The 70,165-nt window shown below is 55.8% G+C and overlaps 2 protein-coding genes across 4 annotated transcripts in view; one reads left to right on the forward strand and one right to left on the reverse strand.

The window, feature by feature from the left end:
* Positions 1–13,514: 13,514 nt before the first annotated feature.
* On the forward strand, positions 13,515–39,615 carry wdr13 (WD repeat domain 13). Of its 2 annotated transcripts, none has more exons than XM_038781933.1 (10): positions 13,515–13,640; positions 19,465–19,565; positions 23,020–23,257; positions 25,843–25,952; positions 26,114–26,244; positions 28,727–29,034; positions 31,939–32,119; positions 34,423–34,564; positions 37,017–37,135; positions 37,987–39,615. In XM_038781933.1, exons 2-10 carry the CDS (start codon positions 19,525–19,527, stop codon positions 38,169–38,171), a joined length of 1,455 nt encoding a protein of 484 aa, XP_038637861.1. In that variant the 5' UTR covers positions 13,515–13,640; positions 19,465–19,524; the 3' UTR covers positions 38,172–39,615. The 2 variants fall into 2 exon arrangements, with proteins under 2 accessions (XP_038637861.1, XP_038637862.1); XM_038781934.1 differs by having other exon boundaries at positions 13,525–13,678.
* A 1,851-nt stretch (positions 39,616–41,466) lies between these two features.
* The window catches only part of ftsj1 (FtsJ RNA 2'-O-methyltransferase 1), a 33,571-nt gene continuing 4,872 nt past the window's right edge, over positions 41,467–70,165 (reverse strand). For both annotated transcript variants that reach the window (XM_038782140.1, XM_038782142.1), the window contains exons 4-11: positions 64,973–65,075; positions 61,774–61,852; positions 60,128–60,180; positions 52,826–52,879; positions 47,335–47,437; positions 45,161–45,244; positions 42,325–42,428; positions 41,467–41,846 (exon numbers count right to left, since the gene is read on the reverse strand). In XM_038782140.1, coding sequence (XP_038638068.1) covers positions 41,550–41,846; positions 42,325–42,428; positions 45,161–45,244; positions 47,335–47,437; positions 52,826–52,879; positions 60,128–60,180; positions 61,774–61,852; positions 64,973–65,075 — 877 coding nt within the window. In that variant the 3' untranslated portion in view covers positions 41,467–41,549. The remainder of the gene's footprint in view (positions 41,847–42,324; positions 42,429–45,160; positions 45,245–47,334; positions 47,438–52,825; positions 52,880–60,127; positions 60,181–61,773; positions 61,853–64,972; positions 65,076–70,165) is intronic.

Here is a 70,165-nt window from a genome sequence, read left to right on the forward strand (position 1 = left end):
GAAGAAGGTTAAGAGGTGATTTAATAGAGGCATACAAAATCATCAGAGGGTTAGATAGGGTGGACAGTGAGAGCCTTCTCCCGCGGATGGAGGTGGCTAGCACGAGGGGACATAGCCTTAAATTGAGGGGTAATAGATATAGGACAGACGCCAGAGGTAGGTTTTTTACGCAAAGAGTGGTGAGGCCGTGGAATGCCCTACCTGCAACAGTAGTGAACTCGCCAACATTGAGGGCATTTAAAAGTTTATTGGATAAGCATATGGATGATAATGGCATAGTGTAGGTTAGATGGCCTTTAGTTTTTGACTTCCCATGTTGGTGCAACATCGTGGGCCAATGGGCCTGTACTGCGCTGTATCGTTCTGTGTTCTATGTTCTATGGGTGGGTTGAGTTGGGGGTGGGTTGAGTTGGGGGTAGGTTGAGTTGGGGGTGGGTTGAGTTGGGGTGGGTTGAGTTGGGGGTGGGTTGAGTTGGGGGTGGGTTGAGTTGGGGGTGGGTTGAGTTGGGGGTGGGTTGAGTTGGGGGTGGGTTGAGTTAGGGGTGGGTTGAGTTGGGGGTGGGTTGAGTGGGGTTGGTTGAGTTGGGGTTTGTTGAGTTGGGGGTGGGTTGTGTTGGGGTGGGTTGAGTTGGAGGTGGGTTGAGTTGGGGGTGGGTTGAGTTGGGGGTGGGTTGAGTTGGGGGTGGGTTGAGTTGGGGGTGGGTTGAGTGGGGTTCGTTGAGTTGGGGTTTGTTGAGTTGGGGGTGGGTTGTGTTGGGATGGGTTGAGTTGGGGGTGGGCTGAGTTGGGGGTGGGTTGAGTTGGGGGTGGGTTGAGTTGGGGGTGGGTTGAGTTGGGGGTGCGTTGAGTTGGGGGTGCGTTGAGTTGGGGATGGGTTGAGTTGGGGTTTGTTGAGTTAGGGTGGGTTGTGTTGGGGGTGGGTTGAGTTGGGGGTGGGTTGAGTGGGGTTTGTTGAGTTGGGGTTTGTTGAGTTGGGGGTGGGTTGAGTTGGGGGTGGGTTGAGTTGGGGGTGGGTTGAGTTGGGGGTGGGTTGTGTTGGGATGGGTTGAGTTGGGGGTGGGTTGAGTTGGGGGTGGGTTGAGGTGGTGTTGGGCATTGTGTGGTTGGTTAGATTTGAGTAGAATTAGTTTGTGTTAATTTGGATGGTGTTGGTTGGGTCGTGTTGGGTTTGAATGTATTGTGTTGGTTGATGACCTCTTGCTTAAATGGACTGTACATAGTGTGTGAAACAAGTAGTCTTGTAAGCCTAAAGCAGTTATCACGCTCCCTATTCCAGCTGTAACTCTCTGCTCCTGTGTTTTTTACAGTCATTTTTAATTATGCCGTCATCGTTGAGATGTTCTTTATCAGCATGTTGGCTCGTTACTGCTTCAGGAAAGTAGAGCCATGCGAATTTCCTGCTGACGATGCACCCAAATCCAGATCACACAAATATATACAGACAGAAGAGGCTGAGATTGGCAGCAATAACTGCGGCTTCCTCGACCCAGATGGATTCTCACTGGAAATGGGCCCAGGTTACAACAGTGACATGGAGGACACACTGTGTAGGATTGAACATGCCCCCTTGGACAGGTTTGACTTCAAGATGGACAGCTGTTTCGTTTCGGTGCCTCTGAACAAAAAGAAAGATCCAGCACAGAAACTGAGCACTACTTGGAATGAATCCCGAGTTCATAACCCTGTGGTTGTTGAAATGAACAATGTTCAGGTGAAGGCACAGATTAACAACCAGGATCTCTGTAAAGATGTGACTATGGTCTAAAGGTTCTGAGCCTTGTAACATTTACATAAAAGACTCCAGTCTATTGTGTGTCTGTCCCAAGCATCATATTGCTGCCTCCTTGCTAGCTCTGTCCACCATCTACAAGGCACAAGTCAGGAGTGTAATGGAATACTCTTCACTCGCCTGGATGAGCGCAGCTCCAACAACACCAGAGCTCAACACTATCCAGGACAAAGCAGCCCCTCTTGATTGACAGCCCACCCACAAACATTCACTCCCTCCACCACCGACGCACAGTGGCAGCCGTGTGTACCATCTACAAGATGCACTGCAGGAACACTCAACAAGGCTCGTTCGGCAGCACCTTCCAAACCCTCAAACACCACCATCTAGAACAGTGTTCTTTTTTCCGGGGACCCATTCTTACCAATCGGCCAACCTTTGGGACCCAACCCGGCTGACCTTTGCGACCCGCACCAGCCGACGTGCGCGACCATTTTCTCTTCCCTTGTTTGTTGCTGACAAAAATGGAGGAAATAGTTTTGGGTCCCTTTGGCCCCCCCGAACTTGAAAAAAAAAAGGCTGCGACCATATTAAAAAAATGCGGCCGCATTGCGCATGCGTGCCCGATCATGGGTGCACATGCACATAGTTTTGCGCGTGCGCACCGATGATCAGGCATGCATGCGCAGTGCGGCCAAATCTTTTTTATCTGTTCCTGGCCGTTTTGAAGGCCGTTTGCAGCCGGCATTATTAACAATCGGCTGATGCAGTTGTTGCGCGCGGATTTGCGTGATCGGGAGCGCCACGACGGACGGCTCCGTGACCCTCCTGACACCCGCCCGTGTCCCACCTGTGAGTCACACCACCAAGTTTGACAATGCCTGATCTAGAAGGACAAGAGCAGCAGATACCTGGGAACCCCACCACCTGGAGGTTCCCCTCCGAGCCCCTCACCATCCCGACTGGGAAATATATCGGCCTTTCCTTCACTGTCGCTGGGGCAAAATCCCGGAACTCCCTCCCTAACAGCACAGTGGCTGTACCTACACCTCAGGGACTTCAGAGGTTGAAGAAGGTGGCTCACCCATCACCCACTGAAGGACAACTAGGGATGGGCAATAAATACTGGGCCTTAGGTCAGCGACGCCCACATCCCGTCCAGGAGTTTTTAAAAAATGATTTAAAGAAATCATTCTCGATTTCGGGGAATTGAAAACAAAACGTTTGCGTTTTCATTTTTGTTACCATTGAACGTCAATTGACATACATTTTGACCTCGACGATCAGGGATTTCTTTGGCCTGAATACCTAGGAAGTATTTTATTTAAGTTGGATGCAAAAAAGAAACAGAAGCAATGGCACAGGATTGTCCAACCAGGTAGAGTTGGAGATGGAGTGTAGTCATGGGCGGAGAGGGGGGCCATCTTGGATGGGCCCTGATTAGGGTAGTATTAGAGGAGGCAGAGCCAGGGGGGGATGATAACAGACGGTAGAGGGGAGTTAAGGCATAAGTCTTCGGTAAGAATTGTAACATAGATTGCCCGGGGGTTAAATGGGCCAGTTAAGAGGTCCTGGGTTTTTCTGTACCCGCTTGAAGGTGATCTTTTTACAGGAGACACACCTCCGAGTGAAGGCCCAAGTTAGGTTGATGAAGGAATGGATGGGACAGGTATCCCACTCGGGGTTTGACTCAAAGTCAAGGTGGGGGTGGCCATTTTGTTGAACAAAATGGGAATGGTTGATCCTTGGAAGTTTAAGAACCTGGGGGGGGAGGGGGGAGGGAGTACTCCTTCTCACACGTGTATAAGATGTATTCAAGAATTTTTTTGTGGTGAGCCTGGTGATGTTTGGGCTGGTGGGGGCGAATGTGTGGAAATAATGATCATGTGCCACATTGGCTGGAGGTGAGGCTTAGCACGGGGCAGGTGCATAGGCCCGTATGGAGGCTGGATTCTGGTTTGTCTCCAGATAAGGGGTTCTGTGAAAAGGTGAGTATGGTGGTCGGGGAGTACGTGGAAATCAATCAGGGCGGGGGGGGGGGGGGGGGGGGGGGCGGGTGTCGGCGGCCACTTTCTGGAAGGCATTGAAGGCGGTGGTCTGAGGGGTGATTAACGTCTTCAAGGCGCACAAGGACAGGAGAAGGAGGGAAAAGTATGAACGTCTGTGGAGGACATAGTCAAGGTGGATAGAAGAATGGCGGGGGTGCCACTAAGGAGTTGTTAGCAGAGAGGAAGAGGTTGCAGGGGCAGTTCAATAGGTTGACGACAGGAAGGGCGATGGGGCAGCTACGGAGGGGAAAGGGGGGTTGCAAAATGAATATGGAGAGAAGGTGAGTTGCATGTTGGCCCGCCAGCTGAGGAAGCAGGCCGCCTCCAGGGAAATCTTAAAATTGTGAACAGAGAAGGGGGAGGTAGTGTTAGAGCCAGGGAGGATGAGTGAGATGGTCGGGGTTACTACAAGAAGTTGTACAGAGCGGAGCTGGGTGGAGAGGAAGGGGATATGGGGTTGTTCCTGGATGAGTTTGCAAGGTTAGAGGAAGAAAGGAGGCAGGCATTGGAGGAGCTGCTGGTGCTGAGGGAGGTGATTGACAGCATTAGGGGTTGAAGCCGGGGAAGCCTCCAAGGCCGGATGTCTTTCCGGGAGAGTTCTATCGGGCATTTGCAACAGCGTTGGCACTGCATTTGTTGGGGATGTTTGGTGAGATGGAGAAGGGGGAGCTGCCAGAGACGTAGGTGCCGATTGCGCTAATCCCGAAGAAGGGGAAGGACCAATTGGAGTGTGGATCATATAGGTCCATTTTGTTGCTGAATACGGAGCTGAAGGTGCTGGCTACATTGATGGCGGGAAGGATGGGCCGATGTGTGGCCAGGGTTAGTCACTGAGGGTCAACCAGGTTTCATAAAGGGTAGGCAGGTCTCCAGTAACATTAGGAGGTTGTTGAATGCGATTACGACTCTGTCGGCGGGGGAGTGCCGGTCATTATTATCTCTGTGGATGAAGAGAAGGCTTTTGATTGGATGGAGTGGGGGTACCTGTGGCTGCGGTGGTGAGAGTACTGTGATGAACGGTTACTGTACCCTTATCATCATGTAGGTGATGCCCCTTAAGACAGGGCTTGGAACCCTGGGGGACTCCGCCTCTGGCTCCGCCCTCCAGGGAGTCGTATATAAGTGGCCGCCCTGTAGGCGGCACCCAGTAAGCACCTGTCTCGGCAACAGGCTAGTTCTCTGCTTATTAAAGCCTTCTTTTACCGCTCTACTCTCTTGTGTCGTTATTGAGGGTACCACAATTTAATAAACTGAACTACGTTAGGTTGGACACAGCAGGTCTCAAGCCAGAGAAGCTCAACCTAGAAGCAGGGACACTGGAGGCAAAAGACATTTTTAAGTACTGGCTCCGCTGCTTCGAGGCCTACCTGGACTCCTCGGAGATTCCCATCCTAGGGCCACGCAAGCTGCTCCAACTCCACCCCGAGTGAGTCACAGAATCTCCGCCATGATCGAGAAGGCGACTACTTACGACGAGGCGGTCGAGATCCTACGCAAGCGTTTCGTCAAACCCATAAACGAGGTGCATGCTCTCGACCTGCCGGCAGGGCTCAGGGGAAACGCTAGACAAGTTCGTGGAAAAGCTCACCGCGCTCGCCAGGAACTGCAATCATCAGGATGTGACGGCGGAAGCCCACATGAACCTGCCCGTCCGAGACGCCTTCGTGTCCACCTATGTCAGGCAGCGACTCCTAGGAAATGGAGCTAAAGACCTTCAGGACACGGTAACGCTCGCCACCTGGCTGGAAGTTGCCCACCACAACCTCGGCACGTACTCCGCGGACCCTGCGAACCCCCTTCGGACTTCCCCAGACTCGACCACGTTACGGGCCTGCGCTGCACGGCGACCCGCCCAGACCGGGGGGCACACCGTGCTATTTCTGTGGGCAGGGCCAGCACCCACGTCCACGCTGCCCAGCCCGCTCTGCCATCTGCAGCGACTACGGGAAGAAGGGGCATTTCGTGAGGGTCTGCCTGGCCAGGCCCATGGCCCAGAAACAAAAAGATCACCAGACCTGGAAATCAGGCTCACAGGCCCGCAGGCCTTGCAACGCGGCTGCACACCGACCGGACACGCCCCTATTTGACACATCATCGGGCTCGTGCGAGTCATGGGGACGGCCATCTTGCCGGCGGCCATCTTCTCGACCCGACACATGCGACCGGCGGTGGCCATTTTGTGAATCCGACTCGGCTGAGAGCTTGGACTACCCGCGAGCGATCACCCTTGACCAAACGCGGCCAAAGCACCTGCAGAATTCCATGATGCAGGTCCAGATCAACGGGCGCGCACTCCCTGCCTCTTCGACTCCGGGAGCATGGCGAGCTTTATCCACCCAGAAATGGTAAGGCGCTGTTCCTTGCGCACCTATCCCGAGTCCCAAGCCATCGCCCTCGCGTCCGAGTCCCACTCGGTCTAAATCAAGGGGAATTGTTTTGCGGATCTCTCGATCCAGGGTGTCAAATACGCTTGTTTCAAACTCTATATCCTCCCTCACCTCTGTGCCCCCCTGCTGCTCGGTCTGGATTGGCAATGCAGCCACCGGAGCCTGACCCTGAAGTTCGGCGGACCCTTGCACCCTCCCCCCCCCCTCACGGTATGCAGCCTTGCGACACTGAAAGTCACACCCCCCTTTCTATACGAGAACCTCACCCCCGACTGTAAGCCCGTCGCTGCCAGGAGCCGGCGGTACAGTGCCCAATACATGACTTTTATCAAGTTAGAGGGCCAGCATTTACTGGGAGAGGGTGTATTCGAGGCTAGCAACAGCCCCTGGAGAGCACAAGTGGTGGTAGAACGGTCCGGGGAAAAGAAATGGATGGTTGTGGACTATAGCCAGACCATAAACCGCTTCACGCAGCTCGATGTGTACCCATTTCCCCGCATAGCAGAGATGGTCAATCAGATCGCTCAATATCGTGTATTCTCCACTGTCGACCTCAAATCCGCCTACCACCAGCTCCCTATCCGACTGAAAGACCGCTCCTATACCCGGCTCTTCCACTTCCTCAGGGTCCCTTTCGGCGTCACAAATGGGGTCTCCGTCTTCCAGAGGGCGATAGACCAAATGGTGGACCAGTACGGCCTGCGGGCTACTTACCCGTACTTGGACAACGTCACCATCTGCGGCCATGATCAGCAGGACCATGACGCCAACCTCGACAGGTTCCTCCAGACCGCCCAAGCCCTCAGCCTGACCTACAACAAGGAAAAGTGCGTGTTCCACACATCCCGACTCGCCATCCTCGGCTATGTCGTGGATAACGGGGTCCTAGGCAGACCCCGACCACATGCGTCCCCTTAAGGAACTCCCCTTCCCCGTAGCCTCAAGGCTCTCAAACGGTGCTTGGGGCTTTTCTCCTATTACGCCCAGTGGGTCCCCAAATATGTGGACAAAGCCCGACCACTCATAAAGACCACAACATTTACCCTGACGGCTGAGGCCCGGTCGGCCTTCAGTCGCATCAAGGCCGACATCAAAAAGGCCGCTATGCACGCGGTGGACGAAACCATCCCTTTCCAGGTAGAGAGCGATGTGTCGGACATTACCCTGGCTGCTACCCTCAACCAGGCAGGCAGGCCAGTAGCTTTCTTCTCCCGGACCCTCACCGCCTCCGAGATTCGGCACTCTGCAGTCGAGAAGGAGGCACAAGCCATTGTGGAGGCCGTGCGGCACTGGGGGCACTACCTAGCCAGTAGGAGGTTCATCCTCGTTACCGACCCACGGTCGGTAGCTTTCATGTTTGATAGCGCACAACAGGGCAAAATTAAAAATGATAAAATCTTGAGGTGGAGGATCGAACTCTAAACCCACACGTACGATATCAAGTATCGTCCACGGGAGCTCAACGAGCCCCCAGATGCCCTGTCCCGCGGCACGTGCGCCAATGCACAGGAGGATCGCCTGCGGGGTATCCACAATGACCTCTGTCACCCGGGGGTTACCCGGCTCGCCCACTTTATCAAGTTCCGCAACCTACCTTACTCAACCAAGGAGGTCAAGGCCATGACTAGGGCCTGCCAGATCTGCGCGGAGTGCAAACCGTACTTCTACCGGCCAGACAAGGCTCGCTTCGTAAAGGCCTCGGGGACCTTTGAGCAACTAAGCGTGAACTTCAAAGGACCCTTCCCGTCCACCAACCGCAATACCTACTTTCTAACCGTCATCGACGAGTTCTCCCGCTTCCCATTCGCCGTTCCCTGTTCCGACATGACCTCGGCCTCCGTGATCAAGGCACTGCACAGCATCTTCACCCTGTTTGGTTTCCCCGCTTATATCCACAGCGACCGGGGAACGTCGTTCATGAGCGATGAGCTGCGTCAGTATCTGCTCAGCAAGGGCATCGCCTCGAGCAGAACGACCGGTTAGAAGCCGCGGGGAAACGGGCAGGTGGAGAGGGAGAACGCGATAGTTTGGAAGGCTGTCCTTCTGGCCCTACGGTCGAGAAGTCTCCCAACCACCCGCTGGCAGGAGGTCCTACCCGATGCCCTCCACTCCATTAGGTCGCTCCTCTGCACGGTCATGAATGAGACCCCTCACAACCGCTTGTTTGTCTTCCCCAGGAGGTCCAACTCCGGGGTCTCGCTTCAACCTTGGCTGGCGACTCCGGGACCTGTTCTCCGGAGGCACGCGAGGAGCCATAAAACGGACCCCCTGGTCGAGAGGGTCTGACTACTACATGCGAACCCCGGATACGCCTACGTCGAGCACCCTGACAGCAGGCAAGACACGGTTTCCCTCCGGGATCTGGCACCCACTGGTTCCCCCACTGCAGACACCACCCCTCTCACGGTTTCCCTGCGGGACCTGGCACCCACTGATGCCCCCCCCGGGTCCCCCTCCATCAGTAGACACCGACCGCGCCCCCCCTCCCCTGCGCACCCCCTCCACACACCCCGCCGGCACTGCTACCCCCAACCTCAGCTATCACCCCTGTGCCCCAACCCCCCACCCCAACCCGGACCAAAGCTCCAACCACCGTGCTCCCGGATGTACCCCCACCAAAGACGTCCGTGTCCGCCGCACCACCGCCCGAGCTGAGGAGGTCGACGAGAACGATCAGGCTGCCAAAAAGACTAGACAAGTGATTCCACTTCACCCCCGACGGACTTTGCGTTTTTTTTTAAACAAGGGGTGAATGTAATGAACGGTTACTGAACCCTTATCATCAGGTAGGTGATGCCCCTTTAAGACAGGGCTTGGAACCTTGGGGGGGGGGGACACCAACTCTGGCTCCGCCCACCAGGGAGTGGTATATAAGGGGCCGCCCTGTAGGCGGCACCCAGTAAGCACCCGTCTTGGCTTATTAAAGCCTTCTTTTACTGTTCTACTCTCTTGTGTCGTTATTGAGGGTACGGCAAGTACATACAAATGGGGTGGGGTCACGGGGTTTTGGGCTGCATAGAGGTACAAGACAGGGGTGTCCGTTGTCGCCGCTGTTGTTCGCGTTAGCGATTGAGCCCCTGGTGGTGGCCCTTCGGGGGTCAGTAGAGTGGTAGGGGATAGTAAGGAAGAGTAGGGAATACCGGATGTCGTTGTATGCGGATGACCTGTTGTTTGTGTGGGATCCGCTGGAGAGTATGTGTAGGATCATGGGAATATTAGAGAGGTTTGGGGCCTCTGGGTATAAGTTCAATGTTGGGATGAGTGAGGTGTTTCTGGTGAATGTGGCGGGACTGAGGGCCAACTTTGGGATATCGCCCTTTGAGGTAGCTAGGGACAGGTTCGGGTGTCTGGGGGTCTCGGTGATGGGAGAGTGGCGACGAGGCTCACGTGGAATTTGACAATGTTGGTGGAGTCGATGGTCAGGGTGTGGAATCAGCTGAGGAGACATTTTAAGTTGGAGGGGATGTCGGAACGCGAACCAAAGGTTTAAGCCGGGGGGGGAGATGGATGGGATGAACGGGAAGTGGGGGGAGGCGCGACTGGCTAGGGTGAGGGATTTGTATCTGGAAGGGCAGTTAGCGGGTTTGGATGAGTTGCCGGAGAGGTTTAAGTTGCTGAGGGGGAGTGAATTCAGGTACATGCAGGTAAGGGACTTTGCAAGAAATGCGTGGAGGGTGTTTCTCAGGTTGCCAGGATAGAATCTATTTGAGCAACCGCTGCTCCTGGACAAGTTGGGAGAGAGTATGTTTGGGGCCATATATGTGTCGGGGGGGGGGGGGGGGGGGGGGCAAGTGGTGAGGATCAAGAACAAATGGGAGGAGGAGTTGAGAGGGGGATGTTTGGGGTCTGTGGTATGAGGCGATGCGTCGCCCTGCGCGAGGATGAGCTTGATTCAGCCCAACGTGATGCACAGGGTACATGTGGCCCAAGGCGTGGATGAGTGGGTTCTTTCAGGAGGTGCCGATGAGTGTGAGAAGTGTGGCCGAGGACCGGTGAGACACGTGCACATGTTGCGAGAAGCTGCAGTTACTGGGAAGCGGTGTTTGGGATGTTTTATAAACTTGTGGGGGTGGAGGTCAGGCCGGACCCAATGATGGCGATCTTTGGGGTATCGGAAATGCCGGAGCTGATGGGGGTGAAGGGGACCGATGTCATGGCCTTTGCCTCTCTAATTTCCCGCCGAAGGATCTTGCTGAATGGGAGGTTAGGTACGTTGCTGAGGTTGGCGGCCTGGCGGGGGAACCTGTGTGACTTTCTCCAGTTGGAAAAGATAAATTTGAGTTGAGGGCGGTGGGAACTGTTCATGACAATGTTTGAGGAACTAATTGTCGCGGGGGATGGGAAGGGGGAGAGGGTGGGGGGAAAAAAGGGGGAAAATTATACAAACAGTGTACTTTGAGGCCTTAAATCCTATCCCTCCCCAGGATATTGGCCCCTCTACTGAGGGAAAAAATTCTTCCTATCCATCCTATCTGTGTCCCTCATAATTGTATACACCTCAATCAGGTTCCCATCAGCCTCCTCTGCTCTAAGGAGAACAACCCCAGTGTAACCAGCCTCTCTTCACAACTGAAATGTTCCATCCCAGACACCATCCTGGGGAATCTCCTCTGCACCCTCTCCAGTGCAATCACATCCTTCCTATAATGTGGCGACGAGAACTGTACTCCAGCTGTGGCCTAACTAGAGGTAAACAGTGTCAAAGGGCAATTAGGAACAGATGGCCCCAGTGGGGTGGGGTAGGGGGACAATGATGAGGAAAAAATTAGATTGATGGAAGAATAGAAATAAAAATGGGGGAAAGAGTTTACAGTCCGAAGTTGTTGAACTCGTAAGTCCGGAAGTCTGTAACATGCCCAATCGAAAGATGAGGTCCTATTCCTCCAGTTTGTGCTGAGCTTCACTGGAACATTGCAGCAGGCCAATGATGGGCATGTGGACAGGGGAGCAGGACAGAGTTGAAATGGCAAGAGACAGGAAGATTTGGGTCCTGCTTGCAAACGAAGCAAAGGTGTTCTGCAAAGCGGTCACCCTGTCTACATTTAGTCTCTCCATTGTAGAGTAGACCGCACTGGGAGCAGCAAATACAATCAACCAGATTGCAGGAGGTGCAAGTGAGGTGTTGCTTTACCTGAGGAAAGCTTTTAGACGGTGAGCAGGTAAAGGGGCAGTCGTTGCAGCTTCTGTGATTGCATGGGATGGTGCCGTTGGAAGAGGGTGAGGTGTTGGGCTGATGGAAGAGTGGAACAGGGTATTCTGGAGGGAACGTCGCTGCGGAATGCTGATGGGGGAGTGAGGGGAAGGTGTATTTGGTGGTGGCATCATGCTGGAGTTGGCAGAAGTGGCGGAGGATGATCCTTTGAATGCGGAGGGAGTTGGGGGAAAAGAGAGGATGGAGGAAACCTATCCTGGTGCTGGGAAGGAGGGAAGGAGATGGGGGCGGACATGGTTGAGAGCTCCTTGGTGGGACACCATGAGCAGGAAAGAAGGAAGAGATGCCAGTTTGGAAGGTGGAGCATCGTTGGAATAGATGCGACGGAGGCGAAAGAACTGGGAGAACAGGATGCAGTCCTAACAGGATGTGGGGTGTGAAGAGCTGTATAGAATTTCAAAGAATTTACAGTGCAGAAGGAGGCCTTTCGGCCCATCGAGTCTGCACCGGCTCTTGGAAAGAGCACCCTACCCAAGGTCAACACCTCCACCCTATCCCCATAACCCAGTAACCCCACCCAACATTAAGGGCAATTTATCATGGCCAATCCACCTAACCTGCACATCTTTGGACTGTGGGAGGAAACCGGAGCACCCGGAGGAAACCCACGCATACACGGGGAGGAAGCGCAGACTCCACACAGGCAGTGACCCAAGCCGGAATCGAACCTGGGACCCTGGAGCTGTGAAGCGATTGTGCTATCCACAATGCCACCGTGCTGCCCCTGTACTTGAGGTAGCGGGATTGTAATGGATACTAGTGGACAGTATATCCCCAGAAATTGAGCTAATTGTCAAGGAAGGGAAGGTGCTGGACCTTGGTGTAGATGATGAGGGTGGAAATTGGTCTAGACGGGTACATGAAGCGGCACCAAATCAGCCGTCGATGTAGAATGGATAGGAGCTTGACCGCCAGTGTGGATATGATGGGCTGAAGGGCCTCTTTCTGTGCTGTAAAAACTCTTTGGGCATGATTCTCCGCACTCACGACGGTGCGGAGAATAGCGTGGCTCGTAAAAATTTTACAGCCACGCTGTTCCGACGCCCTCCCGCTATTCTCCCCCCCCCCCACGCCCGACTCCCGATACGAATCGCTGCCGCCGTTTTTTTACGGCCAGCAGCGATTCTCAGCTGATCGATGGGCCGCGTTCCCAGCCCTTTACGGCTGTTTTTACGAACGGCAAACACACCTGGTCTGGCCGTTCGTAAAAACGGCCGTAAACTCTCGATTTTTAAAACCATGGCATCGATTGGCACGGCAGTACCACGGCCGTGCCAAGGGTGCCATGGGCCCGCGATCGGTGACCACCGATCGCGGGCAGCGGGCCCAATGCCCGCACACTCTTTGTCCCTCCGCCGCCCCGCTGTATCACTTCGCGGGGCGGCTGAGGGGCATCCCGGCCCGCGCATGCGCGGGTTTCGCGCAAATGCGCGATGACGTCATCCGCGGGTTGGAGTCTTCCAATCCGCGCATGCGCGGCTGACGTCATATGACGCGTCAGCCAGCGCTAACTCTGGCAAGCGGGCTTAACGAAATTCGTTAATCCCGCGATGCCGGAGTTTACGGCGTCGGCATGCTAGCCCCGACCGGGGACCAGAAATGGTTCCCGGTCGGGAAGGGGGGGGGGGGGGGGGGGCTGGCGTCAAACCCGCCCGGATTTGACGCCAGCTTTACGATTTCTCCCCATTTGGGAGAATCGCGCCCTCTTTGACCCGATGAGCCTGGCTCTGTGGGTTACAAATCCAGTGACATTACCACTGCTCCCCCTTTATTTGTCTGAATTTCCAGCGGTGGGGGGGGGGGGGGGGGGTAATAGGATAAAGAATGACCATTTTTACAGTTTAAAACAGCAGGGCTAAATTTTTAATACATGTAAATGGTAAAAAAATAAAAATAATGGTTTATTCCTCCCCTCCTCTTGGCTCAGCTCAGGCCTTATTATATCCACTTGAGTCAGGCTTCTGGAGGGGGTCGGTAACCAAGGCCGCGCCCCCTTAGCAACCGGCAAGGGGGCGGTGTCGTGAGAGACAGAGTAGAGGGGCGGGACCAGGTTATCCGTTTCCGGTGAGGGCGAGGAGCCCCAGCCGGAGAAGGGACACAGGCTTCTGGTGAGGTCAACCGCAAGCACGTGAGGACTGACGTCAGAGGGGCGTGACCTGGCAGCGCGCAGCCGCAGTTCAGCCACAGGCGCTCGGCCGCCGAAGCGAAGCTTCCCGGTCGGAGCCTGAGGCCCGCTTTGGATTGCGGGGGAGGGCGGCGAGACGGTGAGGGTCTTTTCTTTCTTGCTGCGTTACCCCTGGAGGTAAATCCCGCGGAGTTTCTCTTCATCGGGATTTGGGGATATTATTCTTGAGAGGTCGGGGCGCGGTCCCGCCAATCAGAGGCGGCTCCGGTCTTGATGGACACGCGGCCCGACCAATCGGTGCCAGCTCTGGTCTAGACCAATCAGGGAAGGGCAAAGGGTGGGACTTCCGCCGGACGTGGTCTGAAGGCGGAAGTGCCTCCCCAGACCAGCTGACTGCAGCTGGCTGTGGAGGAAGTGGGAACTTGTTTATGTCAGGACAACTGTGTTCCATTATTTAATTATTTATTTCATCATTTATTTATTTATTTATTTGTTTGTTCTGTCATCTATTTGTTTGTTTTAATAATTTCTTTAATTTTTTTAATCCAAGGGCAGAACGGTAGCATTGTGGATAGCACAATCGCTTCACAGCTCCAGGGTCCCAGGTTTGATTCCGGCTTGGGTCACTGTCTGTGTGGAGTGTGCACATCCTCCCCGTGTGTGCGTGGGTTTCCTCCGGGTGCTCCGGTTTCCTCCCACAGTCCAAAGAGGTGCAAGTTAGGTCGATTGGACATGATAAATTGCCCTTAGTGTCCAAAATTGCCCTTAGTGTTGGGTGGGGTTACTGGGTTATGGGGATAGGGTGGAGGTGTTGACCTTGGGTAGGGTGCTCTTTCCTGGAGCCGATGCAGACTTGATGGGCCGAACGGCCTCCTTCTGCACTGTAAATACTATGAAGATGCCTCTGCCTCTCCCCATACCCTGGATGGGAGTCTATCATTGATGGTACGGTGGCAGCACAGTGGTTAACACTGCTGTCTCACAGTAGCAGGGACCGGGGTTCAATTCCAGCCTTGGTTGACTGTGTGGAGTCTGCACATTCTCCTCATGTCTGCGTGGGTTTCCTCCGGGTGCTGCGGTATTCTCCTACAGTCCAGAGATGTGCACGTTAGGTAGATTAGCCATGATAAATTGCCTCTTAATGTTTAAAGATGTGTAGGTTTGTTGGGGTTATGGGGATAGGGTGGGGGCGTGGGCCTGGGTAGCCTGCTCTTTCAGAGGATCGGTGCAGACCTGTTGGGTTGAATGGCCCCCTTCTGTATTGTAGGGCTTCTGTAGCCTGGGAACTGAACCGCACCAGCCATAGAAACACTGTGGCTACAACACCGAATCACTACAGTGCAGAAGGAGGCCGTTTGGCCTATCACATCTGTACCAGCTCTCCAAATTAACGTAGTGACTCAGTGCCCTCCCCCAGCCTCTTCCCCATTATCCCCTCCACATTACCACCTCCACATTGTTTCTATTCAAACTATCATCTAACACCCTAGTGATGCCTCAATTGAACCTGCACCACACTCCCGGCTGTGCAGCCCAGACCCCAACCTCTCGCTGTGCAAGAAAGATTCTTTCATACCTCACTTGCTTCTCTTTACAAATCACTTTCAAATCTTTGCCCCTCTCATTCCCGATCCTTTTCCGAGCGGGAATGGTTTCTCCCCGTCGACTCTGTCCGGCCCCCTCATGAGTTTGAACATCTCCCATCCATTGACTCTGGGGAAAGCGGGCGGCATAATCAAAGATCCCTTCACGTCTTACGCACTCTTCCAACTTCTTCCATTGGGCAGGAGATACAAAGTCTGAGAACATATTCAAAAACAGCTTCTTCCCCGCTGTTACCAGACTCCTAAATGACCCTCTTATGGACTGACCCTGTATGTTTTACCCAATACCGGTGTTATGTAGTTACATTGTGTTGAAAAATTTATTGTCAGCACTTCGAGTTTTCGCCAAAGGTCCATTATTTAACATGAAGTTCGTGGGGGGAATTAGATAGACCACAGTCATTCCAATTAACCCCGCTTTACAGAAGTAAGGCAAGCAATTTATATGATACAGTAAGCAATATCTAGGACAAAATGCATTCTTTAGAACAGCGAAAAGTGAGCAGGCCGGAGTTAGAGTTTAATAACAGGCCTTGAGTTCCTCGCCTAAGAAAAATAATAATTGTCTGCTGTCAGCAAAACAGTGTGCAGCTGTATGCTTGTTTACATTGTATGACCTTCTGACTGTTTCATACAGAACTTGTTGACTAAAAATAAGGCTAAAATCCATCATGCTTTGCCAAGTGCCTATTTCCATGAAATATAGTCAAGCAGCCGGTTAAAATGAATACAGTATTAAGGCAACTAATTTGCCAACTAAAATCCCTTCTACACATTGTGTACCTTGTGTTGCCCTATTATGTATTTTCTTTTCATGATCTGCTCGCCGATAAATACTTTTCACTGTACTTCGGTACACGTGACAATAAACAAGTCCAATCCAATCAAAATCTGCTCTCAGCTTCCTTCTCTCCAAGGAGGACAGTCCCAACCGCTCCAATCTATCCTCTTGACTGAAGTTTCTCATCCCTGGAACCGTTCTTGTGAACCTTCCTCACTCCAATGTGTTCACATCCTTCCTATAGCGTGGCTCCCAGAACTGTGCACAATTTTCCAGCTGAGGTCTAACTAGTGTCTTGTTTAAATTCAGTGTAACCTCCTCGCTCCTGTACTCTCTGCCCCTGTTAACAAAGCCCCCCAGAATAGTATCTGCATTACCGTCTGCTCTCTCCACCCGTCCTGCCACCTTCAATAATCTCTGCCCAGGTAACCCCAGGTCTCTGTGCTCCAGCACCACTTGTAGAATTTTCTCTTATTTCATATTGTGACAATAAAGATTATTATTATTATTGTCTCCATGTCCGTTCCACCAAAATGCATCACCTCACACACTTCTCCATATCGAACGCTAACTGCCCCCTGTCTGCCCACTCCACCAACCTGTTGATGTTCTTTTGAAGTTCCAAACTGTCCTCCTCACAATTTACAATACTTTGAGGTTTTGCATCATCTGCAAATTTAGAAACTGTCCCCTGCCTGCCAAGATCTACATCGTTCATTGATATCATGAAACGCCAGGGTCCCAATGCCGACCCCTGGGCAACACCACTGCCCACCCCTGGGCAACACCACTGCCCACCCCTGGGCTACACCACTGCCCACCCCTGGGCTACACCACTGCCCACCCCTGGGCAACACCACTGCCCACCCCTGGGCAACGTCACTGCCGACCGCTGGGCAACACCACTGCCCACCCCTGGGCAACGTCACTGCCCACCCCTGGGCCACACCACTGCGTTCCCCTGGGCAACACCACTGCCCACCCCTGGGCAATGCCACTGCCTTCCCCTGGGCAATGCCACTGCCCACCCCTGGGCAACACCACTGCCCACCCCTGGGCAACGCCACTGCCCACCCCTGGGCAACGCCACTGCCAACCCCTGGGCAACACCACTGCCGACCCCTAGGCCACGCCACTGCCGACCCCTGGGCAATGCCACTGCCCACCCCTGGGCCACACCACTGCCAACCCCTGGGTAACGCCACTGCCAACCCCTGGGCAACGCCACTGCCAACCCCTGGGCAACGCCACTGCCAACCCCTGGGCAACGCCACTGCCAACCCCTGGGCAACGCCACTGCCAACCCCTGGGCAACGCCACTGCCAACCCCTGGGCAACGTCACTGCCCACCCCTGGGCCACACCACTGCCCACCCCTGGGCAACGTCACTGCCGACCCCTGGGCAACGCCACTGCCGACCCCTGGCCAACACTACTGCCGAACGCTGGGCAACACCACTGCCCACCCCTGGGCAACACCACTGCCCACCCCTGGCCAACACTACTGCCCACCCCTGGGCAACACCACTGCCCACCCCTGGCCAACACTACTGCCGAACGCTGGGCAACACCACTGCCCACCCCTGGGCAACACCACTGCCCACCCCTGGCCAACACTACTGCCCACCCCTGGGCAACACCACTGCCCACCCCTGGCCAACACTACTGCCGAACGCTGGGCAACGCCACTGCCGAACGCTGGGCAACACCACTGCCGACCCCTGGGCAACACCACTGCCGACCCCTGGGCAACACCACTGCAACCCCTGGGCAACACTACTGCAACCCCTGGGCAACACCGCTGCAAAACATGCAACCAGCCAAAAATATCCAATAACCATTACTCTGTTTCCTGCGACTCAGTCAATGTTGTATCCATGTTGCTTCCCCTTTATTCTATGAGCCATCCAAGTCTGTTGTGTGGCACTGTATCGGATGCCTTCTGAAAATCTACGTACACCACATCAACAGTATTACCTTTATTGACCCATTTTAGTTACCTTGAAAAAAAACTCCAGCAAGTTTGTTAAACATATTTTTCCCTTTAGAAATCCAAACTGGCTCTTCCTAATCAACCCACGTTTTTAATTGTGACTAACTTATTCTATCCCGAATAACTGTTTCCAGAAGCTTTCTCTCCGCTGATGTGAAACTGACTGCTCTGTAATTGCGGGGACTTATCCTTTGAAACTTTCTTTTGAACAAGGCCGTAAGATTTGCAATTTCTCTCTCCCCCCCCCCCCCCCCCCCACACCCACCCACCACCCCACTGTCCACCATCGACAAGGCACAAGTCAGGAGTGTGATGGAAACTTTCCACTTGCCTGGATGAGCGCAGCTCCAACAACTCTCAAAGCTCAACACCATCCAGGACAAAGCAGCCCCGCTTGATCGGTACCCCACACGGGACTGCAGCTGGTGAAGAAGGCAGCTCACCCACCAGCTCGAGGGGAAGTTAGGGATGGGGGGGTAAATGCTGGGCCTGAGCCAGCAACACCCACATCACATGAACAAATTTCTAATCTGAAAGTCTTTAGTGAATTTTGTTTTGCCCCTTTTATTTTTTTTTACATTTAGAGTACCCAATTCATTTTTTCCAATTAAGGGGCAATTTAGCGCGGCCAATACACCTACCCTGCACATCTTTGGGTTGTGGGGGCGAAACCCACACAGACACGGGGAGAATGTGCAAACTCCACACGGACAGTGACCCAGAGCCGGGATCAAACCTGGGACCTCGGCGCCGTGAGGCAGCAGTGCTAACCCACTGCGCCACCGTGCTGCCCTGATTTTGCCCGTTTTAAAAACAAAATTCTGTCGATTGGGGAACTACAGAGCTGTGAGGAGGTTGAGGGCCGGCAAATGTTTTCGTTCCTCGTTACCTCCAGCTATTCCGAGGGGTGAGAAGGGACAGACCGCCTTGTCCTGTCCTCCCCGTGGGTTGGAACGTGTTGCCGCGTGTGGGATACGTGGGGCTTCCCTCTGGATCTCCTTTGGACGGGCTGCTCCTAGGTGCTGCGTCCTGTCTCCTGACCATCCCGGCGGGAGTGGGGATGATGTGGAGTGAACCAGAATTTGCACAGCTTGGCAGTCAGTGAAGGCACTTTGCATGGCTCTCGGGAAAGGCAACAGCCATTTAATACACAGTGAGATCCCGCAAGGAGCAACATGGAAATGACCCAGATAATGTTGTCTAGGGATAAATATTGGTCGCAGGACATCGGAGGGAACTCTTCCCCTGCCCTCCTCTCCAGTACTGGCTCTGGGATTCTTGCGCCCAATCTAGAGACCAGTCAGGGAGTCAGTCTTCCTGAAGGTGGGATGCTCCCCTCGGCGCCGACCCTCCAACACGGCAGCCTCCGGGAGTTTGACCCACGGATTAATTCCTGAAACTGCAGTCCTCTCTGTCCCTGTGTCTGTGGTAGAGAGTACTCAATGCAGCTCTGATTAGAGTCCGTGTAGATCCTGGGTTCTGTCAGCATCCGGACGGGACAGAATATTCGCCAACCTTCCCTGAGATGTGTGCCGATGCCAGGTGAGCAGGTTTATCTGTTATTTCTTTTCTCCGCTCTCTTGCAGATGGTCGCGTGCCCCCGCGGAGGCCCCACCAGTCCCTGAAGACCTGCCCGTTTGTGTGTGATGGCCGCGGTCTGGCAGCAGGTGTTAGCTGTTGATGCCAGGTAAGGTTCAGCCTGTGCCGGGTAAGGTTCAGCCTGTGCCGGGTAAGGTTCAGCCTGTGCCGGGAAAGGTTCAGCCTGTGCCGGGAAAGGTTCAGCCTGTGCCGGGAAAGGTTCAGCCTGTGCCGGGTAAGGGTCAGCCTGTGCCGGGTAAGGGTCAGCCTGTGCCGGGTAAGGTTCAGCCTATGCCGGGTAAGGGTCAGCCTGTGCCGGGTAAGGTTCGGCCTGTGCCGGGTAAGGTTCAGCCTGTGCCGGGTAAGGTTCCGCCTGTGCCGGGTAAGGTTCAGCCTGTGCCGGGTAAGGTTCAGCCTGTGCCGGGTAAGGCTCAGCCTGTGCCGGGTAAGGTTCCGCCTGTGCCGGGTAAGGTTCCGCCTGTGCCGGGTAAGGTTCCGCCTGTGCCGGGTAAGGTTCGGCCTGTGCCGGGTAAGGTTCGGCCTGTGCCGGGTAAGGTTCCGCCTGTGCCGGGTAAGGTTCCGCCTGTGCCGGGTAAGGTTCCGCCTGTGCCGGGTAAGGTTCCGCCTGTGCCGGGTAAGGTTCCGCCTGTGCCGGGTAAGGGTCAGCCTGTGCCGGGTAAGGTTCAGCCTGTGCCGGGTAAGGGTCAGCCTGTGCCGGGTAAGGTTCAGCCTGTGCCGGGTAAGGTTCTGCCTGTGCCGGGTAAGGTTCCGGCTGTGCCGGGTAAGGTTCAGCCTGTGCCGGGTAAGGCTCAGCCTGTGCCGGGCTCTGGCAGTGCTGGGGTGGGGGGATGGGAGTCGGGGCTGCCGATTGCCATTGGTGTGAGCCCAGCCGTGGGGCCTTGGTGCTCCACGCCGTGTCGTCCGCCTCAACCATCCTGAGGCTGTGCCCCTCCACCCCGCCACCATGGTTCAGACTCCCCGTCCAGTGAGACAATACCTCTGTTTCAACCCCATGTTTCACCATCACGCCATAAAGGTGCTACAGTGGTTAGCACTGCTGCCTCACCGTGCCAGGGATTCCCGGCTTGGGTCACTGTCTGTGCGGAGTCTGCACTTTCTCCCCATGTGTGCGTGGGTTTCCTCCGGGTGCTCCGGTTTCCTCCCACAGTCCAAAGATGTGCAGGTTAGGTGGATTGGCCATGATAAATTGACCTTAGTGTTCAAAGGGTTCCGAGGATAAGTGGGGGCCTGACCCTATGTCGGGTGCTCTTTCAGAGGATCGGTGCAGACTTGATGGGCCGAATGGCCTTCTTTGGCCCTCGGGATTCTACGACTTTCCTTGCTGTCTGTCAAACCACCTCAGAATCTTGTAGGTTTCAATTAGATCGCCTCTTATTCTTCAAAGCTCCAGGGAATACAGACCCGGTTTACAGTCCCCATCCCAGGGAGCGATCCAGTGAACATCCAGTTCTGGTCTCCGATGCTTTTTTATCCATTTTTAAATGTGGACACCAAAACTGGGGTTATTACAGATGTGTTCACACAGGAACCCTGGACAACAGGCCCGATAACCCTGTGAGTATTATGGTTATGGATTTAGTCTCGCCTACAGATGCTTTGTCTTAATAACAAACGTACGAATTAGGAGCAAGTGCAGGCCCATCGACCTGCTCCCCCATTGGCTGATCTCATTGTAACCCCCCAAACCCCTTTCACCCCCTCCCACCGTTAATCGACAATCTAGCCACCTCTACCTTAACAATATTCAAAGGTTCTGCTTCCACCTTTTTTTATAGATATAGAATTTACAGTGCAGAAGGAGGCCATTTGGCCCTTCGAGTCTGCACCGGCCCTTGGAAAGAGCACCCCACTCAAACCTCCACCCTTTCCCCGTAACCTAACCTTTCTTTTTTGGTCACTAAGGGCAATTTATCACGGCCAATCCACCTAACCTGCACACCTTTGGACTGTGGGAGGAAACCGGAGCACCCGGAGGAACCCCACGCAGACACAGGGAGAACGTGCAGACACCGCACAGACAGTGACCCAAGCCGGGATTTGAACCCCGGACCCTGGAGCTGTGACGAGACTGTGCTGACCACTGTGCTACCTTGAGGAAGAGAGTTCCTGAGATTCGCTACTCTTTGAGAGAAAATAATTTCTCTTCATCTCCATCTTAATTGGGCGACCTCTTATTTTTAAACAGTGACCCCTCCCCCTGGTTCTATATTCTCCCACAGGAGGAAACATCCTCTCCACAGCCACCCTGACAGGACCCCCCCTGTTATTATCCCGGATGCGAACCCGACTATTTGTAAGTTGTAACATTGTGGAGAAAGGTGAGTGCACCACAGGAATGATAAAACTGACCAATTTGGTATCTTTTTATGTTAAAACGAATTTTTAATTTAAACACCGAATCAATCACATGAGCAACAAAGTAACAACTCTACTGTTAACAGTTCTTAAATAAAAGGAAAATGTTAATTTACTTTCTACATCTGTAACTATATATATTCCAATTAAGCAAACCAATATAGTTCAAAGACCACTTATAAATAAAGTTACCAAAAAGATTTGTTTACTTTTCTCTGTGCCGAGACATTGGAGAGAACCTTTCAGGACCAAACTTGAAAAAAACTTCCGTTCCAACTTCAAATCCTGTGGCAAACTGAAAGTACAGTCAGACCTGGCTCCTCCTCTTACTTACATCATCTCTGCCTGAAGCAGAAGGCATTCTTCTGTCTCCTCCCACAAGATGTCCCGTGTCCTGGTCAACCAGGACCAAAATACAATCCCTCATAAAATATCAACACCCCAGGGACCCGCCAAAGCCCAAAACAATATTCCATTCGCCCACTCATCTGTAAACAAGTAAATGGTTTAAATCAATGATTACCTCGCTTTTACCACCCCTTAGAATACCTGCTGTGCAGAAGGAGGCCATTCGGCCCATTGAAAGAGCACCCCTACCTAGTCCCACTCGTCCATCCTTTCCCCGTACTTCCAATTAACCTTTGGCCACTAAGGGGCAATTTAGCATGGCCAATCCACCTAACCTCCATATCTTTGGACTGTGGGAGGAAACCGGAGCACCCGGAGGAAACCCCACGCAGACACGGGGAGAACGTGCAGACTCCACACAGACAGTGACCCAAGGCCGGAATCGAACCCGGGTCCTTGGTGCTGTGAGGCAGCAGTGCTAACCACTGTGCCACCATGCTGTCCCTTAATCACAGCTTTAGTAGACATACTGGTTGTGTGCACACATATGAAATATAACAATTTCTTACACTCATCACACGCTCAGGATCTTTTCTGATTCAATCAAGTCGCCTTTTACTCCTCTACAGCCCAGCGGATACAGGCCTCGTCTGATTGACCTTTCCTCATGAGAAAACTCGCCCATTCCAGGTGTTAGTCTAGTAAACATCTGAACTGCTTGTAACTCATTTACATCCTTCCTTAAATAAGGAGACCAAAACTGTACACCATACGTCAGATGTGGTGCTTGTTCTATTGACCCCCCCCTCTCCGATTTCTCCCCCTTGCTCTCGCTACAGGTACAACGCTTACCGAACCTCCAACTTCCCACAGTTCCGCACGCAGTACATTCGCCGGCGGAGCCAGCTGCTGCGGGAGAATGCCAAGGGTGGCTTCGACCCCCTCCTGAGACGCCAGTACCTGAAGCTCCGCAGTCAACTCCTGGCCCAGCGCTACGGTCCCCTGTCCGAACAGAGCAGCTTCCGGGCTTACAGTAACAGCATCCGGAGCAGTCGTACCACCCTGGACCGCATGGAGGTAATGGGGAGGGGTCTGGGCCGGCATGCTGGGGGCGGGGGGGGGGATATGCCAAGACTATTCACCTCGCGCGACTACGGCGTGGAGCGTTGCTGGGCCCTGTATGATCCATCAGCACAGTCATATTCCGCCCCCACCCCTCGCCGGCTGACCAAAGTCAGGCTGGGCGTTTGTTCATCCCCATCACAAACCCAACAGAGAGATTGGCCCTCGAGTGACTCCTGCTGTGTGCTGGTGCACACTTGTGTGCACTCGTGGGCATCCCCACGATGTGTGTACGTGCGTGCGGATATCTGTGTTCGTGTGCGTGTCCACATGCGAGCGGTGGGCACACGTGTCTTTCTGCATGTGCCTGCGTACGTGTCTCTGTGTCTGCACGCATCCCGATCGGTGTGTCTGTATTCCATCCTCCTCTATGCTTCGGATAACCTGAGCTCCAGGCACCTCAAAGACCAGTTATAAATAAAGTTAACAATGGGGTTTTACTTGCTTTTCTCTGTGCCGAGCCCTTGGCGAGAACCTTTCAGCAGCAAACTGAAAGACGCTTCCGTTCAACTTCAAATCCTGTGGCAAACTGAAAGTACAGACAGACCTGGCCCCTCCCCTTAATTACATCTCTACCTGAGGCATTAGACATTCTTCTGTCTCCTCCCACTAGATGTCCCATGACCTGGTCAACTAGGAGAAAAACGCAATCCCCCATAAAATATCTACATCCCAAAACAATATTCCATTCGTCCACTCACTAGCTGTAAACAAGCAAATGGTTTAAATCAACGATTACCACCCCGTTAGAGCCCCTTAATCACAGCTTTACCAGACATACCGGCTGTAAGCATCTGAAACCCGTTTTTTAATAACATCGCTGAGACAAATATAAATCAAACCACTGGAGAGTTGCTACCAGCGGGGTGTTTTCATATTCGTCTGAATGCCAGGAAAGGTGGTCCTACAGCGGCATTCACTCCCAAGCAAGTGTCCCCTCAGTCCCATAGGCTTCTGTCCGCTTTGAGCGAACTGGTGGTGATTTCACCTGAGGCGGGCACCACAACTCGGGCAAGGTTGAGAGGGTGGGGCCTTCATGAGTAACCTGAGCCAGGATGGGCATTGAACCCGCAGTGCTGGCATCGCTCTGCATCGTAAACCAGCCATCCAGTCATCTGAGCTAAACCACCCCACCCCAAAGGGGGGAGCAGCCAATAGTCACCCCACCCCAAAGGGGGGAGCAGCCAAGCCAACATGACCAGCATCGAGATGTTAATCGCTGAAAAATCAGTTCAATTCTTACTGAAATCAGAACAGAGTTCCCCACACGAGATTTTGAAAGGGTTTCAAACATCTGAAACTCGCCTGCAGCTGGTGGCTGGACTGGGTTTCCTTGCAGCCCGGTCTGCCTGTGGAGGGAGCGCGGTTTTTAACCTCCGACCTTGAGGAAGAATTCGGAGAGAAATCAGAGCTGTCACCCTCCAGGCTTTTGACATCAAAACAAAAGTAAAACCTGGTCTCACTAAGGAACATCCCTTGGGGCAGCACGGTGGCCTAGTGGTTAGCACAACCGCCTCACGGCGCTGAGGTCCCAGTTTCGTTCCCGGCTCTGGGTCACTGTCAGTGTGGAGTTTGCACATTCTCCCCGTGTCTGCGTGGGTTTCACCCCCACAACCCAAAAATGTGCAGAGTAGGTGGATTGGCCACGCTAAATTGCCCCTTAATTGGAAAAAAATAATTGGGTAAACTAAGGAACATCCCAGAGACAGCAGAACCAATCACAGTCTGTCCCCGAGAACAGCTTTTGGAGACAGCTGATTGGCCACAAGGCAAGCCAGTCGGTCCGGGTCATCGCTGACGTCAGACCAGACAGCACATCCTGCCGGAGTTTACTGTTTGTAGATTAAAGGTAAACTGCTTGGTCTCAAAGGCATTAATCATCCATGGATGGTAATATCGAGAAAGGAGGAAAAGAGACAGATTAAGCAGGAGAGGATCCTTACACTAGAACTCGTCACCTCACAAACACTATCTCGGTTGACGCTGAAGTGGATGAGGCAGCGGTGGGACCCAGAAGCCCGCCGTCAGGAGAGGATGGGAAAGGTTGGGGGTCAGGGCGTGGTGCAGAGGTGGTGCTGTGTGGAGATTTTCATTTGTTTGCTCCTCCGAACCGCTGCAATTAATTTTTATCCCCTCCTTTCAGGAGCCCTCGCGCACCGTTCCGAGGCTGAACGGGCGGGTAAGTTGTGGGATGCCCTGACGATGGGGTGTTTGCTGGGGAGCTGTGTGAAGTTGCTGAGCCACTCTGAGTGTGTGTGTGTGTGTGTGTGTGTGTGTGTGTGTGTGTGTGTGTGCTGTTCCCTGTCTCTCCGAGAAGGTTGAACTCTCTCTCTCTGCTGCGGAGGCTCTGGGCCTTGTGATGGCGCTGCGTCCGACTGGCCTCCAAACTTTCAGGACTTGAATTGTTGTGAAGTACCTGTGAGTTGTCTATCCCATTCCTCAGGGTCTCTCTCTCTCTCTCTGTCTCTGTCTCTCGTGTGCACAAAGATATTTCTTTCACGCCCTCATGTCCTTTTTATTTCAAACCCTCGCTGGCCCAGGATTTTGACGATGACCTGCGAGCTCAGGGAGCGAGGGGGCACAGACGGTCAGTCAGTCGCGGGTCCTACCAGCTACAGGCACAGATGAACCGTGCCACCTATGAGGATAAGTGAGTACCATGCACCCTCCCGTGACCCTTCAGCTTCACTTACGAAAGAAAGAACGTTTTGTTAGCTTGGGGGAAAGTTCCGGATGGGAGCAACCCCCAGAGGATTTGTGAGCCCCAATCATACATCTGTGTCTCTCTCTGTCTCCATCTCTCCCTCTCAGGTCACCGGGCAGTGTTGTGCCCACATCAGTGGCGGAGGCCAGTCGAGCAATGGCGGGCGACACAACCCTCAGTGAGAACTATGCCTTTGCTGGGATGTGCCACATCTTCGATCAGCATGTGGACAAAGAAGGTGAGGGTCAGTACGGAGGGAGCCGCACTGTCAGAGGGTCAGTACTGAGGGAGTGCTGCACTGTCAGAGGGTCAGTACTGAGGGAGTGCCCCACTGTCAGAGGGTCAGTACTGAGGGAGCGCCGCACTGTCAGAGGGTCAGTACTGAGGGAGCGCCGCACTGTCAGAGGGTCAGTACTGAGGGAGTGCCGCACTGTCAGAGGGTCTGTACTGAGGGAGGGCCGCACTGTCAGAGGGTCAGTACTGAGGGAGGGCCGCACTGTCAGAGGGTCAGTACTGAGGGAGTGCTGCACTGTCAGAGGGTCAGTACTGAGGGAGTGCCGCACTGTCAGAGGGTCAGTACTGAGGGAGGGCCGCACTGTCAGAGGGTCAGTACTGAGGGAGTGCTGCACTGTCAGAGGGTCAGTACTGAGGGAGTGCCGCACTGTCAGAGGGTCAGTACTGACCGATTGCTGCACTGTCAGAGGGTCAGTACTGAGGGAGTACCGCACTGTCAGAGGGTCAGTACGAGGGAGTGCCGCACTGTCAGAGGGTCAGTACTGAGGGAGAGCCGCACTGTCAGAGGGTCAGTACTGAGGGAGTGCTGCACTGTCAGAGGGTCAGTACTGAGGGAGTGCTGCGCTGTCAGAGGGTCAGTGCTGAGGGAGTGCTGCACTGACAGAGGGTCAGTTCGGAGGGAGTGCCATACTGTCGGAGGTTAGAATATAGAACAGTACAGCACAGAACAGGCCCTTCGGTCCTCGATGTTGTGCCGAGCAATGATCACCCTACCCAACAACCCCTCCCCCTTAACCTTACTTTTTAGGACACTACGGTCAATTTAGCATGGCCAATCCACCTAACCCGCACATCTTTGGACTGTGGGAGGAAACCGGAGCACCCGGAGGAAACCCACGCACACACGGGGAGGACGTGCAGACTCCACACAGACAGTGACCCAGCCGGGAATCGAACCTGGGACCCTGGAGCTGTGAAGCATTTATGCTAACCACCATGCTACCGTGCTGCCCTTAGGTGCAATGAGAGTGCCGTACTGTCAGAGGGTCAGTGCTGAGGGAGTGCCGCACTGTCAGAGGGTCAGTACTGAGGGAGTGCCGCACTGTCAGAGGGTCAGTACTGAGGGAGTGCCGCACTGTCAGAGGGTCAGTGCTGAGGGAGTGCCGCACTGTCAGAGGGTCAATACTGAGGGAGTGCTGCACTGTCAGAGGGTCGGTACTGAGAGAGCGCCGCACTGTCAGAGGGTCAGTACTGAGGGAGTGCTGCACTGTCAGAGGGTCAGTACTGAGGGAGTGCTGCAATGTCAGAGGGTCAGTACTGAGGGAGTGCTGCACTGTCAGAGGGTCAGTACTGAGGGAGCGCCGCACTGTCAGAGGGTCAGTACTGAGGGTGCTGTACTGTCAGAGGGTCAGTGCTGAGGGAGTGCCGCACTGTCAGAGGGTCAGTACTGAGGGAGTGCCGCACTGTCAGAGGGTCAGTACTGAGGGAGTGCTGCACTGTCAGAGGGTCAGTACTGAGGGAGTGCCGCACTGTCAGAGGGTCAGTACTGAGGGAGTGCCGCACTGTCAGAGGGTCAGTACTGAGGGAGTGCCGCACTGTCAGAGGGTCAGTACTGAGGGAGTGCCGCACTGTCAGAGGGTCAGTACTGAGGGAGTGCCGCACTGTCAGAGAGTCAGTACTGAGGGAGTGCCGCACTGTCAGAGGGTCAGTACTGAGGGAGTGCCGCACTGTCAGAGGGTCAGTACTGAGGGAGTGCCGCACTGTCAGAGGGTCAGTACTGAGGGAGTGCCGCACTGTCAGAGGGTCAGTGCTGAGGGAGTGCCGCACTGTCAGAGGGTCAGTACTGAGGGAGTGCTGCACTGTCAGAGGGTCGGTACTGAGAGAGCGCCGCACTGTCAGAGGGTCAGTACTGAGGGAGTGCTGCACTGTCAGAGGGTCAGTACTGAGGGAGTGCTGCACTGTCAGAGGGTCAGTACTGAGGGAGTGCTGCACTGTCAGAGGGTCAGTACTGAGGGAGTGCCGCACTGTCAGAGAGTCAGTACTGAGGGAGTGCCGCACTGTCAGAGGGTCAGTACTGAGGGAGTGCCGCACTGTCAGAGGGTCAGTACTGAGGGACTGCCGCACTGTCAGAGGGTCAATGTTCAGAGAGCATCGCTCTGCTCAAAGGGACAGAATTGGATAAGTACTGGAAGGAGGGAAATCAGCTGGAATGTGGGGCAAGTGCGCCTGCTGGGGCGGGGTTTTCGGGGGGTGGGAGGGGTAGAGAAACAGTACTGGGGCAGGTGGGAAGCTGTTTGAAATGGCCGACAGAGTCACAATTGACCGAATGGCCTCTGCTGTTGTCTGATTTCCCGTTTTCCTGGTCCGATGTGTGTCCGCAAGTCCCTCGGTCTCGCAGCAACCCTTTCATTGAAGCCCTTTGTGATTGGGTGACACAGTTCCGGGCGAAGTTTTTACTGAGGTGATCTTCTCTGCTTCCTGCGCAGTTCCCAAGGTGCAGTTTGCTAATGATGACAAGAACCGGCTGGCCTGCTGCTCCCTGGATGGTACCGTCTCCATCTTTCAGCTGGTGCCCACTCCGCCGGCGGTGCTGCGGGTCCTCCGGGGTCACAGCCGGGGCGTCACCGACTTTGCCTGGTCCATCTCCAACGATGTGATTGTGACCACCTCGCTGGACGCCACCATGAGGATCTGGGCCACCGAGGATGGAAAGTGTATCCGCGAGATTCCCGATCCTGACTGCTCCGAAGTTCTCTGCTGCACCTTCCAGCCGATGAACAACAACCTGACTGTGGTAGGTACCGGGGCTCCCTGGGACCCGGGGAAGGGGGCGGAGGGAGGTGGTTGGAGGGGGTCGATGCAGGCCTCAGTGGGGCTGATGTTTCAAGTTGTGTGTTCGAATCCCGATTCTGAGATTGGAGACCCGCAATTCACCCCGTCTTCGCAGCACTGAGGGAGGGCCAGTACTGAGGGAGTGCCGCACTGTTAGAGGGTCAGTACTGAGGGAGTGCCGCACTGTCAGAGGGTCAGTACTGAGGGAGTGCTGCACTGTCAGAGGGTCAGTACTGAGGGAGTGCTGCACTGTCAGAGGGTCAGTACTGAGGGAGTGCCGCACTGTTAGAGGGTCAGTACTGAGGGAGTGCCGCACTGTCAGAGGGTCAGTACTGAGGGAATGCCGCACTGTGGGAGGGTCAGTACTGAGTGAGTGCTGCACTGTCAGAGGGTCAGTACTGAGGGAGTGCCGCACTGTCAGAGGGTCAGTACTGAGGGAGTGCTGCACTGTCAGAGGGTCAGTGCTGAGAGAGTGCTGCACTGTCAGAGGGTCAGTACTGAGAGAGCGCCGCACTGTGGGAGGGTCAGTACTGAGGGTGCTGCACTGTCAGAGGGTCAGTACTGAGGGAGTGCTGCACTGTCAGAGGGTCAGTACTGAGGGAGTGCTGCACTGTCAGAGGGTCAGTACTGAGGGAGGGCCGCACTGTCAGAGGGTCAGTACTGAGGGAGTGCTGCACTGTCAGAAGGTCAGTGCTGAGAGAGTGCTGCACTGTCAGAGGGTCAGTACTGAGAGAGCGCCGCACTGTGGGAGGGTCAGTACTGAGGGTGCCGCACAGTCAGAGGGTCAGTACTGAGGGAGTGCCGCACTGTCAGAGGGTCAGTACTGAGGGAGCGCTGCACTGTCAGAGGGTCAGTACTGAGGGAGTGCTGCACTGTCAGAGGGTCAGTGCTGAGGGAGCGCTGCCCTTCCAGACCACCTGGTGGAAGTGCCTACATTACTATCATGGCCCCCAGGCTGGTGCGGGTGAATTCCAGCCCGACTTGATCCAGCGTCGGAACACAAGCGAAATTCGATGTGATTTTAAAATACCCGAGGACCTTGGCTGAGCCGCAATAAACTGCAGTCACCTGGTTTGTAACCAGCTTTTAACTTGCTGCCACAAGAACCCTTTCATTAGTAACAGTAATAGACTGACAGGGAAATCTAACTTTCATTACCCCATCGTTTCTAACTTGCCCCCGACTCACTCACTAGTGCGCATGTGTGCACGCACACAGACACACACACATACACAGACACACACATACACAGACACACACACACACAGACACACACACAGACAGGCACACACACACAGACAGACACATACACACACACAGATACATATACACACAGACACACACACACACACACACAGACACACACACACACAGACACACACACAGACAGGCACACACACACAGACAGACACATACACACACACAGATACATATACACACAGGCATACACACACACACAGACAGACAGACACAGACACAAACACAGACAGACACACAGACACACACGCACAGACACACATACATACACAAACACACACAAACACATATACACACACAGACACACACAGACACATACACACAAACACACACAGACACACACACACACACACACAAACCGCAGAGGGCAAAGGTGTGGTTGAGAGGTAAAGAAAATATAAAATATCAGGACTTTGATTCAGGTGGGTGTCTTCCTGTGAGTTTCTTTCTCAAGGTTAGGCTTCAGTTGGGTACTCTTCCTTCAGTTTGTAATGACCTTCAGTGCAGACTCACAGAGACAGCAGAGAGAGGGAGAGAACCCAGCTCCTCTTCCTTTGAGGCTCGAGGGGCTCCTGGTAGGATTCCCTCTGAAAAAGAAATACCTGGCAGGAACCAATGGGCAACTGTTGTCAGGCAGAACACCATCCCTGGCCAGCCCACCCAGTTAAATTGACTCAACCTGACTTCCTCCAAAACCGGTTACTGATGATCACGCTGCGCCAACAATTCTGGTGTCTCGCTCCCAAAATACAGAACCTGGGAACACACTGTCCTGGAAAGCAGTCTTCAGCTTAAATACACATCCCCCTTTCGGGACCCCATGCCAAAATTAATAAAAGAAATGGGAATAAACAAGAAGGAGTCTAATGCTGCAGTGTTAGGGCAGCACGGTAGCATAGTGGTTAGCATCAATGCTTCACAGCTCCAGGGTCCCAGATTCAGTTCCTGGCTGGGTCACTGTCTGTGCGGAGTCTGCACGTCCTCCCCGTGTGTGCGTGGGTTTCCTCCGGATGCTCCGGTTTCCACCCACAGTCCAAAGATGTGCGGGTTAGGTGGATTGGTCATGCTAAATTGCCCGTAGTGTCCTAAAAAGTAAGGGTAAGGGGGGGGTTGTTGGGTTACGGGTATAGGGTGGATACGTGGGTTTGAGTAGGGTGATCATTGCTCAGCACAACATCGAGGGCCGAAGGGCCTGTTCTGTGCTGTACTGTTCTATGTTCTATGTCTCGACAGTTTACACAGCACCAAATGGGGAACGGGGCTGGTTTAGCACACTGGGCTAAATCGCTGGCTTTTAAAGCCGACCAAGGAAGGCCAGCAGCACGGTTCAATTCCCGTACCAGCCTCCCCGGACAGGCGCCGGAATGTGGCGACTAGGGGCTTTTCACAGTAACTTCATTGAAGCCTACTCGTGACAATAAGCGATTTTCATTTCATTTCAACTGCAGTGAGAGATTTCTGAGGGGAGGTTTGTAAATCTGGACAGTGGATAGCGAGGCTGCTGGGCTGAACTTTGACCCACTTGCCCGTCGCCACCCCGCCCAGCAGCAGCATCTTTTTGTGTGGCAGACATTTTGACAGGAAGCTGGTGGCTTTGTCTTTGTGTCAGGTCGGGAACAGCAGGCAGAATGTTCACGTCATGAATATTTCCACGGGGAAGAAGGTGAAGGGAGGTTCCAGCAAGCTGACAGGCCACGTGCTGTCGTTATCCTTCGACTCGCCGGGGAGAATCCTCTGGGCTGGTGACGACCGGGGCAGCATTTTCTCCTTCATCTTCGACATGGCCACAGGTAGATATCGGGATCTTCCTCTGCAGTGTGTGCTCCCTCAACCCCACCCCCAATATTGATTCCTCAGCAACCTGTATCGCTATCCTCTGCCACTGCCCCCAGTGACTCTGCCCCACCCCCCCGGTTCCTCCCCTCCGACCCCTGCTTCCTCCCCTCCGACCCCCGCTTCCTCCCCTCCGACCCCCGCTTCCTCCCCTCCGACCCCCGCTTCCTCCCCTCCGACCCCCGCTTCCTCCCCTCCGACCCCCGCTTCCTTCCCTCCGACCCCCGCTTCCTCCCCTCCGACCCCCGCTTCCTCCCCTCCGACCCCCGGTTCCTTCCCTCGGACCCCCGCTTCCTCCCCTCCGACCCCCGCTTCCTCCCCTCCGACCCCCGCTTCCTCCCCTCCGACCCCCGCTTCCTCCCCTCCGACCCCCGCTTCCTCCCCTCCGACCCCCGCTTCCTCCCCTCCGACCCCCGCTTCCTCCCCTCCGACCCCCGGTTCCTTCCCTCCGACCTCCGCTTCCTCCCCTCTGACCCCCGCTTCCTCCCCTCTGACCCCCGCTTCCTCTCCTCTGGCCCCCGCTTCCTCTCCTCTGACCCCCGCTTCCTCCCCTCTAATCCCCGCTTCCTCCCCTCTGACCCCCGGTTCGTTCCCTCTGACCCCCGCTTCCCCGCCCTCTGACCACCACTATCCCCCCCTCTGACCCCCGCTTCCTCCCCGTGACCCCCTCTTCCTCCCCTCTGACCCCCGGTTCCTCCCCTCTGACCCCCGGATCCTCTCCTCTGCCACCACCCTCCCCAGTTCCTCCCCTCCGCCCCCCCACCCGGTTCCTCCCTCCCACCCGGTTCCTCCCTCCCCCCCGGTTCCTCCCTCCCTGCCCCCCCACCCCGGGTTTCCCCCCACCCGGGTTTCCCCCCCACCCCCGGTTTCCCCCCCACCCCCGGTTTCCCCCCCACCCCCGGTTTCCCCCCCACCCCCGGTTTCCCCCCCACCCCCGGTTTCCCCCCCACCCCCGGTTTCCCCCCCCCCTCCGGTTTCCCCCCTCCCCTCCGGTTTCCCCCCTCCCCTCCGGTTTCCCCCCTCCCCTCCGGTTTCCCCCCTCCCCTCCGGTTTCCCCCCTCCCCTCCGGTTTCCCCCCTCCCCTCCGGTTTCCCCCCTCCCCCCACCTCAGGTTTCCCCCCTCCCCCCCCCACCTCCGGCTCTCCCCCCCCCCCCACCTCCGGCTCTCTCCCCCCCCCACCTCCGGCTCTCTCCCCCCCCCCCCCACCTCCGGCTCTCTCCCCCCCCCCCCCCCCCCCCACCTCCGGCTCTCTCCCCCCCCCCCCCCCACCTCCGGCTCTCTCCCCCCCTCACCCGACCATCCCGGTTTCTCCCCCCCCCCACCCGACCATCCCGGTTTCCCCCCCCCCCCCCCCCTCCCTCTCCCCGTTTCCCCCCCCCCCACCCCCTCCCCGTTTCCCCCCCCTCCCCCTCCCCGTTTCCCCCCCCCCCCCCCTCCCCGTTTCCCCCCCCCCCACCCCCTCCCCGTTTCCCCCCCACCCCCTCCCCGTTTCCCCCCCAACCCCTCCCCGTTTCCCCCCCCCACCCCTCCCCGTTCCCCCCCCCCCCCCTCCCCGTTCCCCCCCCACCCCCTCCCCGTTTCCCCTGCTCCCGTTCCCCCCCCCTGCTCGCCCCATGATTTCCCCCCTTAACCCCCCCCCCACAATTTCCCCCCTTAACCCCCCCCCCACAATTTCCCCCCTTAACCCCCCCACAATTTCCCCCCTTAACCCCCCCCCAATTTCCCCCCTTAACCCCCCCCCCCAATTCCCCCCCTTAACCCCCCCCAATTTCCCCCCTTAACCCCCCCCCCCCCAATTTCCCCCCTTAACCCCCCCCCCCAATTTCCCCCCTTAACCCCCCCCCCCCCAATTTCCCCCCTTAACCCCCCCCCCAATTTCCCCCCTTAACCCCCCCAATTTCCCCCCTTAACCCCCCCCAATTTCCCCCCTTAACCCCCCCCCAATTTCCCCCCTTAACCCCCCCCCAATTTCCCCCCTTAACCCCCCCCCACAATTTCCCCCCCTGCCCCCCTCCTCAGTTTCTCCCTGCCCCCCTCCTCAGTTTCTCCCTGCCCCCCTCCTCAGTTTCTCCCTGCCCCTCACCCCACCACCCCCCACCCCGGGACCTCCCCTATTTCCCCCCCGGTTCCCCCGTCCTCTGTGCTCTCTCCCCTCCCCCTCGCTCACCTTCCTTTCCCCCTCTCTGTGTCTCACACCCTCTCTTTCAGTCTATCTCTCTCTTTCTCTTTAATCCTTCTTTTTGCTGCATCTGTCTGCAGGTAAACTGACCAAAGCAAAACGGCTGGTGGTGAGTGAGGGGAGTTCGATAACTAGTATCTCTGCCCGATCATGGATCAGCCGTGAGGCACGTGACCCCTCCCTACTGGTTAATGCCTGTGTCAACAAACTGCTGCTCTACAGGTAAACAGGTTGGGGTCTCAGTGTGAGGGAGTGAGGAGGAGAGCTCGGCCTTGAGAGAGGGGTATCTGTGCGTCTGCCGACCTGTGTCCGCCCGGCGGCCTGTGTGCACGTCCCGTGTCTCTGTGTGCGTGTGTGTGGGAATGAGTGAGTGTGTGTGTGGGAGTGAGTGAGTGTGTGTGGGAGTGAGTGAGTGTGTGTGGGTGTGAGTGAGTGTGTGTGGGTGTGAGTGAGTGTGTGGGAGTGAGTGAGTGTGTGTGGGAGTGAGTGAGTGAGTGTGTGTGGGAGTGAGTGAGTGTGTGTGAGAGTGAGTGAGTGTGTGTGAGAGTGAGTGAGTGTGTGGGAGAGAGTGAGTGTGTGTGGGAGAGAGTGAGTGTGTGTGAGAGTGAGTGAGTGTGTGTGAGAGTGAGTGAGTGTGTGTGGGAGTGAGTGAGTGTGTGTGGGAGAGAGTGAGTGAGTGTGTGTGTGTACAATGGGTGCAGGGAGCTGGGCTGAGTGAGTGTGTGTCTGTACTGTGGGTGCGGGGAGCTGGGGTGGGTGAGTGTGTGTGTGTACTGTGGGTGGGGGGAGCTGGGCTGAGTGTGTGTGTACTGTGGGTGCGGGGAGCTGGGCTGAGTGTGTGTGTACTGTGGGTGGGGGGAGCTGGGCTGAGTGTGTGTGTACTGTGGGTGGGGGGAGCTGGGCTGAGTGTGTGTGTACTGTGGGTGGGGGGAGCTGGGCTGAGTGTGTGTGTACTGTGGGTGGGGGGAGCTGTGCTGAGTGAGTGTGTGTGTGTACTGTGGGTGGGGGGAGCTGGGCTGAGTGTGTGTGTACTGTGGGTGGGGGGAGCTGTGCTGAGTGAGTGTGTGTGTGTACTGTGGGTGGGGGGAGCTGGGCTGAGTGAGTGTGTACTGTGGGTGCGGGAAGCTGGGCTGAGTGTGTGTGTACTGTGGGTGTGGGGAGCTGGGCTGAGTGTGTGTACTGTGGGTGGGGGGAGCTGGGCTGAGTGAGTGTACTGTGGGTGGGGGGAGCTGGGCTGAGTGAGTGTGTACTGTGGGTGTGGGGAGCTGGGCTGAGTGTGTGTGTACTGTGGGTGGGGGGAGCTGGGCTGAGTGTGTGTGTACTGTGGGTGGGGGGAGCTGGGCTGAGTGTGTGTACTGTGGGTGGGGGGAGCTGGGCTGTGTGTGTGTGTCTGTGGGTGTGGGGAGCTGGGCTGAGTGTGTGTGTACTGTGGGTGTGGGGAGCTGGGCTGAGTGTGTGTGTACTGTGGGTGGGGGGAGCTGGGCTGAGTGTGTGTGTACTGTGGGTGCGGGGAGCTGGGCTGAGTGTGTGTGTGTACTGTGGGTGGGGGGAGCTGGGCTGAGTGAGTGTGTTCCTGTGGGTGGGGGGAGCTGGGCTGAGTGTGTGTGTACTGTGGGTGGGGTGAGCTGGGCTGAGTGTGTGTGTACTGTGGGTGGGGGGAGCTGGGCTGAGTGTGTGTGTACTGTGGGTGCGGGGAGCTGGGCTGAGTGTGTGTACTGTGGGTGCGGGGAGCTGGGCTGAGTGTGTGTGTACTGTGGGTGGGGGGGCCTGGGCTGAGTGTGTGTGTACTGTGGGTGGGGGGAGCTGGGCTGAGTGAGTGTGTATGTACTGTGGGTGCGGGGAGCTGGGCTGAGTGTGTGTGTACTGTGGGTGGGGGGAGCTGGGCTGAGTGTGTGTGTACTGTGGGTGGGGGGAGCTGGGCTGAGTGTGTGTGTACTGTGGGTGCGGGGAGCTGGGCTGAGTGAGTGTGTGTACTGTGGGTGCGGGGAGCTGGGCTGAGTGTGTGTGTACTGTGGGTGCGGGGAGCTGGGCTGAATGTGTGTGTACTGTGGGTGTGGGGAGCTGGGCTGAGTGTGTGTGTACTGTGGGTGGGGGGAGCTGGGCTGAGTGTGTGTGTACTGTGGGTGGGGGGAGCTGTGCTGAGTGAGTGTGTGTGTGTGTACTGTGGGTGGGGGGAGCTGGGCTGAGTGTGTGTGTACTGTGGGTGGGGGGAGCTGGGCTGAGTGTGTGTGTGTGTACTGTGGGTGGGGGGAGCTGTGCTGAGTGAGTGTGTGTGTGTGTACTGTGGGTGGGGGGAGCTGGGCTGAGTGTGTGTGTACTGTGGGTGGGGGGAGCTGGGCTGAGTGTGTGTGTACTGTGGGTGGGGGGAGCTGTGCTGAGTGAGTGTGTGTGTGTGTACTGTGGGTGGGGGGAGCTGGGCTGAGTGTGTGTGTACTGTGGGTGGGGGGAGCTGGGCTGTGTATGTGTGTACTGTGGGTGGGGGAGCTGGGCTGAGTGTGTGTGTACTGTGGGTGGGGGGAGCTGGGCTGAGTGTGTGTGTACTGTGGGTGGGGGAGCTGGGCTGAGTGTGTGTGTACTGTGGGTGGGGGGAGCTGGGCTGTGTGTGTGTGTACTGTGGGTGGGGGAGCTGGGCTGAGTGAGTGTGGTATTTTCACTATCTGATGTGTGTTCACAGGGTGGTGGACAATGAGGGTACACTGCAACTGAAGAGGACGTTTGAGATTCAGCAGAACTCTAGTCCAGTCCACAGTATCTTCTGTCCCCTGATGTCATTCCGTCAAGGAGCCTGTGTCGGTGAGAACGCTCTTTTCACATATTGTGCTGGCTATGAGAGCTTCACAGAAACGGTTACATGTGTCTGACCGTTTCTTTACATACTTAAACTCTGTATCTAACCCCATGCTGTACCTGCCCTGGGAGTGTTTGATGGGGACAGTGTAGAGGGAGCTTTACTCTGTATCTAACCCCATGCTGTACCTGTCCTGGGAGTGTTTGATGGGGACAGTGTAGAGGGAGCTTTACTCTGTATCTAACCCCGTGCTGTACCTGTCCTGGGAGTGTTTGATGGGGACAGTGTAGAGGGAGCTTTACTCTGTATCTAACCCCATGCTGTACCTGTCCTGGGAGTGTTTGATGGGGACAGTGTAGAGGGAGCTTTACTCTGTATCTAACCCTGTGCTGTACCTGTCCTGGGAGTGTTTGATGGGGACAGTGTAGAGGGAGCTTTACTCTGTATCTAACCCCATGCTGTACCTGTCCTGGGAGTGTTTAATGGGGACAGTGTAGAGGGAGCTTTACTCTGTATCTAACCCCATGCTGTACCTGTCCTGGGAGTGTTTGATGGGGACAGTGTAGAGGGAGCTTTACTCTGTATCTAACCCCGTGCTGTACCTGTCCTGGGACTGTTTGATGGGGACAGTGTAGAGGGAGCTTTACTCTGTATCTAACCCCGTGCTGTACCTGTCCTGGGAGTGTTTGATGGGGACAGTGTAGAGGGAGCTTTACTCTGTATCTAACCCCGTGCTGTACCTGTCCTGGGAGTGTTTGATGGGGACAGTGTAGAGGGAGCTTTACTCTGTATCTAACCCTGTGAGGAATTACTGAGCTCTGCACTGATAGTTGCTTCTCTCTCCCTCCCTCCTCAGTCACCGGCAGCGAGGACATGTGTGTCTATTTCTTTGACGTGGAGAGGGCCACCAAGGCCATTGTGAACAAGCTGCAGGGGCACAGCGCGGCCGTGCTAGACGTCAGCTTCAACTGTGACGAGAGCTTGCTCGCCTCCAGCGATGCCAGGGGCATGGTCATCATCTGGAGACGTGAGCAGAAATAACGAGGTCCTCCTCCCACCGAGACGGCCCTCTGCACAAGGGGCTGTTAGCTGCTAGATATTTTATTTATATGTATATAAATAGGTAAAAACCTTCAGGAGACATAGACTTGTATTTGTGGCAGCTGCAATATTCAGGATCAACATTGCCTATGTTCCTGGTCTCCCTCAATGGCCTATTCCCAGATGGTTCCCCCAGTGCCCCCACACTCCCCCCCCAGCCATGTTGCTGTGAGCTGGTTGCAGGAAGGTGAATGGAAGTTCCCCTTTCCTCCTGTTAGTGGGGTTTCTGTGGGGGGTGGGGGGGTCGCTGGGCATAAATGTGTTTCGGTCCACTCCACGTTCGTCTCTGCTCCCTCAGCCTTTTCCTGTCACCGCTCATTCCCTCCCCATATTGCAAGAAAGACAAGCAAAAGGGTCCCAGGCCCTTTAGTTCCATCCCACCTCACTGCCGCACAGAGCTGGGAGGGGAGTAGAACTCCTGTGTCCACCATTCTCCTTTATGGCTGCCCTCAGACGGCTTGAAAATGATGGGAGCTGGACCTCATGCGGGGGTGGGGAAGGGGGAACCGCCCTGGAGTCTATGCCTGGGAATGATCGCCAGCCCGGACGCAGCGATAAGGGGGCAGGGTCTGGCATTGCAGCTGGGCGCCCCTCCTCCCACCAGCCTGGCCATTCCCAATGGAGCCCACAGCTTCGGGTCGAACCTTCCTGGGATTTTCTCTCTGTACCAGCCGAGTTGCATCCCGCATTGGGTACCCTCCCATCCGACTCCGGGTGGCGCCCTTCAGTGGGGGCGGACTGTGGGTCAGGGTTTGGTGGGTGACGGGGAGGAACCACTACCCGTCTCGCTCCTCATCGATGTTTACAGGAGCGGCTCCGCTGCGAAGCGGGCTGCCCAGCGGATTCCGAGCCCTCGGGCTGAGCGCAGTGGAGGTCCGTGTGAATTCTTCACTGCCACTCTCACCAGACCACGGCCAACCTTTGTGAACATCTCTGTTCAATCTCTCCCATCTGAACTTCTGCCTAGCGACCCCACCCCCGCCCCGGATGCTGTCATTGGCGTAGTTTTTGCTTCCTGTCCCCCGTTTCAGCCAATGAAAATCTGCAGCCTTATTCTCATCGATTTGGAGCAGGAACATGAAAATTAATCTTCCTCCGCCAAACTTCAGCACAAATAAACTCCTCGACACTCGTCTCGAACAGGGACAGCTGGAACTCCAGGGGTACGACGCCCCCTCTGGGTCAGGAGGTTGTAGGCTTGAGACCCCCCCCCGCAACACAGGGATGTCACATTAACCCGGAGCTGAGTGAGCGCCGCAATATCAGAGGGTCAGTGCTGAGGGAGTGCTGCACTGTCAAGAGGGTCAGTACTGAGGGAGTGCCGCACTGTCAGAGGGTCAGTACTGAGGGAGTGCTGCACTGTCAGAGGGTCAGTACTGAAGGAGTGCCGCAATGTCAGAGTGTCAGTGCTGAGGGAGCGCCGCACTGTCAGAGGGTCAGTACTGAGGGAGAGCCGCACTGTCAGAGTGTCAGTGCTGAGGGAGCGCCGCAATGTCAGAGGGTCAGTACTGAGGGAGTGCTGCACTGTCGGGAAAGTCAGTGCCGAGGGAGCGCTGCACTGTCGGGAAAGTCAGTGCCGAGGGAGCGCTGCACTGTTGGAAGTGCTGATTTCCAATGAGGTTCAAATAGCTAGGAAACACTGAAGCAGTGATTCAGTTGGAGGTTACACTGTTGACCTCTATCACAGGTCTGTCCTCCTCGTGTCCCTACAACCCCCGGTTAACCGGCCATTCCTCTGATACCTCACTGTATGCAAAGTGCCTCGAGCATGTGCACGCACACCCTCCAAATAAAATATTGTGTAAATCGCAGTGATGTGTATGAGGTGCTGCTTGTCGGCCTTTCTTCAAGACATGAGGTCTGTAGCGGAGATATTAACAGGGTGAATTATGTCTGTAACTTGCTCAGTGTGTTTTTTATAAAAAAAGATGCTTTTTCTGTTTTATTCAGTAGATGTTGTAAACACTATCTCGCAGCTGCGTTCCCCTAAAGCACTAGTTAAATTATTTGCTCACTAAAGGCAGGATGTTCAACCCCACCTCTACTTACCAACCTCAAATGAATATATTATTTGTTTCCCGCAATGTGACAGGGGCCTGTTGATGCCCTTGTACAGGCACCAAGGGGTTTCGAGGATGGAGTTTGTGGTGTTTATCAGGGCTGACTGGTCATCTTGCAGCTTACCTGGGTGATGCTATGCATGAGGTGCTGTGTAGTTGTACAACTACCTGTAAAAGGGTTTAACCAATGTTGCCTGGTGAATATTTAACAATGAAAATTAAATTATACAATTGACCATCTTTCTCTCTGGTTAATGGATCCTCCTCTCTCGGTTGTGGTAGACGGTGCCTATAAACTTCCCCCCAACCTCCAATGATCTTCCACAAAGTGCCCAGTCAGTGACGAGCTGTTCAACTACAAGAGACATCGCAGCTGCTCCTTCAACAGCAGCTGGTGTCAGTTGGCCTGCTGTGGGCCAAATGTGAAGAGATGGATGTCTGCGTTTTACCATTCAGTTTACACAGGACATTCGGCCCCTCTGCTCCACGGCTGGTGTTGTGCCCTCAGCCTCCTCCCACAATCCCTTCTATTCCTGAATCCCTCGTTTATAGTCTTCCCCCCGCCGCCGCCAACAATAAACACAGACGATTCACCATAACCACTCCCATGGGAGCGAGTCCCACATTCTCCCCACTCCCCGTGGGAGCGAGTCCCAAATTCTCCCCATTCCCCGTGGGAGCGAGTCCCGCATTCTCCCCACTCCCCGTGGGAGCGAGTCCCCCATTCTCCCCACTCCCCGTGGGAGCGAGTCCCCCATTCTCCCCACTCCCCGTGGGAGCGAGTCCCCCATTCTCCCCATTCCCCGTGGGAGCGAGTCCCGCATTCTCCCCATTCCCCGTGGGAGCGAGTCCCGCATTCTCCCCATTCCCCGTGGGAGCGAGTCCCGCATTCTCCCCCCCCTCCCCGTAGGACTCAGTCCCACATTCTCCCCACTCCCCCTGGGAGCGAGTCCCGCATTCTCCCCACTCCCCGTGGGAGCAAGTCCCGCATTCTCCCCACTCCCCGTGGGAGCGAGGTCACCCCCTCAGCTTCTTGTTCCTCAAGGACAGACATACTCAAACCCACCCTCCAGCTTCTCAGTTTTTGCTGACCGTTACAACCTCCGTTAGATTCTCTCGTGTGAGGGGTGTTACGCTAAGTCCTCAGCTATCCCCTGTTACATGCTGAATATTAATACTTGTTGACACAAACACTTTAATTAATTGCTCATCAGTTTTTAAAAACCACAAACATGCGGCATTGATTAAAACATTAAATTCACGGTTGATCCTGGACTGTAAAACCATCCACATCCTGAGTCACAGACAGGCCTCCGAATACTCCTGCGATGTCCCTCTGCTCTGCCGAGGGACATACTGTCTGCTCGGAGGGTGGGTCGGGTCCCTCCGAGGGCGAGGGAGGATGCTCGGAGGGTGGATCGACCCTTTCCGAAGGCGAAGGGGCTTGCTCCTTGGCCAACAGGTTCTTCTTCTTCAAGAAGCAGGCTTGCTGATAGGGAGGATGGATGGGAGGCTGGGTGGGAGCTGTGTAGATGTATTCCTTACTGGGATCCAGCTGCAGCAAAGTGGACAGAAAAGCAAGTGTTAAAACTGACACCAAAACCAACCAGACCCATCCCACTCTCCCTCTGACCTCGGTTATACTTTGTCGCTGAATCGAGAGATCGTGCGTTTAGGACCAGATCATCTAAGCCAGATTGGCAGCGCTGCACTGTCGACGGGCCAGCGGCGAGGGAGTGCCGCACTGTCAGAGGGTCAGTACCGAGGGAGTGGTGCGCTGCCGGAGGGCCGGCGCCAAGGGAGCGTGCGCTGTCAGAGGATCAGTACTGAGGGAGCGGTGCGCTGCCGGAGGGCCGGCGCCGAGGGAGCGGCGCACTGTCAGAGGGTCAGTACTGAGGGAGTGGTCCGCTGTCAGAGGGTCAGTACTGAGGGAGTGGTGCGCTGCCGGAGGGCCGGCGCCAAGGGAACGAGTTTGATTACAGCTCTGCGCTGTGATCATTCAGCCTGGGGGGGCAGCTGTGCTCCGCTCTCACCTGTAACGGGTAGGTCTTGTCTGAGTCGTATGCACTCAGGTCACCGCACGCGAGGAAAGGCACAATAAGCCTGTTGGGACCTTCCAGCTGGTTGAAGTCGACATCTAGAAAAACAACAGATAACGTAACAACATTAAACAGCACCTTCAACATAATCAAATATCCCAAAGGGGCTTCTCAGCAATGTTACAAAACAATCTCTGACCCCGAACCACATGAGGGGATCAGGGCCAAACGACCAAAAGCTCGATCAAAGAGCTCGGTTTTGAGAAACGTCTTAATAGGAGTGAGAGGCAGAGAGGTTTAGGGAGGAAATTCAGGTAACCCCAGGCACCTGAAGGCCACCAATTGTGAAGCGTTGGGAATCGGGGGGGGGGGGTTGCTGGAATTGGAGGAGCGCAGAGATCTCGGAATGTTGAAGGACGTTACAGAGATAGGGAGGGGTGTAAGGGCTGGAGGAGGTTACAGAGATAGGGAGGGTTGTAGGGACTGGAGGAGGTTACAGGGATAGGGAGGATTGTAGGGACTGGAGGAGGTTACAGGATAGGGAGGGTTGTCAGGGCTGTGGAAGGTCACAGAGATAGGGAGGGTTGTAGGAGCTGGAGGAGGTTACAGAGATAGGGAGGGAGTTAGGGGCTGGAGGAGGTTACAGAGATAGGGAGGGCTGGAGGATGTTACAGAGATAGGGAGGGTTGTAGGGGCTGGAGGAGGTTACAGAGATAGGGAGGGTGGAGGGGCTGGAGGAGGTTATTGAGATAGGGAGGGGTGTAGGGGCTGGAGGAGGTTACAGAGATAGGGAGGGTTGTCAGGGCTGTGGAAGGTCACAGAGATAGGGAGGGTTGTAGGAGCTGGAGGAGGTTACAGAGATAGGGAGGGGGTTAGGGGCTGGAGGAGGTTACAGAGATAGGGAGGGCTGGAGGATGTTACAGAGATAGGGAGGGTTGTAGGGGCTGGAGGAGGTTACAGAGATAGGGAGGGTGGAGGGGCTGGAGGAGGTTATTGAGATAGGGAGGGGTGTAGGGGCTGGAGGAGGTTACAGAGATAGGGAGGGGTGTAGGGGCTGGAGGAGGTTACAGAGATAGGGAGGGTTGTAGGGGCTGGAGGAGGTTACAGAGATAGGGAGGGCTGTAGGGGCTGGAGGAGGTTACAGAGATAGGGGGGGGTTGTAGGGCCTGGAGGAGGTTACAGAGATGGGGAGGGTTGTAGGGCCTGGAGGAGGTTACAGAGATAGGGGGGTTGTAGGGCCTGGAGGAGGTTACAGAGATAGGGAGGGGGTGTAGGGGCTGGAGGAGGTTACAGAGATAGGGGAGGTTGTAGGGGCTGGAGGAGGTTACAGAGATAGGGGGGTTGTAGGGCCTGGAGGAGGTTACAGAGATAGGGAGGGGGTGTAGGGGCTGGAGGAGGTTACAGAGATAGGGAGGGGGTGTAGGGGCTGGAGGAGGTTACAGAGATAGGGGAGGTTGTAGGGGCTGGGGGAGGTTACAGAGATAGAGAGGGGTGTAGCGACTAGAGCAGTTTACAGAGATAGGGATGGCTGTTGGTACTGTAAGTGGTTACAGGGATTGGGGCGATGGAGAGGACCGGCAAGGGAGGGATTTGAAAACGAAGATGAGAATGTTAAAATGGAGGCATTGCTGGAACAGACGTCAGCCTGGATCAGAGAGCACAGGCGATCGGGACCCGGTGCGATTTAGGGGGCGGGCAGACATTTTGGACATTTACAGACTGTGAACCTGGCCAGGAGTGCACGGAAATCGTTGAGTCTGTGTAATACCAAGGTATAAATAAGGGTTTCTGCAGCAGACCATCTGAACTAAACAGAAACCTCCGATGGCTGCAGAGTTGATAGCCAGTGGGAGCCACATTGAGAGCGTTTGGGGAAAAGTATCAGAGAGCACAGGGATGAGTGGTTGGAGTTTGGGATGTGGGAGAGAGCAATGGGCAGATTTACTTGTGTCTGTGAGAGTACCTTTAAGAAATGGGTGTTTATAAATGGGTGTTTATATAAGTATCTGTAGTGAGAGTCCCTTTAAGAAATGGGTGTTTATATAAGTATCTGTAGTGAGAGTACCTTTAAGAAATGGGTGTTTATTACTGCAATGATGTCAGAGAGAGGGTGGAGCTGGGCTGTCTGTCAGCTTTTTACTTTCATTTTAGGCTGTTTGCTGCAGGGTGTGTTTTAGTTTCGTTTTCAGAGCTGGATAGCTGCAGTCACAGTCAGAAGGTGTATGAGTCTCTCTCTGTAATCTAAAGTCTGTAAATCGATCGTTTGGTGATTTAAAACTAATAACCGCTCTCAGTAGTGACTTTAACCTGATGTGCTTCTGTTAAAAGTTCTTTTTTAAGTCTTCTGGATGTTAAAAGGACAGCTTAACGATTACTTAGTGCTGTATTCTTTGGGGGTTGTATTTGAATTGATGGTTGCTAAGATGTTCACTGTATGTTTTAAAAATGTTAACTTGAGTTCATAGAATAAACATTGATCTGCTTTAAAAAGTACTTTTCCATTTCTGCTGTACCACACCTGTAGAGTGGGCCGTGTGCTCCCCATACCACAATCTAGTAAAAGTTGTGGGTCAGGTGAACTCCATGATATACTCTGGGGTTCTCTAATCCCTGGCCCATAACACGTGGAAGAGAACAGAAGTGCAAGGTTTTGAGGAAGGAACGGGGGAAGTAACTGGACTGTTCCTCAGAAGAGCCAGCATGGAATCGAGGATTGAATGGTCACTCTCTGATTCTGAAAATGTTGTGATTGATTCTGGTGGCTCAGGGAAGACAGGTTGGGAGGGATGACAAAGTGGTGAGGCCTGTTCGACAGCACGTGCGTCCTTACCGTAGCAGTGGTCCAGCAGGGGGTTAGACATGTTTGGAACATACCCCTCGGGTGGAGAGTAGCCACGACACACCACAAACGCTTCTGCAAGAGATTAAGACACCAGTCAGTCCCGTGCTCCAAACGCCAAATATGGCTGAACAACACACCAAATTTCAAAGTAAAAAGGATGCTGATTAGTGGAGAGGCTGAGGTGTTGCCATGGAGAAAGCTGGATAATTTAAGATGAGGCACAACGCTTGAACGTATTCCTTCTGTTTGCAGAGGATGTGTCCCTAGTTGTTGGTGTATCTGTGAGCGCACTTGGGATTGTTCAACAAGCGTAGCCCAATCGCAGAATTACATGGCATCAGTGGATGTTTTAGGATCACAACCTACACAGTGCAGAAGGAGGCCATTCAGCCCATCGAGTCTGCACCAATCCTAAAGAGTGGCCCACAACCCCGCCCTATCCCCGTAACCCCACCTAAGCTCCACATCTTTGGACACTTTGGGGCAATTTAACATGGCTAATCCACCAAATGAGTTTGTGTTTTGCAGGCGCACGGGTATGTTGAGTGCGGTCTCTACTCTCCAAGGGGGGAGGCACAATGCGATTCGATCTGCCATTTTCTGGGACGTACATACCTGACATTGGACGAACCCTGATAAATATTTCAGCAAATATTCATTGCAACTTTCCCGCTAACACCTCTAAGATTGGGAAATTAAGTGACAGCTACTTACACCAGAGTTGTGAAATAACATTTGCCCCACACTTGTGCTGGCAATCAACATCTCCAATAAGAGAGTATCTAACCATCGCCCATTGACATTCAATGGCATTACCATGGCTGAATCATAGAATCCCTACAGTGTAGAAGGAAGCCATTCGGCCCATCACCCCGATCTGCACCGACCCTCAATAAGAGCACCTACCTAGGCCCAACCCTAACCCTGTAACCCTCCCTAGCCTTTGAACACTAAGGGGCAATTTAGCACGGCTAATGCACATAACCTGCAGATGTTTGGTCTGTGGGAGGAAACTGGAGCATCGGAGGAAACCCACACAGACACGGGGAAAACGTGCAAACTCTTCACAGTCACCTGGGCTCGGAATCAAACTCGGGTCCCTGGTGCTATGAGACAGCAATGTTAACCACCATGCCAACCACCCCCACTATCAACATCCTGGGGGTTACCGCTGACCCAGTCATATAAATACTGTGGCTACCACAGCAGGTCAGAGGCAGGGAATCCTGCGGAGAGTAACTCACCTCCTGACCCCCAAAGCCTGTCCACCATCTACAAGGCACAAGTCAGGAATACTCTCCACTTGCCTGCATGAGTGCAGCTCAAACAACACTCAAGGAGCTTGACACCATCCAGAGCAAAGCTTGATTAACACCCCATCCACAAACATTCACTCCCTCCACCACCAACGCACAGTGGCAGCCGTGTGTACCATCTACAAGATGCACTGCAGCAACTCACCAAGGCTCCTTCGGCAGCACATTCCAAACCCACGCCCTCCACCATCTAGAAGGACAAGAGCAGCAGATACCTGGGAACCCCAAAACACAGGGCAGCGAAAATCTGAACCTCACACACACACACAGGGCAGCGGAAATCCGGTCCTTCCTCACACACACACACACACACACACACAGGGCAGTGGAAATCCGGTCCTTCCTCACACACACACAGGGCAGTGGAAATCCGGTCCTTCCTCACACACACACACACAGGGCAGTGGAAGTCCGGACCTTCCTCACACACACACACAGGGCAGCGGAAATCCGGACCTTCCTCACACACACACAGGGCAGTGGCAATCCGGACCTTCCTCACACACACAGGGCAGTGGAAATCCGGTCCTTCCTCACACACACACAGGGCAGCGGAAATCCGGTCCTTCCTCACACAGGGCAGTGGAAATCCGGTCCTTCCTCACACACACAGGGCAGTGGAAATCCGGACCTTCCTCACACACACACACAGGGCAGTGGAAATCCGGACTACTGGAGAGATTGAAGATCCAGATTGGCCGCAATCTAGTCAAACAGCGGGACAGGCTCAAGGGGAAATCGAGCCCCTCCCCTCAAATCTTTTCTGATTTATTGCAATGACTGGAGTCTCAGTGATTGCGCGGCGAGACGGGTTATGCCGCCACCACCCTGGGCTTGAATGCTTACCGATGCTGGAGTTGCGGCTGCTCCGGGGCTTTGCGCACGTGACCTCGTTGAAGAAGATCTTCAGCTGCGAATACAGCAGCGTGACGTCCTTCCCACGGAAAATCTGTCAGGGTTGCAAAGCTGAGGGACTTACAAATGGCCAGTTTATCATCTGCAAATACCACGTATCCTGCTCATATAATTCAGCAGCGTAAAACACCCTAATATGCTCCACAGGAGGCCAATCCAACCAAACCCACACCAGGTAGGACAGACCGGGTAAGGTTGGCAGATTTCCCTCACTAAAGGACATTAGTAAACCAGATGGGTTTTTTAACGCAAATTCACAGTGGTTTCAGGGTCGCCGCTTCTGAGAATAAATCTCAATTTCAGATTTATTAATGCCATTTAAATTCTACTGGCTGAGGGTGGATAGATAGATAGATAGAGATAGAGTTTAAAGTCATGTCCAAGAATCATTAACTCAACCTCTAGATTAGAAGTAACACAACCAACGGTGGAGGCTCAGCGCCGAGGGAGCGCCGCACTGGGAGCGCCGCACTGCACGCTCCGCATCGAGGGAGCGCCACACTGCAGGCTCAGCGCCGAGGGAGCGCTGCACTGCAGGCACAACGCCGAGGGAGCGCCGCACTGCAGGCTCAGCGCCGAGGGAGCGCCGCACAGCAGGCTCAGCGCCAAGGGAGCGCCACTCTGCAGGCTCAGCGCCAAGGGAACGCTGCACTGCTGGGAGGCTCAGCGCCGAGGGAACGCTGCACTGCTGGGAGGCTCAGCGCCGAGAGAGCGCCACACTGCAGGCTCAGCGCCGAGGGAACGCTGCACTGCTGGGAGGCTCAGCGCCGAGAGAGCGCCACACTGCAGGCTCAGCGCCGAGGGAGCGCCGCACTGCAGGCTCAGCGCCGAGGGAACGCTGCACTGCTGGGAGGCTCAGCGCCGAGGGAGCGCCGCACTGCAGGCTCAGCGCCGAGGGAACGCTGCACTGCTGGGAGGCTCAGCGCCGAGAGAGCGCCACACTGCAGGCTCAGCGCCGAGGGAGCGCTGCGCTGCAGGCTCAGCTTTGAGGGAGCGCCGCACTGCAGGCTCAGTGCCGAAGGAGCGCTGCGCTGCAGGCTCAGCGCCGAGGGAACACCGCACTGCAGGCTCGGTGCCGAGGGAGCACTGTGCTGCAGGCTCAGCGCCGAGGGAGCGCTGCACTGCAGGCTCAGTGCCGAGGGATCGCCGCACTGCAGACTCAGCGCCGAGGGAGCACCGCACTGCAGACTCAGCGCCGAGGGAGCGCCGCACTGCAGGCTCAGCGGCGAGGGAGCGCTGCACTGCTGGGAGCCTCAGCGCCGAGGGAACACCGCACTGCAGGCTCAGTGCCGAGGGAGCGCCGCACTGCAGGCTCAGTGCCGAGGGAGCGCCGCACTGCAGACTCAGCGCCGAGGGAGCACCGCACTGCAGACTCAGCGCCGAGGGAGCACCGCACTGCAGACTCAGCGCCGAGGGAGCGCCGCACTGCAGGCTCAGCGGCGAGGGAGCGCTGCACTGCTGGGAGCCTCAGCGACGAGGGAACACCGCACTGCAGGCTCAGTGCCGAGGGAGCGCCGTGCTCCAAGGTCAGCGCCGAGGGAGCGCCGTGCTCCAAGGTCAGCGCCGAGGGAGCGCCGCACTGCAGGCTCGGTGCCGAGGGAACACCGCACTGCAGGCTCAGTGCCGAGGGAGCGCCGCACTGCAGGCTCAGCGCCGAGGGAGCACCGCACTGCAGGCTCAGCGCCGAGGGAGCGCTGCGCTGCAGGCTCAGTGCCGAGGGAGCGCCGCACTGCAGGCTCAGTGCCGAGGGAGCGCCGCGCTGCAGGCTCAGTGCTGAGGGAGCGCCGCACTGCAGGCTCAGTGCCGAGGGAGCACTGCACTGCTGGGAGCCTCAGCGCCGAGGGAACACCGCACTGCAGGCTCAGTGCCGATGGAGCACCGCACTGCAGGCTCAGCGCCGAGGGAGCGCCGCACTGCAGGCTCAGCGCCGAGGGAACGCCGCACTGCAGGCTCAGTGCCGAGGGAGCGCTGCACTGCAGGCTCAGCGCCGAGGGAGCGCCACACTGCAGGCTCAGTGCTGAGGGAGCGCCGCACTGCAGGCTCAGCGCCGCGGGAACACCGCACTGCAGGCTCAGCGCCGATGGAGCACCGCACTGCAGGCTCAGCGCCGAGGGAGCGCCGCACTGCAGGCTCAGCGCCGAGGGAGCACCGCACTGCAGACTCAGTGCCGAGGGAGCACCGCACTGCAGGCTCAGTGCCGATGGAGCACCGCACTGCAGGCTCAGCGCCGAGGGAGCGCCGCACTGCAGGCTCAGCGCCGAGGGAGCACCGCACTGCAGACTCAGTGCCGAGGGAGCACCGCACTGCAGGCTCAGTGCTGTGGGAGCGCTGTGCTGAAGGCTCAGCGCTGAGGGAACGCTGCACTGCAGGCTCAGTGCTGAGGGAGCGCCGCTCTGCAGGCTCAGTGCTGTGGGAGCGCTGTGCTGAAGGCTCAGCGCTGAGGGAACGCTGCACTGCAGGCTCAGTGCTGAGGGTGCGCCGCACTGCAGGCTCAGCGTCGAGGGAGCGCCACACTGCAGGCTCAGCGCCGAGGGAGCACCGCACTGCAGGCTCAGCGCCGAGGGAGCGCCACACTGCAGGCTCAGCGCCGAGGGAGCGCCACACTGCAGGCTCAGCGCCGAGGGAGCGCTGCACTGCAGGCTCAGTGCTGAGGGAACGCCGCACTGCAGGCTCAGTGCTGTGGGAGCGCTGTGCTGAAGGCTCAGCGCTGAGGGAACGCCGCACTGCAGGCTCAGTGCTGAGGGAACGCCGCACTGCAGGCTCAGTGCCGAGGGAGCACCGCACTGCAGGCTCAGCGCCGAGGGAGCACCGCACTGCAGGCTCAGTGCCGAGGGAGCGCCGCACTGCAGGCTCAGTGCCGAGGGAGCGCTGCGCTGCAGGCTCAGTGCCGAGGGAGCGTTGTGCTTCCGGCTCAGTGCCGAGGGAGCGCTGCGCTGCAGGCTCAGTGCCGAGGGAGCGCCGCACTGCAGGCTCAGTGCCGAGGGAGCGCCGCGCTGCAGGCTCAGTGCCGAGGGAGCACTGCACTGCTGGGAGCCTCAGCGCCGAGGGAATACCGCACTGCAGGCTCAGTGCCGATGGAGCACCGCACTGCAGGCTCAGTGCCGATGGAGCACCGCACTGCAGGCTCAGCGCCGAGGGAGCGCCGCACTGCAGGCTCAGCGTCGAGGGAGCGCCACACTGCAGGCTCAGCGCCGAGGGAGCGCCACACTGCAGGCTCAGCGCCGAGGGAGCGCTGCACTGCAGGCTCAGCGCCGAGGGAGCGCTGCACTGCAGGCTCAGTGCTGAGGGAGCGCTGCTCTGCAGGCTCAGTGCTGTGGGAGCGCTGTGCTGAAGGCTCAGCGCTGAGGGAACGCCGCACTGCAGGCTCAGTGCTGAGGGAACGCCGCACTGCAGGCTCAGTGCCGAGGGAGCGCCGCACTGCAGGCTCAGCGCCAAGGGAGCACCGCACTGCAGGCTCAGTGCCGAGGGAGCGCCGCACTGCAGGCTCAGTGCTGAGGGAGCACAGCGCTGCAGGCTCAGTGCCGAGGGAGCACCGCACTGCAGGCTCAGCGCCGAGGGAGCGCCGCACTGCAGGCTCAGCGCCGAGGGAGCACCGCACTGCAGGCTCAGCGCCGAGGGAGCACTGCACTGCTGGGAGCCTCAGCGCCGAGGGAACACCGCACTGCAGGCTCAGTGCCGAGGGAGCACCGCACTGCAGACTCAGCGCCGAGGGAACGCCGCACTGCAGGCTCAGTGCCGATGGAGCACCGCACTGCAGACTCAGCGCCGAGAGAGCGCCGCACTGCAGGCTCAGCGCCGAGGGAACGCCGCACTGCAGGCTCAGTGCCGATGGAGCACCGCACTGCAGGCTCAGCGCCGAGGGAACGCCGCACTGCAGGCTCAGTGCCGATGGAGCACCGCACTGCAGGCTCAGCGCCGAGGGAACGCCGCACTGCAGGCTCAGCGCCGAGGGAACGCCGCACTGCAGGCTCAGCGTCGAGGGAGCACCGCACTGCAGGCTCAGCGCCGAGGGAGCGCCGCACTGCAGGCTCAGCACCGAGGGAGCGCCACACTGCAGGCTCAGCGCTGAGGGAGCGCCGCACTGCAGGCTCAGCGCCGAGGGAAAGCTGCACTGCAGGCTCAGTGCTGAGGGAGCGCCGCACTGCAGGCTCAGCGTCGAGGGAGCGCCACACTGCAGGCTCAGTGCCGAGGGAGCGCCGCGCTGCAGACTCAGTGCCGAGGGAGCGCCACACTGTAGGCTCAGCGCCGTGGGAGCACCGCACTGCAAGGTCAGCGCCGAGGGAGCGCCGCGCTCGATGGTCAGCGCCGAGGGAGCGCCGCGCTCGATGGTCAGCGTCGAGGGAGCACCGTGCTCCAAGGTCAGCGCCGAGGGAGCGCCGCACTGCAGGCTCAGCACCGAGGGAGCGCCACACTGCAGGCTCAGTGCTGAGGGAGCGCCGCGCTGCAGGCTCAGTGCTGAGGGAGCGCCGCGCTGCAGGCTCAGCGCCGAGGGAGCGCCACACTGCAGGCTCAGCACCGAGGGAGCGCCACACTGCAGGCTCAGTGCTGAGGGAGCGCCGCGCTGCAGGCTCAGCGTCGAGGGAGTGCCACACTGCAGGCTCAGCGCCGAGGGAGCACCGCACTGCAGGCTCAGCGTCGAGGGAGTGCCACACTGCAGGCTCAGCGCCGAGGGAGTGCCACACTGCAGGCTCAGCGCCGAGGGAACGCCGCACTGCAGGCTCAGTGCTGAGGGAGCGCCGCACTGCAGGCTCAGTGCTGAGGGAGCGCCGCACTGCAGGCTCAGCGTCGAGGGAGCACCGCACTGCAGGCTCAGTGCCGAGGGAACGCCGCACTGCAGGCTCAGCGCCGAGGGAACGGCGCACTGCAGGCTCAGCGCCGAGGGAGCGCCACACTGCAGACTCAGCGCCGTGGGAGCGCCACACCGTCGGAGTGTCAGCGCCACACTGTCGGAGGGTCAACGTCGAGAGAGTGCCACACTGTCGGAGGGTCAGTGCCGAGGGAGCACCTCGCCAGAGAATATCAGGAGATAATGATGTCCAGCCTTCCTCCCTCAAGTTTGTGAGTTCTGACTAGCTGCAAGAGGGTGACCTGTGTGGCTCTTCAATACCACTCCTGCCCTGACCTCTGATGTGCTGTTCCCGTCTCCCTCATTCTAGCCGTTGCTGCCCAGGTTAAACAGCCCGAATACAGCATCCGGTTCCCAGTTTTTGCCTGGTTACGGTTCCACCAAACTAGACAAAGAGCATAAACTGCCACAAAGAAAAATAATCCTTCAAACAAACCCCGCCTGCTTCCCCGAGAAGGTGAGTTTAGGTTAAAGAACCGACGGCAGACCTGTCGGGCCCCGTCGAGCCTGCAGGAATAAACCGAGGCCACGGTTTAGCGTGGGTGTGTGTGTAGGAGATCTCAGAGTGTGGCCTACCTTTGCTACGAAGGTCCCTCCAGGTTTCAGCACGTGAGTGGTAATATTCAGGGCCTAGAAGATGAAAGAAGCCACAAGGTTAATATTTCCCATGAACGCAATTATCGGCAAAGCTCAACGAGAGCTCAGCATTCTTGACTGGAATCCTTGTAGGTCACGCCGATGGTTTGTTTGAAGAAAGGAGGTTTTACTGAGGTTAAAACTTGCTTTCAGGACAGATTCCCTCCAGCCTAATTTAAAATGCCTGCCCGCTTTGAGATTCTCTAATAATGTTTCTCAAGGGCCCATAGCTAACTGCAAAGATTGAAAGGGTTGTGAGTATTTTCTCTGGAAAAGAAAAGGTTGAGGGGAGGAGTGACCCAGCCCCCCCTCATTCACCTTCGGAGAAACCCGACCCATCCTCCGAGCAGCCTCCCTCACCCTCCGAGGGGATTGACCTCCCTCGCCCTCGGAAAGACCAAACTCGGAATAAGAATAATAGAACATAGAACATAGAACGATACAGCGCAGTACAGGCCCTTCGGCCCTCGATGTTGCACCGACATGGAAAAAATCTAAAGGCCATCTAACCTACACTATGCCCTTATCATCCATATGCTTATCCAATAAATTTTTAAATGCCCTCAATGTTGGCATGTTCACTACTGTTGCAGGTAGGGCATTCCACGGCCTCACCACTCTTTGCGTAAAAAACCCACCTCTGACCTCTGTCCTATATCTATTACCCCTCAATTTAAGGCTATGTCCCCTCGTGCTAGCCACCTCCATCCGCGGGAGAAGGCTCTCGCTGTCCACCCTATCTAACCCTCTGATCATTTTGTATGCCTCTATTAAGTCACCTCTTAACCTTCTTCTCTCTAACGAAAACAACCTCAAGTCCATCAGCCTTTCCTCATAAGATTTTCCCTCCATACCAGGCAACATCCTGGTAAATCTCCTCTGCACCCGTTCCAAAGCTTCCACGTCCTTCCTATAATGAGGCGACCAGAACTGTACGCAATATTCCAAATGCGGCCGTACTAGAGTTTTGTACAACTGCAACATGACCTCATGGCTCCGGAACTCAATCCCTCTACCAATAAAGGCCAACACACCATAGGCCTTCTTCACAACCCTATCAACCTGGGTGGCAACTTTCAGGGATCTATGTACATGGACACCGAGATCCTTCTGCTCATCCACACTACCAAGAATTTTACCATTAGCCAAATATTCCGCATTACTGTTATTCTTTCCAAAGTGAATCACCTCACACTTCTCCACATTAAACTCCATTTGCCACCTCTCAGCCCAGCTCTGCAGCCTATCTATGTCCCTCTGTAACCTGCAACATCCTTCCGCACTGTCTACAACTCCACCGACTTTAGTGTCGTCTGCAAATTTACTCACCCATCCTTCTGCGCCCTCCTCTAGGTCATTTATAAAAATGACAAACAGCAACGGCCCCAGAACAGATCCTTGTGGTACGCCACTCGTAACTGAACTCCATTCTGAACATTTCCCATCAACTACCACTCTCTGTCTTCTTTCAACTAGCCAATTTCTGATCCACATCTCTAAATCACCCTCAATCCCCAGCCTCCGTATTTTCTGCAATAGACGACCGTGGGGAACCTTATCAAACGCTTTACTGAAATCCATATACACCACATCAACTGCTCTACCCTCGTCTACCTGTTCAGTCACCTTCTCAAAGAACTCGATAAGGTTTGTGAGGCATGACCTACCCTTCACAAAACCATGCTGACTGTCCCTAATCATATTATTCCTATCTAGATGATTATAAATCGTATCTTTTATAATCCTCTCCAAGACTTTACCCACCACAGACGTTAGGCTCACCGGCCTATAGTTACCGGGGTTATCTCTACTCCCCTTCTTGAACAAAGGGACCACATTTGCTATCCTCCAGTCCTCTGGCACTATTCCTGTAGCCAATGATGACCTAAAAATCAAAGCCAAAGGCTCAGCAATCTCTTCCCTGGCTTCCCAGAGAATCCTAGGATAAATCCCATCCGGCCCCGGGGACTTATCTATTTTCACCTTGTCCAGAATTGCCAACACTTCTTCCCTACGCACCTCAATGCCATCTATTCTAATAGCCTGGGTCTCAGCATTCTCCTCCACAATATTATCTTTTTCTTGAGTGAATACTGACGAAAAGTATTCATTTAGTATCTCGCTTATCTCCTCAGCCTCCACACACAACTTCCCACCACTGTCCTTGACTGGCCCTACTCTTACCCTAGTCATTCTTTTATTCCTGACATACCTATAGAAAGCTTTTGGGTTTTCCTTGATCCTACCTGCCAAAGACTTCTCATGTCCCCTCCTTGCTCGTCTCAGCTCTCTCTTTAGATCCTTCCTCGCTTCCTTGTAAATATCAAGCGCCCCAACTGAAACTTCACGCCTCATCTTTACATAGGCCTCCTTCTTCCTCTTAACAAGAGATTCCACTTCTTTGGTAAACCACGGTTCCCTCGCTCGACCCCTTCCTCCCTGCCTGACTGGTACGTACTTATCAAGAACATGCAATAGCTGTTCCTTGAACAAGCTCCACATATCCAGTGTGCCCAACCCTTGCAGCCTACTTCTCCAACCAACACATCCTAAGTCATGTCTAATGGCATCATAATTGCCCTTCCCCCAGCTATAACTCTTGCCCTGCAGGGTATACTTATCCCTTTCCATCACTAACGTAAAGGTCACCGAATTGTGGTCACTGTTTCCAAAGTGCTCACCTACCTCCAGATCTAACACCTGGCCTGGTTCATTACCCAAAACCAAATCCAATGTGGCCTCGCCTCTTGTTGGCCTGTCAACATATTGTGTCAGGAAACCCTCCTGCACACATTGTACAAAGAATGACCCATCTAATGTACTCGAACTATATCTTTTCCAGTCAATATTTGGAAAGTTAAAGTCTCCCATAACAACTACCCTGTTACTTTCGCTCTTTTCCAGAATCATCTTCGCCATCCTTTCCTCTACATCCCTAGAACTATTAGGTGGCCTATAGAAAACTCCCAACAGGGTGACCTCTCCTTTCCTGTTTCTAACCTCAGCCCATACTACCTCAGAAGAAGAGTCCCCATCTAGCATCCTTTCCGCCACCGTAATACTGTCCTTGACTAGCAGCGCCACACCTCCCCCTCTTTTGCCCCCTTCTCTGAACTTACTAAAACACCTAAACCCCGGAACCTGCAACAACCATTCCTGTCCCTGCTCTATCCATGTCTCTGAAATGGCCACAACATCGAAGTCCCAGGTACCAACCCATGCTGCCAGTTCCCCTACCTTATTTCGTATACTCCTGGCATTGAAGTAGACACACTTCAAACCACCTACCTGAACACTGGCACCCTCCTGCGAAGTCAAATCTGTGCTCCTGACCTCTATACTCTCAATCTCCCGTACCCTAAAACTACAATCCAGGTTCCCATGCCCCTGCTGAATTAGTTTAAACCCCCCCAAAGAGCACTAACAAATCTCCCCCCCAGGATATTGGTGCCCCTCAGGTTCAGATGTAGACCATCCTGTCTATAGAGGTCCCACCTTCCCCAGAAAGAGCCCCAGTTATCCAGAAATCTGAATCCCTCCCGCCTGCACCATCCCTGTAGCCACGTGTTTAATTGCTCTCTCTCCCTATTCCTCATCTCACTATCACGTGGCACGGGCAACAACCCAGAGATAACAACTCTGTTTGTTCTCGCTCTGAGCTTCCATCCTAGCTCCCTAAAGGCCTGCCTGACATCCTTGTCCCCTTTCCTACCTATGTCGTTAGTGCCAATGTGGACTACGACTTGGGGCTGCTCCCCCTCCCCCTTAAGGACCCGGAAAACACGATCCGAGACATCACGTACCCTTGCACCTGGGAGGCAACATACCAAACGTGAGTCTCTGTCGCTCCCACAAAATCTCCTATCTGTGCCCCTGACTATTGAGTCCCCAATTACTAATGTTCTACTCCTTTCCCCCCTTCCCTTCTGAGCAACAGGGACAGACTCCGTGCCAGAGGCCCGTACCCCATGGCTTACCCCTGGTAAGTCGTCCCCCCCACAAGTATCCAAAACGGTATACTTGTTACTCAGGGGAACGACCGCAGGGGGTCCCTGCACTGACTGCTTCTTCCCAGTCCCTCTTACAGTTACCCATCTATCTCCAGTCTTTGGTGTAACTATTTCCCTGAAGCTCCTATCTATGACCCCCTCTGCCTCCCGAATGATCCGAAGTTCATCCAGCTCAAGCTCCAGGTCCCTAACACGGTTTTTGAGGAGCTGGAGTTGGGTGCACTTCCCACAGATGAAATCAGCAGGGACACTGACGGCGTCCCTCACCTCAAACATTCTGCAGGAGGAGCATTGTACTGCCTTCCCTGACATCACCTCTAGATTTAAAAAATAACAAGAAAAAGAAAAAGAAAGGAAGAGCTTACCTGATATTACCTCAAACCCTGCTCCCGCTCAAAGGTAAGCAAATTTAAAGGCACTCACTCACCTTCACGACAGGCCCCTGCTCCCGCTTCCCAACCACCGTGGGGTGTTTCGGGTTTAACTGTCACTTGCCAACAGCCTCTCCACAAACCACCTTCAACTTGGGCTGACCGCACTGCACGTATGCAAATTTCCCCAGAACAGCTGATCAGTAGCTCTGCTCTGCTGCCCTCTGCTGGATGATTGCCTTCACTCAAACTCCTCGGGTCCCCTTCGCAGATTCACCTTCAACTTAGGCTGACCGCACTGCACGTATGCAAATTTCCCCAGAACAGCTGATCAGTAGCTCTGCTCTGCTGCCCTCTGCTCATAATCTTTATTATTGTCACATGTAGGCTTACATTAACACTGCAATGAAGTGACTGTGAAAATCCCCTAGTCGCCACATTCCGGTGCCTGTTCGGGTACACAGAGGGAGAATTCAGAATGTTCAATTCACCCAACAGCCCGTCTTTCAGGACTTATGGGAGGACTTGGGGCAGCACGGTAGCATGATGGTTAGCATAATTGCTTCACAGCTCCAGGGTCCCAGGTTCGATTCCCGGCTAGGTCACTGTCTGTGCGGAGTCTGCACGTCCTCCCCGTGTCTGCGTGGGTTTCCTCCGGGTGCTCCGATTTCCTCCCACAGTCCAAAGATGTGCGGGTTAGGTGGATTGGCCATGCCAAATTGCCCATAGTGTCCTAAAAAGTAAGGTTAAGAGGGGGGGGTTGTTGGGTTACGGGTATAGGGTGGAACGTGGGTTTGAGTAGGGTGATCATTGCTCGGCACAACATCGAGGGCCGAAGGGCCTGTTCTGTGCTGTACTGTTCTATGTTCTAAGATCCACCCACCCTACGAGCAGCCTCCCTCGACTCGGAGAGACCCGACACACCCTCTCTCTCCCACTTTGCCCTTTCCCGCTTTGTCGGGGTTCCCCACGTAGAGAGTGGGGAGAATGCGGGACTCGCTCCCACAGGGGAGTGGGGAGAATGCGGGACTCGCTCCCACGGGGAGTGGGGAGAATGCGGGACTCGCTCCCACGGGGAGTGGGGAGAATGCGGGACTCGCTCCCACGGGGAGTGGGGAGAATGTGGGACTCGCTCCCACGGGGAGTGGGGAGAATGCGGGACTCGCTCCCACGGGGAGTGGGGAGAATGCGGGACTCGCTCCCACGGGGAGTGGGGAGAATGCGGGACTCGCTCCCACGGGGAGTGGGGAGAATGCGGGACTCGCTCCCACGGGGAGTGGGGAGAATGCGGGACTCGCTCCCACGGGGAGTGGGGAGAATGCGGGACTCGCTCCCACGGGGAGTGGGGAGAATGCGGGACTCGCTCCCACGGGGAGGGGGGAGAATGCGGGACTCGCTCCCACGGGGAGTGGGGAGAATGCGGGACTCGCTCCCACGGGGAGTGGGGAGAATGCGGGACTCGCTCCCACGGGGAGTGGGGAGAATGCGGGACTCGCTCCCACGGGGAGTGGGGAGAATGCGGGACTCGCTCCCACGGGGAGTGGGGAGAATGCGGGACTCGCTCCCACGGGGAGTGGGGAGAATGCGGGACTCGCTCCCACGGGGAGTGGGGAGAATGCGGGACTCGCTCCCACGGGGAGTGGGGAGAATGTGGGACTCGCTCCCACAGGGAGTGGGGGAGAATGTGGGACTGGCTCCCACGGGGAGTGGGGAGAATGTGAGACTCGCTCCCACAGGGGAGTGGGGAGAATGTGGGACTCGCTCCCACGGGGAGTGGGGAGAATGTGGGACTCGCTCCCACGGGGAGTGGGGAGAATGTGGGACTCGCTCCCACGGGGAGTGGGGAGAATGCGGGACTCGCTCCCACGGGGAGTGGGGAGAATGCGGGACTCGCTCCCACGGGGAGTGGGGAGAATGCGGGACTCGCTCCCACGGGGAGTGGGGAGAATGCGGGGCTCGCTCCCACGGGGAGTGGGGAGAATATGGGCCTCGCTCGGTCCCACGGGGAGTGGGGAGAATGTGGGCCTCGCTCGGTCCCACGGGGCGAGGTGAATCGTCTCAATATGTTTAATGGGAAGGCGATAAGCTGGATAAACATGAGGGAGTTAGGAATGGAAGGATGGGGGAGAAGATGGAGAGGTGAGGGGGGCGTGTTACTCGGCCGCGCGCCGGTCCCCCAGCCGCGTGTTACTCGGCCGCACCCCGCCCCCCCCCCAGCCGCGTGTTACTCGGCCGCACCCCGCCCCCCCCCAGCCACGTGTTACTCGGCCGCACCCCGCCCCCCCAGCCGCGTGTTACTCGGCCGCACCCCGCCCCCCCCAGCCGCGTGTTACTCGGCCGCACGACGGTCACTGGCTGCGGGGCTCTGTACTCTCGCCACGTACCAATAGGATTTCCCAATCAAGCCACCCAATGAAGTGGGGCAGAAACAGCAGCATGTACAAGATGGACTGAATAGTCTGTGTGGTGTAAGTACTACACTGGAAGTCCTTTGTTAACTAAATCTAAGACAGCCTCCCGTGATCGATCCAGTTACCTGGATGATCACTTGGTGCATCATAATATTCAAGGCTCTGGGCCAAGTGCTGGCCAATGGGATGAGGAGGCAGATCAGGTGTTGGTGTAGACTCGATGGGCTGACGGGCCTCTTCTGCACTGCATTATTCTGTGATTCACTGGTAAATGTCCCAAACTGTCTGGCTACGTCCTGCACACATTTGTCTGAACACCCCATACAAAGACAATCAGGAAGGAAACTGTCACAAAGCCCAGACACTGGGCCCCATCGAGGGCCAGACAGTGGTGACAGGAGACTGGAACCAGCCGTTAGCAATGAGGAGGCAGGTTTGAAGTGCACTTACCGCCAGCAGGAGTTGTGCCTGAATATATTCATCGATATCGTGAAGCCCAGTCACTGTATAGGAGAGAGAAATAGAAATGATTCCGTTAGAGAACAGAAATATCGACAGCCGCATAAAAATAAATCAATTCCTGACGGGATTCGCCAATTCCCCAGCCGCGTATCCCGACCACGCGCCGGCTCCACCCGCATGTCTCGGCCGCGCGTCGACCCACCGCCGCGTGTATCTCTGCCGCGCGCCGACCCACCGCCGCATGTATCTCAGCCGCGCGCCGGCCCCCAGCCACGTGTATCTCGGCCGCGCGCCGACCCCCAGCCGCGTGTATCTCTGCCGCGCGCCGGCCCCCAGCCACGTGTATCTCGGCCGCGCGCCGACCCCCAGCCGCGTGTATCTCGGCCGCGCGCCGACCCCCAGCCGCGTGTATCTCGGCCGCGCGCCGACCCCCAGCCGCGTGTATCTCGGCCGCGCGCCGACCCACCGCCGTGTGTATCTCTGCCGCGCGCCGGCCCCCAGCCCCGTATATTTCGGCTGGGCGTCGTTCACTGGTGCGGGGCTCTGTGCACTCACACTTATCGATGGGATTTCCCAATGAAGCCACCCCTCGGCGCCGGGAATCCATGTCCGGGGCGCGCTGCCATCGGGTGAATCCCGACAGCCAGAGAATTCCAGTCCTCGTCTCTTCTCAGGTCAACAGCCCACTCCACCCATCACTGAGCTCCCTCAGTACTGGTCAAACTCCAAATACCCTCCCCATCAAACACTCCCAGGACAGGTACAGCACGGGGTTAGATACAGAGTAAAGCTCACTCTACACTGCCCCATCAAACACTCCCAGGACAGGTACAGCACGGGGTTAGATACAGAGTAAAGCTCCCTCTACACTGTCCCCATCAAACACTCCCAGGACAGGATCAGCACGGGGTTAGATACAGAGTAAAGCTCCCTCTACACTGTCCCCATCAAACACTCCCAGGACAGGTACAGCACGGGGTTAGATACAGAGTAAAGCTCCCTCTACACTGTCCCCATCAAACATTCCCAGGACAGGTACAGCACAGGGTTAGATACAGAGTAAAGCTCCCTCTACACTGTCCCCATCAAACACTCCCAGGACAGGTACAGCACGGGGTTAGATACAGAGTAAAGCTCCCTCTACACTGTCCCCATCAAACACTCCCAGGACAGGTACAGCACGGGGTTAGATACAGAGTAAAGCTCCCTCTACACTGTCCCCATCAAACATTCCCAGGACAGGTACAGCACGGGGTTAGATACAGAGTAAAGCCCCCTCTACACTGTCCCCATCAAACACTCCCAGGACAGGTACAGCACGGGGTTAGATACAGAGTAACGCTCCCTCTACACTGTCCCCATCAAACACTCCCAGGACAGGTACAGCACGGGGTTAGATACAGAGTAAAGCTCCCTTTCCACTGATATGGAGCTCATCCAGCTCTAAATGTTTGAACTCTGTTCCTCGGCCTCAGACCCCTGCTCCGGACAATGTTCTCGATACCCAATGTGTACTCTTGGCTAATTCAGGGTCAGGTTTGGATTGGTATTCGCCCTGTGAACCCGGTCATGCCCCGAAAGTGCAGCAAAATAGTGTTTGCACGCAGCCTGACTCTCTGGCCCTGTAACTGTACCGTCCGGTGCTCCGTCGCACACCACCAGGTCTGCCGCCTGCCCCTCAAAATGTTTGATGATCTCCTGCGCTGTGGAAACCTACAAGTCAAGGAGGAGAATACAGTTAGTGTTGAATTTGCTAGCTGAATGTGTGGGCCGCTGGCTTGGTCAGTGGCCGTTGTTCATCCCGATTGCAGCCTCAACTCCTCTTCCCGTGTCTGCCCCCCTCGGCCCAAAACTCTCGACCCCCTCGCCAATCACAAATGTGTCTCTGGGTGTTGAATATGTTCAATGAGCTGCAGCCCCCACTGCTGTCTGGGGGAAACTGACCCCCCCCCCCCCCCCCCCACCCGCCGGAGAAGAAGTTCCTCCTCATCTCCATCTCCATGGCCGGGATTCTCCGGTATCCGGCCGGCAGGCCATACCGGCGCCAAAGATTGGCGTGAACCACTCCGGTGTTGGGCTGCCCGAAAGGTGCGGAATCCTCCACACCTTTGGTGGCTAGGCCAGCGCTGGAGCGATTGGCACCGTGCCAACCGACGCTGAAGGGCCTCAGTGGGCCGGGCCTAGTTGGCGCATGTGCAGGAGCGCCAGCTTGTTCTCAGAATCACTGGCGTGATCCCTGCGCATGCGCAGGGGTTTCTTCTCCACGCCGGCCATGGCGGAGCTTTACACAGGACGGCACGGAGAAGGAAAGATTGCCCCCACAGCACAGGCCCGCCCGCAGATCAGTGGGCCCCAATCACGGGCCAGGCCACAGTGGGTGCCCCCATCCCCGGGGCCGGATCCCCCCACGCTCCTCTGAGGCCTCTGAAGGCCGCACTCAGAGCCACTTCCCGCCGGTACAGACCTCGTGTAATTCACGCCGGTGAGACTGGCCGAAAATGGGTGGCCGCTCGGCCCATCGGGGACTCGCCACTGCCAATGGCCCCGGATCGATCCCTGCCCCGCGAAAAAAACAGCGCCGGAGAATTCGGCACCGGCGTCGGAGCGGGATTCACCCTGCCCCCTGCCGATTCTCTGACCCAGCGGGTGGTTGGAGAATCCCGCTCCTCATTCCCAAAGTGTGTGCCCCTCCCCAGTTCCAGATTTCCCCCCCACAGGGTGGGAACACGGTCTCGACACCCCCGTCACGGTAGCTCAGTGATTAACAGTTACTTCACAGCTCCAGGGTCCCAGGTTCGATTCCCGGCTGGGTCACTGTCTGTGTGGAGTCTGCATGTTCTCCCCATGTGTGCGTGGGTTTCCTCCGGGACCTCCGGGTTCCTCCCACAAATCCCCGAAAGACGTGCTGTTAGGTGAATTGGACATTCTGAATTCTCCCTCTGTGACCCGAACAGGCGCCGGATTGCGGCGACTAGGGGATTTTCATAGTCACTTCATTGCAGTGTCAATGGAAGCCGACTTGTGACACTGAAGATTATATTTTAAAAATGTGTTTCAATAAGATGACCTCTCATTCTTCTGAACTCCAAATGGTTTCAGACCCCGACCTGCTCAACCCCTTCCTCCCGGGGACAACCCCTTCCTCCCGGGGCCAACCCCTTCCTCCCGGGGACAACCCCTTCCTCCCGGGGACAACCCCTTCCTCCCGGGGACAACCCCTTCCTCCCGGGGACAACCCCTTCCTCCCGGGGACAACCCCTTCCTCCCGGGGACAACCCCTTCCTCCCGGGGACAACCCCTTCCTCCCGGGGCCAACCCCTTCCTCCCGGGGCCAACCCCTTCCTCCCGGGGCCAACCCCTTCCTCCCGAGGACAACTCCTTCCTCCCGGGGACAACCCCTTCCTCCCGGGGCCGGCCCCTTCCTCCCGGGGACAACCACTTCCTCCCGGGGCCGGCCCCTTCCTCCCGGGGACAACCCCTTCCTCCCGAGGCCAACCCCTTCCTCCCGGGGCCAACCCCTTCCTCCCGGGGCCAACCCCTTCCTCCCGGGGCCGGCCCCTTCCTCCCGGGGCCGTCCCCTTCCTCCCGGGGCCAGCCTCCCGGGGCCAACCCCCTCCATCACGGGGCCAACCCCTTCCTCCCGGGGCCGGCCCCTTCCTCCCGGGGCCAACCCCTTCCTCCCGGGGCCGGTCCTTTCCTCCCGGGGCCAGCCCCTTCCTCCCGGGGCCAACCCCCTCCATCCCGGGGCCAACCCCTTCCTCCCGGGGACAACCCCTTCCTCCCGAGGCCAAACCCTTCCTCCCGGGGACAACCCCTTCCTCCCGGGGCCAACCCCCTCCATCCCGGGGCCGGCCCCTTCCTCCCGGGGCCGGCCCCTTCCTCCCGGGGCCGGCCCCTTCCTCCCGGGGCCAACCCCCTCCATCCCGGGGCCAACCCCCTCCATCCCGGGGCCAACCCCCTCCATCCCGGGGCCAACCCCTTCCTCCCGAGACCAGCCCCTTCCTCCCGAGGCCAACCCCTTCCTCCCGGGGACAACCCCTTCCTCCCGGGGACAACCCCTTCCTCCCGGGGACAACCCCTTCCTCCCGGGGACGGCCCCTTCCTCCCGGGGACGGCCCCTTCCTCCCGGGGCCGGCCCCTTCCTCCCGGGGCCGGCCCCTTCCTCCCGAGGCCAACCCCCTCCATCCCGGGGCCAACCCCTTCCTCCCGGGGCCGGCCCCTTCCTCCCGGGGCCGGCCCCTTCCTCCCGGGGCCGGCCCCTTCCTCCCGGGGCCGGCCCCTTCCTCCCGGGGCCGGCCCCTTCCTCCCGGGGCCAGCCCCTTCCTCCCGGGGCCAGCCCCTTCCTCCCGGGGCCAGCCCCTTCCTCCCGAGGCCAACCCCTTCCTCCCGGGGCCAACCCCTTCCTCCCGGGGCCAACCCCTTCCTCCCGGGGCCAACCCCTTTCTCCCGGGGCCAGCCTCCCGGGGCCAACCCCCTCCATCACGGGGCCAACCCCTTCCTCCCGGGGCCAACCCCCTCCATCCCGGGAATCAGGCCAGTGAACCTTCAGTGACCGCCTCCGACGCGAGAACATCCCTCCTTAAGGAGACGGAACTGTGCGGTACTCCAGGTGCAGTCTCACCATGGTCCTTTTAGCAAGGACTCTCTACTTCTGTTGTCTAAACCCCCTTGTAATAAAGTCCATTTTGCCTTGGGAGCCACCATCTTGAACCGCTGCGGTCGGTGTGGTGTGGGTACACACTTAGTGCCGTTAGGATGGATGGAACGTCTGGATTGTAACCCGGTGACAGTGTTCAACAAGCATTCCCAAATGTATCCCCTGCCCCAGGTTACCTTGGTGATGTCTCCCTGGATCTGGATGACCCCAGGGAGCGGAGCCATGGCCTGTAGATCCACGGCAACAATTTTGATTTCCGAGCTGTTGGGATCTTCCCTCCTAGCGGGGAGAGGAGCAAAAGAATAGAAAGGTCAGGTGGTTTTGGGGGGGGTGGGGGGTGGGAAGAGGTGCTATTATTTGTCAAAGTTCTAGCAAGCCTCTCATGGTGTTGCCATGGTTTGTCTCCGAGTTGGAAGCAAGTCTCCCAGTGGCCAGCTCCTGCAACTACACAGTGATAGTTGACATACAAAAAACTATTTGGCTCCTCGGAGCCTCCCAGTGGCCATCACCCGTAACTACACCATGACAGTTTACATAACAAAAATAACATTGTTCCTCAGAGCCTTCTGGTGGCCATCACCGGCAATTACACCATGACGGTCGACGTAGCAATAATACTGTGTCTCCTCAAAGTCTCCCGTGCGGCCTGTAGCGGTCGTGGCCTCTAAGAGTCGCTTAAGTGTTCCCAATGACTCTGACCCCACCACCTCTGCTGGCAGTGCATTCCCCACCACTCTGTAAAGAACCTACCTCTGACATCTCCAGTAGAGTAAGAAGTCTTACAATACCAGGTTAAAGTCCAACAGGTTTGTTTCAAACAAGAGCTTTCGGAGCGCAGCTCCTTCTTCAGGTGAATGGAGAGGTATGATCCAGAAACATTTATATAGACAAAGTCAGCGATGCCGGACAATGCTTGGAATGCGAGAATTTGCAGGTAATCAAATCATTACAGATCCAGAGAGAGGGATAATCACAGGTTAAAGAGATGTGAATTGTCTCAAGCCAGAACAGTTGGTGGAATTTTGCAAGTCCAGGCCAGATGGTGGGGAGTGGATGTAATGCGACATGAATCCAAGATCCCGGTTGAGGCCGCACTCATGCGTGCGGAACTTAGCTAAAGTTTTTGCTCGGCAATTCTGCGTTGTGCTCACCCCAGTCCAACGCCGGCATCTCCACATCATGATCTCCAGTAGAGAGTGAGGATGCAAAGATCATCGCCAACGGCGCAGCAATCCCCTCCCTCGCTTCCCGTAGTAACCTCGGGTATATCCCGTCAGGCCCAGGGTACTTGTCTATCCTGATGCTTTTCAAAATTTCCAGCACATCCTCCTTCTTAATATCAACCTGTTTGAGTCTATTAACCTGGTTCACACTGTTCTCATGAGCAACGAGGTCCCTCTCTCTAGTAAATACTGAAGCAAAATATTCATTTAGGGCCTCCCCTACTTCCTCAGACTCTAGGCACAAGTTCCCTCCACTATCTCTGATCGGCCCTACTCTCACTCTGATCATCCTCTTGTTTCTCACATAAGTGTAGAACTTGGGGTTTTCCCTAATCCTTCCCACCAGAGCTTTTCCGTGCTCCCTTCTTGCTCTCCTCAGTCCATTTTTGAGTTCCTTCCTGGCTACCTTGTAACCCTCTAGAGCAGAGTCAGATCCTTGCTTCCTCAACCTTACGTAAGCTTCCTTCTTCCTCTTGACTAGAAGCTCCACTTCCCTTGTCATCCAAGGCTCCTTCACCTTACCATTCATTTCTCGTCTCAGTCGGACAAAACTATCCAGCACTTGCAGCAAGTGCTCCTTAAACAACCCCCACATAGGGCAGCACGGTGGCCTAGTGGTTAGCACAACCGACTCACGGCGCTGAGGTCCCAGGTTCGATCCCGGCTCTGGGTCATTGTCCGTGTGGAGTTTGCACATTCTCCCCATGTCTGCGTGGGTTTCACCCCCACAACCCAAAAATGTGCAGAGTAGGTGGATTGGCCACGCTAAATTGCCCCTTAATTGGAAAAAATAATTGGGTAATCTAAATTTATTTTTAAAAAAATAACCCCCACATTACTGTTGTGCATTTCCCAAGAACAATTGTTCATACTTTATTCCCCTCAGCTCCTGTCTAATAGCAGTATAATTTCCCCTCTCCCAATTAAATACCTTCCTATATTGTGTGTTCCTATCCCTCTCCATGACTATGGTAAAGGTCAAGGAGTTGTGGTCACTGTCACCAAAATGCTCTCCCACCGAGACATCCGACACCTGGCCTGGTTTGTTGCCGAGCACCAAGTCCAATATGGCCTCCCCCACTGGTCGGCCTATCTACATATTGAGTCAGGAATCCTTCCTGTACACACCTGACAAAATCTGACCCATCCAAACCATTTGCAGTAACGAGGTTCCAGTCAATATTAGGGAAGTTGAAGTCACCCATGACAACAACTCTGTTACTTCTGCACCTTTCCTAGATCTGCCGCCCAATCTGTCCCTCTATCTCTCTGCTGCTATTGGGGGGACTATAGAAAACTCCCAATAAAGTGACTGCTCCTTTCTTGTTTCTGACTTCCACCCACACTGACTCAGTAGACAACCCCTCCCCTACTACCTCCTTTTCTGCAGCTGTGGTGCACTCCCTAATTAACAGTGCCACTCCCCCTCCTCTTTTACCTCACTCCCTGAAAACATCTAACAACCATTCCTGCCCCTGTGAAATCCATATCTCCATAATGGCCACAACATCGTAGTTCCAAGTACTAAACCATGCTCTAAGTTCATCTCCTTGATTCCTGACACTCCTTGCACTGAATCAGACACACTTTAACCCATTCCACTGAACTTTGCCCTATCAACTGTCTATCCTTCCTCACAGACTTGCTGCAGACTATTTCTGCCTGTTCAACAGCTATCCTGTCCTCTGCTCCATAGCTCTGGTTCCCATACCCCTGCCAAACTAGTTTAAACCCTCCCAAAGAGCTATGGCAAACCTCTCAGCCAGGATATTGGTGCCTCCCCAGTTTAGGTGCAATCCGTCCTTCATGTACAGAAGATATCTTCCCCAGAAGTATATCTTCCCCAGAAGATATCTCAATGATCCACATATCTGAAGCCTTCCCTCCTGCACCAGCCCTGAAGCCATGTGTTCAGCTGCACTCGCTCTCTGTTCCTTGCCTCACTTGCACGTGGCACTGGCGGCAATCCTGAGATCACTATTCTGCTTGTCCTGCTCTTTAGCTTCCAAACGAACTCCCTAAAATCACTTTTTAGACCCTCATCCCTTTTCTTAGCTATGTTGTTGGTGCCTATGTGCACCACAACATCTGGTTGCTCACCCTCCCCTTAAGAATCCTGTAGACGCGATCTGAGACATTCCTGGCCCTGGCGCCGGGAGCCAACATACCTTCCGGGAGTCCTGTTTGCGACTAAAAAATCTCCTATCCATTCAGTCTCCTATCACTATTGCTTTTCTATTCTCCCCTCTTCCCTTCTGAGCAACAGAGCCAGGCTCAGTGGCAGAGACCTGGCCGCTAGGGCCTTCCCCCGGTAGGTCATTCCCCCCCCCCCCCAACAGCTTCCAAAACGGTATACTTGTTTTGAAGGGGAACGGCCACGAGGGATCCCTGCACTGTCTGCCCTCTGTTTTCCTTCCTCTCTGACTGTAACCCAGCTACTCTTTTTTTGTACCTTGGGGGTGGTTACCTTGCTGTAACTCTTCTCTATTACCCCCTCTGCCTCCCGGATGATCTGAAGTTCATCCAGCTCCAGCTCCAGTTCCCTAATGAGGTCTCGGAGGAGCTGGAGTTGGGTGCACTTCCCGCAGGTATAGTCAGCGGGGACACAGGTGGTATCCCTCACCACCCACATCCTACAGGAGGTGCATGCAACTGCCCTAGCCTCTATTTCCTCTGATCTCACAGAATATAGCTGCCCAGTGGACCAACTGGAACTCCGCCCTCCGACTCTGCTCCCAGTCAGCTGCACTCTCCGTAAACTCCCGGCTTCCTTCACTCTTTGAGGAAGTGTAGGAAACAAAATGAAAGGAGCACCTTACTCCCTCCTCACCTAACTCCCTCAAGGGGCTGGTTTAGCTCACTCGGCTAAATCGCTGGCTTTTAAAGCAGACCAAGCAGCACGGTTCGTTTCCCGTACCAGCCTCCCCAGACAGGCGCCGGAATGTGGCGACTAGGGGCTTTTCACAGTAACTTCATTGAAGCCTACTCGTGACAATAAGCGATTTTCATTCATTTCAAATGCACCCAAATTCAGCACTCCCTCAATCACCAAACTCTCACTATAGCATTCAAATGCACCCAAATTCAGCACTCCCTCAGTCACCAAACCCTCACTGTAGCTCTCAAATGCAGCCAAATTCAGCACTCCCTCAGTGACCAAACCCTCACTATAGCACTCAAATGCACAGAAATTCAGCACTCAGTGTAAAGTCTGCACTGTAACCTACTCAGATTTATACTGTGACTCTGGCCTCTGAGTAACGAATTCCACAGGCCGACTACTCCCTGGGTGAAGAAATTTCTCCTCATCTCTGTCCTAAATAGTCTACCTTGTATCCTCAGAATGTGACCCCTGTTTCTGGACACACTACCATCGGGAACATCCTTCCTGCATCTACTCGGTCTCGTCCTGTTAGAATTTTATAAGGTTCTAGGAGATCCTCCCGCTAGGGGTCATATCCGGCACAACGGAGGTTGGTTGTGGTTATTTGGAGGTCAGTCATCTCAATCACAGGACATCACTGTAGGAGTTCCTCAGGGTACTGTCTGAGGCCCAACCATCTTCAGCTGCTTAATCAATGACCTCCCTTCCATCACAATGTCAGATGTGGAGTATTTGTTGATGTTCAGCACCATTCGCGACTCCTCAGACACTGAAACAGTCCACGCACAAATGCAGCAGGACCTGGATAATATCCAGGCTCGGGCTGACAAGGAACATTTGCACTTGGTTAGACACAGTGACCATCTCCAATCAAAGGGAATCTAACCATCGCCCCATTACATTCAATAGCATTACCATCTCTGAACCCCCCCCACTATCAACATCCTGGGGGGGATTACCATTGACCAGAAACTGATCTGGACCAACCATATAAATACTGTGGCTACCAGAGCAGGTCAGAGGCTGGAATCCACCTCCTGACTCTTCCAAAGCCTGTCCACCATCTACAAGGTACAAGTCACAAATGTAATGGAATACTCTCCATCAATCGTAATGAAGTGCTTTCAGAGGTTGGTCACGAGGCACATCACCTCCATACTCCCAGAATGCCTTGATCGACTGCAATCAACCGCCACCACAGACTATCTCCCTGGCTCTACACTCATCCCTGAAGCATCTCGACAACAAGGACTCCTACATCA

The sequence above is a fragment of the Scyliorhinus canicula genome, chromosome 21, assembly GCF_902713615.1.
Source record: "Scyliorhinus canicula chromosome 21, sScyCan1.1, whole genome shotgun sequence".
Lineage (NCBI taxonomy): Eukaryota > Metazoa > Chordata > Chondrichthyes > Carcharhiniformes > Scyliorhinidae > Scyliorhinus > Scyliorhinus canicula.

What these genes read in the sequence shown, in the direction of transcription:
- wdr13 (XM_038781933.1), top strand. Translation starts at nt 19,525, where the DNA reads ATGGCCGCGGTCTGGCAGCAGGTGTTAGCTGTTGATGCCAG. An exon ending in CGTGCCACCTATGAGGATAA is followed by an intron (nt 25,953 to 26,113) that starts GTGAGTACCATG and finishes TCTCCCTCTCAG; the next exon opens with GTCACCGGGCAGTGTTGTGC. An exon ending in CCGTCAAGGAGCCTGTGTCG is followed by an intron (nt 37,136 to 37,986) that starts GTGAGAACGCTC and finishes CTCCCTCCTCAG; the next exon opens with TCACCGGCAGCGAGGACATG.